The sequence below is a fragment of the Micropterus dolomieu genome, linkage group LG05, assembly GCF_021292245.1.
Source record: "Micropterus dolomieu isolate WLL.071019.BEF.003 ecotype Adirondacks linkage group LG05, ASM2129224v1, whole genome shotgun sequence".
Taxonomy (NCBI): Eukaryota; Metazoa; Chordata; class Actinopteri; order Centrarchiformes; family Centrarchidae; genus Micropterus; species Micropterus dolomieu.
In genome coordinates, this window is record NC_060154.1 from 4,370,588 (window position 1) to 4,442,676 (window position 72,089).

The 72,089-nt window shown below is 40.1% G+C and overlaps 1 protein-coding gene across 3 annotated transcripts; it reads right to left on the reverse strand.

The window, feature by feature from the left end:
• Nucleotides 1-16,876: 16,876 nt before the first annotated feature.
• On the reverse strand, nt 16,877-29,060 carry b3galt2 (UDP-Gal:betaGlcNAc beta 1,3-galactosyltransferase, polypeptide 2). 3 transcript variants are annotated; one of them, XM_046048677.1, is made up of 2 exons: nt 28,874-29,060; nt 16,877-19,227 (listed from the first exon to the last, which is right to left on the reverse strand). In XM_046048677.1, exon 2 carries the CDS (start codon nt 18,869-18,871, stop codon nt 17,546-17,548), a length of 1,326 nt encoding a protein of 441 aa, XP_045904633.1. In that variant the 5' UTR covers nt 18,872-19,227; nt 28,874-29,060; the 3' UTR covers nt 16,877-17,545. The 3 variants fall into 3 exon arrangements, with proteins under 3 accessions (XP_045904633.1, XP_045904634.1, XP_045904632.1); XM_046048678.1 differs by lacking the exon at nt 28,874-29,060 and adding an exon at nt 28,411-28,494; XM_046048676.1 differs by lacking the exon at nt 28,874-29,060 and adding an exon at nt 28,185-28,365.
• Between the last annotated feature and the right edge of the window lie 43,029 nt (nt 29,061-72,089).

Here is a 72,089-nt window from a genome sequence, read left to right on the forward strand (position 1 = left end):
TCTCATTGCTTTGAACAATTGTCTGCTGTTTCCTACACTATCAATTGCTTATGTCACGCTGATCACAATGTATTATACCATTCTCTGTTGAATAGTCTTACCCCCCAAAATATCTAGGTATAAGTTGATTGCAGAAGTCACTACATGCAAAATGGCTGAACATGTTGTCAAAATATAAAAAATGTAAATGTCTCCTAAATTGATGAAAGTATCTGTTGTGATGTGGATAAGAATGTGTGACCTGACAGACAGGAACATCAGCTTAAGGAGGTTTCCCTTGTTTACATTTCTAATTTTGTATTTTTTTCCATTGTACATTCATGTCTTTTTCTTTTCTGCATCACAAATTCATGCTCTGTCAACAAATTATAGTACAAACAGTAAAGGGATAACTGTGGATCCTGTCCAATCACTTGCAATGTGTTAATTTGTACTGTTAAAATTGATAAGCCATATTGAAAAAGTGCAGCCTTGTCCTAGCTGCTCCAAGGACTACAGACCTGTGGCACTGACCTCCCACATAATGAAGACCCAGGAGAGACTAACTCTGGATCAGCTGCTGCCCATCTATCTATCTATCTATCTATCTATCTATCTATCTATCTATCTATCTATCTATCTATCTATCTATCTATCTATCTATCTATCTATCTATCTATCTATCTATCTATCTATCTATCCATCCATCCATCCATCCATCAATCCATCAATCCATCCATCTAAAAAAATTAAATATAAAAATCTATATATACACTTGTATCCATATATTGTATATATGACATCTACTGGTGTATATTATGTTAGTAAGCCCCCGTAAAACAAAACAATGTTTGCTTGCCATGTACACGGGGTACATGACAAGCAAACATTGTTTTGTATTAAACATTCCAATGCATATCTATGAGTGGTGAGCAATGAAAGCATGTTTTGATGTTCCCTTCTCAGACGTTTTTATTTGAATAGTCAATAAAGATTAATGGAGTAAAGAAAAGCTTAGAAAAATGTGGCAGAATGTTGTTGTTTAGATTTATTCAATTGCTCTTGCATTCCCTTGGGGGATCTTAAACCACAGGTTGGGAGCCAATAGTATACATGTTGTGGTTGTAGATTAGAGGTGTAACAGACATGAATGATATGAGAAAGTAGAGTTGTTTCATTTGTCAGCACAAACAATCTACGGTACTTCATCTCGATGGCCATGGTGAAGTGATGGGATATTCAACCTGGTCTCACATTCAAAACCATGCAGACATCATAACTGTGACCTTTACTCTGACACTGGTGATATCAAACAAATTAAAAACCGAAAGTGAGCCTTGAATATATTGTTTGTCTCAAATTGTCTGTTTTTGGAATTAAGTGAGAAATGGGACTGATATCTATTCAATTTCAAGGCTGCCACTTTTATTTAGGCCCCCTTCGCCATTATCTTGATTCTTGCATTTTGTTTTGTTTTGTTTTTTAATGAAACTCTGGATGTTACAAGTTAGTGCACAGCATCAATCACCTCAATTAGGCAAGAGGGAACTTGTATTCATCCTTTATCCCTCTGTGTTTAATGCGTGTGTGTGTGTGTGTGTGTGTGATGGCTGTAAAGACATTCCTTTAAAATAAAGTGAACTTAAAAATGCTCTACATCTTAGTGTCCTATATTCAGTTCTTTTGCATATATATTTGCTGCGTTATAGTTAATATAGCGTGTTATATAGTGTTATAGCTGCTAAATTTGTATGTCTGGATGTTGTCATTGTAATTTCGTTCATCATTTTTCTCTCAGCTCACACATTCTTCTCTTTCTCTTTTGCTACTGTTCACCAAGGTCATTCAGCAGATAGAAGGGACGAGCACAATGTGAGATTGTCAGACCTGTCTGCCATCTCCAAAGAGCCTTGTCACAATCTCTTCTCTCAGCCATATATCTGGCCCTCCTGCAAATAGCTGCACCCTCTATGTTACATATAGCTGCCTGCATCCACCATCAGGTTCTCCTGAACGAGACAGCAGTAGTTCTACAGTAGAGTTTGTGGATGAAAAGTGTGAAAGAGAATGGAGGATTTAGGTGTGTGTGTGTGTGTGTGTGTGAGTGTGTGTGTGTTTGTGTGTGTGTATGTGTGTGTGTGTGTGTGTACTGAAAGAGATGAAGGAATCCCTGCCAAATTGATGTCAGCATTAGGACTTAATCTAGCCGCCATTGGCATTGTTGACTGCCAACACTTAATCTCTGGATCATTTGACATAAATAAGGTATATCACATTATAAATGTTCCAGGTTAGACTTTTTTGATAAACTCTTTTAAGGTCTGCTTATATGCACATGTTGAAACACCATTTAAAGCAACAGTATTTGCTTCCTTTCTGACAGTTAGATAAGAAGATGGATACCTCTCTTTTATCTGTCTCTTAGATTTTAATAAAATTTAAATTTTAAAGAAATGGTTTGCTTATCTTAGCTCAGCATAAAGACTGGAAGCAGAGGGCCTGGCTCTGCCCAGAGGTAACACAGTTTGCCTACCAGTACTGTTGAACACAAAAGGAACTTCCAGGCGTGCATAAGTTTAAAATTATTTTACTCCGTTTCCTCTGTAAATACAGAAACACAAGCACATCAGCAGAATGTTGTGGCTACGCACAGCAGGCAGTTTACATCTTCCGACTGACCTTATAAATATTCAGGTTCCCTCTCACGTGAACATAAAATGTCACTTAACTTGCAAAACTCTGATATCAGTCTCATACCAATATTACTGTTTCACCCCATTTATACATCTTTTCATCACTTTTACTCACCTTTAAAAACATAAACACAACAGCAGAACGTTGTGGTTATGACTGTCGTGTGTGCCCTTTTGCCAAACCCAAAGGACCCCACACACTGCCCAAAGTGCCTGTGTGAGCTTTACTCACATTATAACAATTCACTAGCAAGGACCACACAATCAACAGGTACGATGAATGATTTATTGATGATCGAAACAGAAGATGAACAAGGCTTGCAGTTGCTGAATAGACATTCAAAGTGTTGTGGGGAAGCTACAATCCTTCGTAGCAACCGGTCATGACGGATCCCCTATAACAGAAGGAGATCAGGAGGACAGAGAAAGGGGTAGGGGGAGGGATGCAGAATGCAAGAGCAAAGAAGAGGAGCGGAAGAAATGGGTATTTATGGAAATGCTGGCGATGACGTGTCTAAAGCTCACAAAATACCATGTTTCTTGGCCTGGAGTAGTGACTTCCTGAAATCTTGTTGTCACTACAAAGTTGCCATGCAACCCGCGGAGGTTTGCTTTATTTATTTGATGGATAGGTGTTAATGGGAATACTCCTATTTTCCAAAATTTTGAAGTATTCTTTTAAATCCACATCAGTGTTTTTAAGGTACTTAAAAGTTCTTTTACTCAGGCATAGTACTTTAGTACAGGACAAATTCCTTTCAGTATTTTTACTTTGGGAAACTGTTTCCCAACATTTTAAAGGGACATTTGATTTTTTACACTTGTTGATGCTCATTTCTCTAGCACATATATTTAACCCCTTCTCACTCCCAAGTCGTCATATATGGACGCATGGTCAAGACTCCTTGTGCGTCGGTTTGTAACGTGCTGGGAAGCCCTTCAGCATTGTTTTTAAAAGTAGGTGTAGTATATAAATAACAGAAAAGTCTGCATAAGGAGGTGGTTGGGGTGGTTTGTTTCCCATGTGAAACACAAAGTCAAAGTTTCACAACGTTTACCACATCAACCACGTGCCATTTCAAAACGTTAACCGCTATTTTCGAAAGTCTAACTAGATGTTGCACATTTATTATTGCTAACTTGAGCGTGGACATGTGACAAGCTGGGAGTGAGATTATGAAGTCATATTAGTACAATAGAATGGACGGTTATCTGACATTATTTTCAGAACAGCTTTGCCTGAGATTTTGAGAATATCCTCAACCTGGAGAGAACTAATTATTTCATCAAACTCTGCCCAAATTGGAGAAATTGCATTTTAATTTTTTGTTTTTCCATTGACTATGTTCACAATTTCTTTAAATTATGTGCAACAGAGACGGAGCTGCACTTTCTAACCTCAGGTCCTAAATATAAAGCCTTAAGAAAAAAACGCTTCCCAAACATTTCACAAATATACTCCAAATTCTAGTTTAAATCAGACACAGAAACTCCCATATTTACTGTGAGAAATGCCATAATGCCAAATCATTGCAGCAAAATATATCTGCCTGTGCCACGAACTGAGGACAACCAGTGGAAACTCAGACTACTACTAGACTACTACCTAATGACCTATTTTGTTGAAACCTTAATTGGTGTCACCAAAATTGTCCTTAGGTGTGGATGTGAGTGTGAGTGGTTGTTTGTCTATGTGTGGCCCTGCGATGGACTGGCGACCTGTCCAGGGTTAACCTCGCCTTTTGCCTGATGTCAGCTGGGATTGGCTCCAGCCCCCCATGAACCTGTAGGCAGGATAAGCGGTTGACGATGGATGGATGGACATCAGAATGGGGGTGCCCACTGTTTAGTGTTCATCAATGTGAGATCAAACAACAGTCCATTAACAAGGCCAACATTACTCTATGTCTAAAGCTCACAAAATACCATGTTTCTTGGCCTGGAGTAGTGACTTCCTGAAATCTTGTTGTCACTACAAAGTTGTCATGCAACCCACGGAGACTTAAGGTTTGCTTTATATTTGATGGATAGATGTTAATGCGAATACTCCTATTTTCCAAAATTTTGAAGTATTCTTTTAAATCCACATCAGTGTTTTTAAGGTACTTAAAAGTTCTTTTACTCAGGTATAGTACTTTAGTACAGGACAAATTCCTTTCAGTATTTTTACTTTGGGAGACTGTTTCCCAACATTTTAAAGGGACATTTGTTTTTTTACACTTGTTGATGCTCATTTCTCTAGCACATATATTTAACCCCTTCTCACTCCCAAGTTGTCATATATGGACGCATGGTCAAGACTCCTTGTGCGTCGGTTTGTAACGCGCTGGGAAGCCCTTCAGCATTTTTTTTAAAAGTAGGTGTAGTATATAAATAACAGAAAAGTCTGCATAAGGAGGTGGTTGGGGTGGAACCAGCGTTTGTTTCCCATGTGAAACACAAAGTTTTACAACGTTTACCACATCAACCACGTGCCATTTCAAAACTTTAACCGCTATTTTCGAAAGTCTAACTAGATGTTGCATGATGTTTATTATTGCTAACTTGAGCGTAGACATGTGACAAGCTGGGAGTGAGATTATGTTGTCATATTAGTATAATAGAATGGACGGTTATCTGACATTATTTTCAGAACAGCTTTGCCTGAGATTTTGAGAATTTCCTCAACCTGGAGAGAACTAATTATTTCATCAAAATTTGCCCAAATTGGAGAAATTGCATTTTCATTTTTTGTTTTTCCATTGACTATGTTCACAATTTCTTTAAATTATGTGCAAAAGAGACATAGCTGCACTTTCTAACCTCAGGTCCTAAATATAAAGCCTTAAGAAAAAAACGCTCAAAACTCACATATTTTCTGTGAGAAATGCCATAATGCCAAATCATTGCAGCAAAATATATCTGCCCGACAACCAGTGGAAACTCAGACTACTACTAGACTACTACCTAATGACCTATGGTGCGCGCACCGGCACACACACACACACACACACACACACACACCCAGTTACTGTTATTTTATTTATTTAATGAACTGCATGAAATAAATTCTTCTTTTGTATTGTTTTTGCTTTGGCAATATTATTCTTTGACATTCATGCCAATAAAGCAGAATTGAATTGAATTTAGTAGACTTTTAACAGATAATACTTGTTTATGATGACTAAAAGTTGCTTTAACCAGTATTCTTTGATTTCAACAATTGATCAAGCCTCCAGCTTTACTGTTTTTTGTTCAGTCTCAGCATAGTTGTTTCTCTGATAAATCCACTGTCCACCCACTCAGACAAAGTTAGCGACTACCAGGTGAACATAGCGGATCATTTAGCAGCTAAAGAGCCAGATACTTCCCTCAGGAGTTTGTGGAGAGTAAAATAGAGCTAAAAAGATGGGGATTATTGGAGCCAGGTGGCCATTCGGAGTCATTCCAAACATGGCTCCGAATGAAGGCTAATGTTTTCCACATTGCAACTTAAATAGACTGTACATTTTTTAGGACATCCCTGGCTTGCTGCACAGATTTGATCCTTTGTGAGAGGCTTAGTTGTGTAAGCTGATGAAAGTAGTATACACTAGAAAAAACGAATTACATCAATATTTTGTTAATCTGAGTGATAGGTCACTGCAAATAATGGATTGACCCACCATAGCACTAATACTTTTTGACATTGGATTCCATGATGACACTACAACTGTGTTTCAGTTTCATGAAGTATGCACTATACATTAATCTGCATATGTTTTGGCAATTAAGGCCTCTACAAGAAATCAGTGCACTCTTACAGAAATTAAACTGGATGTACACCATCAAACTATTACTTTAGAATGCTGCTGGCAGTATAAAATTTTTATTTAAAAAGTTAAATAATAAGTACCCCACTGCCCCCCAAAACATTTTATTTAGTTATTTTGTTTGTTTCTTGAGATGTACCTGGATATCCAGCTCCATACAATTACATTTGTATTCATTTTTTATTTTACAGAATAGGCTCTTCATTTCTGTGTGCATTGCTTTGTGGTGTCAATCAGAGCATACTGAAATCTTTGAGTGTGTAGTATGGAACTGGGACACAGCTCAGATTTGTCTAACCCAGGTCCCACACCAAAAGGGTTTAGGGAGCCACAATGTTAGAGAATCACTTAAATAAAATGGGTACCATGCCGTTCCCAAACATGTGTCACCAGATATAGATACCAGATATTTGCCTGAAGCACTAAGAAGAATTGTTACATAGCAGGAGCTTCCACCTTGCCAGATGACACCTCTGAGCTTCTCCAGGAAAAAGCATTTTGTCAAGCTTAAAGTTTACCAACACATAACCCAGTAACCCTACTAATGCACTCTTGGCTTGTTATTTGTACTCAATTGTCATCGCAGAAAGTGCAAGGTAAACATGAGTCTGGCAGAGGTGGCAGAGCGGCATCGGCTGCTGCCCTCCACAACCTTCCATCAGTGAGAGGGCGGACAGGCCTAAGGAGAGATAATTAGTGCCTACCTCATTGATTTGTGTAGATTAATGTACTTTTTAAAAAAAGCCTTTATTCTATTTTTTCTTACTGGTAAGAACGGTTTCAAGAGTGGTATCAAATATTAAAAGATGTACTTTACAATGGCCAGTAACAGGATTTGGTGCATTAATATAATAAAGAACATTGCCACTTCATTTTTCAGATGCGTTTGTAAGCTCAGATGAATCTGTATGGTCTTACTGTGGTAATACTGTACTTGAGCTTTTTTTTGTTGTCACCATCTGTGGTGCGAATCACTCATTGCTGTGGTCTGTCTGCCATTTCTGGCAGTCAGAGATCACTTGTCAATCAATGTGGGTGCTACTGTGAAATCTCATTTCTTGGATTTTCTCTGTTGATGAAGTTTATCTCCTTGCAGTTGGCACTCTTTTTTATGCTACAGTTTATTGTACTGTGTTATTCTGAACAAATGGGAAACTCATCACTGCATGTGCACCAGAGAATTATTCACAAGTCGCAGAGACTTACAAGACTTTCTACAGGGCACAACAGGGTAGATCATGAATGTATTATACAATGTGTTGTGTAAATATTAGAAGAGTAATACATTTTTTATTTTGGTGGCTACACTCCAGTATATTATAATTAAACAATGACAATGTGGTTTAAGTGCTGACTTTCTGCTTTAATTTGAGTGTATTTACATCCAAGTTAGAAAAACAATGTAAGAACTGTTGCTAGTTTAAACATAGGAAAACCCCTTTAAAGTAACTGCACACAATTAACAAACGTAAAGGGCTTTATGTGCATCATTTAAAAATGTGCTACAAAAAATATAAATAGAACATAAATGAGGGCTGCCCCTGACTAAATGTTTTCCTAGTTGAATAGTAGTCATTAGTTCCAGCCATTAGTCGTACAGTCATTGCATGTAAATGATATTAATTTAATTATTTAACTATTTATTTTGGGGGCATTAGAAAATGGGTTCCAGGTCTGAGAAAGAATGTTATAAGTAACATTGTTAAAGGGTAACCTTTTAATTGGTATTTTTCAACCTGGACCTGGGAGTTGCTGGTCTACCACTGCCACGTTTGGTTAATTTGTTTGTGTTATTGTGTGACTTTGTTGTTTTTGTTTGTTTGTGTTATTGTGTTAAAAACAGCAAAGTCACACAATAACTCAAACTAATCGATCAAGGCAGCAGTCAGACTAGAGAGGTAAAAGGACAATTTTTGTCAAGGCAGTTCCCAGTCTGGGCAGAGTCACCTAATAGGACCGCTAACTGAGCTAACTAGCTACAGGCAGTGCCTACAGTTAGCTGCAGTGCAATATATAATGATGCCATAAACACATGTATTTGAATAATACATCCATGAGCAGTGCGTGCTGGTAAGTGACTTCTGTGTAACAAAAGAAAAGGAACGTAGGCCTATTGAAAAATGCCCTGATACTTTTGTCCCAGCCCTAACAACCCAGCTCCCTAATGGAGTTTGAGGTTGTTGGGGGTTTTTGTGCGACTATCTGACCAATGAAAATTTAGTTGACTATTATCAGGCAATCCTAATATGACTAAACTTTTCTGCACCATAGTGGCTTTAAATATAGTGGTCTCTGAAGTCTGAGGTCTACAAGCCACAAACATCAAGAGAAAGTATCTTCCCAGATGATTCTTTGCTAGCCCTGCTGCTAGTTTCCTGCTAGTTTCTGGGCTTTTTCCGGCTTCAGTTGTTCTTCACAAGGGCGTAATCAATTGGATTGGGATCAGACCTGAGCGTTTTTTTTGCTGCATTGTACTAAAATGGGGCCCACATCCTTAAAGCTGAGCATCAGCACTTTAACAACATAGTTGTGTGCTTGAGTCAAAACCAGTGGTGTGATGTAATGTGTCAACAAGTTCTCCAACCTAAACGACAAGATAGGTCATTTTAACAAACCTCCATACAACTCATATGATCAAACATGAGTCATGACTTTTTTGTGGCTGAAACAACCTATATGGTTGTTTTTCTGTTGAGGACAGACTATAATGTGTCACAGCCCTAACACCTATCTACTGCACTGTCAGTCAGTGATAGTTGCTAACCTGACATTCACTACGGTGTTGCAATTTATAGCTTTAATAATGAACACTTCAAATAAATAAAATCGATGTCTGTATGCTTTTGTCCACTCAACACTGGAGAAATTATACCTGACCATATTGTATGGCATTAACTATTCTGCTCCTAGTGACCCTTGCTGCCTGCGTGCAGATTATCCATTATATAACAATGGCCAGCTTCCCTTATAACTGCACTGTAGCTAATGGCCAGAGTTCCATACAAACAGCACCACATGTCTTCAGAAGGCCCTTCAAAGTGCTAACAGGGTTGGATTTGTTTATCTGGCCCTGGCAGGTTGGATGTCCAGCAGTTCTCCTGCAATGTGGAGTGTCACTGTGAAATTAAATTTATAAATAGATTTTGGCTCAATGCTGGCACCACCCCATTGAGTCCTACGGTCCTGGCTGGAATCTGCCATATGTCTGAAAGCGTATGGGAGTTCTGCCTCAGCTGAAGAGACGCAGAGGATGTTGCCTGCGTCCGTAGAAATGACTGTAAAGGGTATATTGGCCTACAAAAAAAAGAGAGAGAGATGTAGCTTGCACAAATCATGTTAATTCCATAAAGTCTGGCTGAGAAAGCAGTTGTTACTCTGCTAAGCTAGTTACCTTTTAATCGCAATCTGTCTACCATTAGTTATTATTGATCTTGAAATATAATTAATTAAGCTATAATTTAATATATTTAAACATGTTTTAGAGGTAGCTTGTACAAATTCCTCTAGAGGATAACAGTTACTAAGCTAGACTATTTTTTCCTATTAGCAGGATTTATTCTCTGACTGGTTTTAGCTTCTGTCTGGCTGTGTAGTAATTCATTTAATATCCAAGATGATAATAATAATAATGATAATAATAACAAGAAGAAGAAGAAGAATTTTATTTATATAGCACTTATCACACAAAAGTAAAGTGCTTTACAAAACATAAACACAGGATACAAAAGGGCACATAACACCACTATAAAGATAAAATACATGTGGACAATGCAAGATACAAAATACAAATTAAAAAGAAATGGAAATCACAAGTAGGCAAAACAGATTTACTATAAACAAGAGACTAAAATAAATAGCAACATTAAATGACTAAAAATAACCACCGTAAGATAAAACAGGCAACTCAGATAAAATCATATGCCCTCCGAAATAAGAGTGTGTTTTAAAAGGGATTTAAAAGAAGACACTGAGTCTGAGAGCCTTACTTCCTCAGGCAGATTGTTCCAGAACCTTGGGGCCATGACAGAAAAGGCTTTGTCCCCTTTAGTTTTAAGCCTAGTCACAGGAATAGACAGAAGACCCCTGCCAGGAGATGTCAAATTTCGCAGAGGTTCATAAGGAGTTAAAAGGTCCTGTATATAAGCAAGAGCCAGACCATGGAGAGCCTTAAAAGTAATTAATAAAATCTCAAAATCAGTCCTAAAACAAACAGGAAGCCAATTTAAAGAGGCTAAAATGCGAGTAATATGATTGTACCTTTTAGATCTAGTTAACAGCCGAGCAGCTGAATTCTGCACAGTCTGTAGACGTTTCAAGGGTTTATGATTAAGAAAAGAGAAAAGGCTATTACAATAATCAAGATGTGAGGAAATAAAAACATGGACAACAATTTCCGCATCTCTGACACTTAGAATAGACCTGATTTTAGCAATATTTCTAAGCTGATAAAAACAAGACTGGACAAGTTTAGTTACGTGTTGTTAGTTAGTTACTGTCAAATAAAACACCAACATTTCTAGCAACAGGCTTGATGTGTTGCGACAGGTGACCAATAGATGTCAGTATTTGTTTAGCGAGGTGTTGGGGACCAATAGCATGAATTTCAGTTTTGTTGGTACAATTGTGTATCATTGGCGTAACAGTGGAAAGAAATACCATGTCAGTTCATCAACATTTAAATTTTTCAATTACAAGAAACAGTTGTGGGGTGAGCCTCAGTGAATTCTGTTTTCGCCAAGGCTAGTCATGGCTATAGTTCTCTTGCTTTACGATGCCAGAGTGCAGATCTGTGGTTTGGCTTAGTTTTAAGATTTGTCTTGTAGCTAGGCTGCACATTTTAAATACTGCTTTCATGAAAGTTTCTATAAATTTTTTCTATGGTAAATATATTCTGGTCTTAGCTCAGTTTTGACTAAATATGTAGCTGCTGCATTTTGACTTTATAGACAGCATTTATTATTATACAAAGCCATTTTCTGCTTAAAATGTTGATTTCCCTGCTGTGGAAATGAGCTAAGGGGTTTGCAGTTGCAGTAGGTGACATTTATCATTTTCTTTGTCAAATTCAGTTATTCCTCACCTATAACTTCCAGTAGGATTCATCAGTCATGTCCACAGAGAGGTATTAGTCAGGTTCCAGCCCTGGCAGTTATGGAAAGGTCAGGAGATTTGTCTCTTCCTCAAGTGTATTTTCTCTTCTCTGGTTTCTGAGGAACAGTGAGCTGTGATGTTAACGCCGGGCCACAGCCTACACTCCATCATGGCAGACATCTCAATCCGTTTCCACTGTTAGCCTTTTATACCACGTTTACAGCAACACAGGTTTTCAATACTGATCGGTCACTGCTCCTTTCCCCTTCATTCATCACTACCTCCTTCCTGCTGTTTCTGTTTTCCTCCTCATCCTTTCCTCTTTTACAGTCGCCTGCCATCACTCCCTGTTTTTGTACACATCGCCCCACAATGCTTCTTCCTCTCTCCAGTAGCAGACCAGTCCATCTATCTCTGCCTCTGTTTTTCCTCTCACCTGTTTTAGCCTTCCCTCCTCATTTCCTCCCCCACCCTGTCTCGTTTTCATCATTTGTTGAAGGGCTGAGTGCAGCCGGATGCTGGTAATCTGGTGCCCTGATTGCACAGGACATGCATGAATGATACCAAACCTTGTTCTTAATATCCACTCGCTTTGAGTCATGACTTTAATCATTACAAATGGAGGGTGATGAATACTTGGGACTGGTTGAGTATTTCATGGATTGCACTGTGGTAGAATGACAGGGGCTTTCAGAGGGAAATTGGATTTCCTTGTTTTTTTATGTGGTGACTACAAGGTTTGTTTAATGAAAGACGGCTGGTCAGTGCATTGTTTGTGACACGAGTATTTTTGTTATTTAGTACTGATTTTAACCGGCAGAATACCCCCATACATACTGCAAACCTTTCAGATGATACCATAGTCAGTAAAGGAGCAAGAGGCACAGCTATTAGAAATTGCAATTTGGTGAAGCTTTCAAACGCTGCAGTAGCCAAAACACATGCTGATCTCTCAGCTTTTGTGGGAAGCTGTGGTCGGGAGTCAGGGGAGTTACATGGCTGAGCAATCTGCATACCTACAGTGGGATGGGGTGTATTTTATCCACCTTAATGAAAAGAAACTAGTGAATTAGCTTGGACAAAATAAATCTAATATTAAGGTCCATTTACATGCCTTACTTTTCAATTTCAGACATGAACTTTCAAGGTTGGACGTTCAGTTTTATCTTTTTTCTTTTGTTTATTTGGCAAGGGTTCAGATATTATTTTTATGCCTAACATCTATTGTGTTGTTGACAGTCTTGTCGTGTTTTTTATTAGTTCAAAGTTTTCATTGTTTTACTTAGATCTCGAAAAGCCAATAATACAATAATTAACCAGATATAGATCTGAGTTTCTGCCAAAATGAAAGATACCATGAATGAAGGGTAAATATGTTTTATATGGCAGCAAATCCATACATTATACCTGAAATACAACAATTTAAGGAAAATTCGAATATACAGGGAAAAATAGAAATGTTTAAAAATTGGTTTAAATGGAGCATTTGTTAGTATTGCCTGTAGGAAACTTAGCCTGTAGGATTAAAAAGGTATTGACCAAAATTCAACTTGCCAAAGAAACTGATGGGCACACAAGTATGTTAATATTGACTGGGCAAAGCAAAGCAGGGACAGCTCGTGTCCTGTTTGTGTGTCTGGAGGCCAAAACATCAAGATGCCTCCTGTTGCATATTCCAAAGCTTGAACTACCTTTATTGAAAAGGATGCGAAAAAGTGACTGAATTAATTGGTGCAGACAGACCAGGCTACATGTGATAGACTCACTGACCTCAGGGGAGGGAGAGGTTTGTTCATCATGAAAGGTTCAAGAGAAGACGTTGGTTGGTGAGCCATGAACAGATGATAGAACTAAGGTCACTACAATTCCAGTCAATCCATTTATTGTGCTGACTGTTTTTTTCTATTAAATAATAATTAGATAAAGCACAAGACTCTGATATTGCATATTGAAGAGAATAGAGGAGTCTGTCTTTGGTAAGACATCATGTTCAGGATTTTGAATGATGCCCTGCTCCTGAAACAGGTGGTGTGGCATAAAATACTTCCTATATTATGGGTGAGTGTTCTGAATACAGACGCTGCAATCTTTTCCATATGATATGACTTTTAACTTACCAAGTCGATAGGAGCCAGCTGTATGCATTCCGAACCTGTCTATAGGTAACCAAGGCATTTAGAGTAGATCAGTTCATTTATTTATTAGAAAAAAGGCAAGGCTAGTTAGTTGCTACAATGTTAAAAAGTGTGAAACAACATGAAATCACAAAAGTATGCCAAATGTTTGTTCCAGGTTTCTGTAAACGAGAGAGCACCTCTTGTTTTTTTAATTCACTCCTGCTGTTCCCTTTCTTGTTTCTGCTGGTTTCATCTTGTCACTTCCTGTATTGCTGAGCCATAAAGGCAACTTAACAGACTTTGTAAAACTGCAGTCTATATGTTTGCCTAAACTCTTACATGACTGCATGCAAAACAACAAATAAAACTGTTGTTTCCCTGTCTGTGGCTTTCGCATCAAATGTGCTGTGCAGTTTATCAGAGATTAGCATCTTGATATTCTCTCTCTCCGCTGTCTTTACCGTCCAGATTCCTCCTCCCTCACTACGCTTCTGCTTAGTGATTAGAGGCTTAAAATATACTATTGTGTGAACTTTACCCATTTTACAGCTCCCTAAACAGAATCACTCAAACGTATAGGTGATTAAAACGAGACTGACAGATGTGCAATGAAGTCTGTGGAAAATGTGTGAGAGCTCCTGCTTTCCATTAGTTTATTTAGATTACTTTGATCTGATATATGCTATTTTAAGGCATCACTCTATTTAAATATACTCTTTTTGTTGGTGGCCCTGAGCACTGGAGTGTGTATTTATTTATCGCCTCCCTCCACCCAATATGCACACACACCCGCAAACACACACGCACACACACACTCTTGCGCAGGCTGAAAGTTCATTTCCATCTTGTGTAACACTGGAAGCCTTTCAAAATCATATGCATTTATTTTTAATTAACTTAGGTGTTTTGATGCAGAATATTTTATATTCTCCTGGGACAGTGAAGAGTTCAATGTTTAATTAATTTATCATCACTCAGCCTTGAGACTGGTTGTCTTCACATTGTTTCTACCTGACCCAAACTTCTCTGAATGTTTTACTTTTCTATTTGGAAGTCTCGGAATATTACCTTTTACTTCACAATAAGTGGTTGTGTTTGTAGAAAATACACTGAATTGACCTTTGTTTGTTCAGAATTATGTTTTTAAGATGGCATGATTGTTCAGTAACAATTCAACCACCGTCACACAAGCAGGGGGAAAAGGAAAAAAGTCTGGGCACTCAAAATAAGAAGGATGAGTTATGTGAATGTTGAATTTAATTATTTGGCTCACACCCTCCCCAAACAAAAGGATTCTGCACTGAGTTGTGTGTAGTTTTAAACCAGGCATTCATTAAATCATGTTGTTAAGAAATGTCTGTACTATTATGTAAATTGGTTGCTAGGAAACATATTTAGCACCATCGAATCAAAAGTAATCAACTATGTCAACAGAAACTGTAGCAACACAAGCTGCCACATAACAAAATACAAGGTACAAGGTAGATTTATTTAACATTTTACACCAGGGTTGTATAATGGGATTAGATTGGAGTTCCTTTTATGCTACTCACAGGAGAGGCAGAAACAGAGATGCCCTTCCTCCTACAATGTAAACATTCAATGAAATAAGGACGTGGTCATGGTCATCTCACATCTTCACGCTGGTAAAGAAAGCCCAGAAACAGTTGTAATTCTTAAGGAAACTTAAGAAGGCAAAATTCCCGTGCCAAGTTCTTATTAATTTTTACAGAGGAGCAACAGAAATCATCCAGACTGAAAACATTACTAACTGTCATGGGAGGTGCACGGCTTAACAAGTTAAACTCTGTAATTTCAGATTTTAAAGCGCTGAATGACCTTGACAAGTTGTTACTACAACAGCAACCTGTTAATTAGGACAGAGTAGTAGCAATGGTTACCATCACCAGCTACACCTTCTCATCCAAATATGGTCAATTATGGTTCCAAAATACCAAGCCATCAAGGCTTCAAAATGGTAGGCCACAAACCAATGGGTGACGTCACAATGGCTACGTTCACTTGTTTTATACAGTCTATGCATCTATGTACAAACAATTTTGTGCGGTGCAACCCTTTTTGAATTAGGGGTAAGTAAATGTCTGCTTGGTAAAGCTAAGGTTGAGCTCAGCAGCTGCAACTGTCTCCTGTTTTCCAAATTAGTGTTTGATGCTAAGGCTTGGAGGTATGAATATCACAATATGGATACAAATATTTGATGATGATTTGATTTTTGTGATTGATTTTCTATGCAATTTCAATTGTGCTCCATTGGAATACAATAACTTTCAACAATTTGTATTCTTAGTTTAAAATATTGATCAAAATCATTGATTCTTTGACAACAGAATAAAATATAAAATATCAAATCATCACAATATGAGTCCAGTAATAATACTGAATTATGTCCCAGCCCTATATTTGCTGCCCATGGTTTGTATATACAGTATAAATTATACAAAAGGTGCTTTAATTAATAAAAGGGTCCAAGATAAAACACACAAATGCAACATAATGAATTCAATACATTTAATTGTTAATTGCACATTTGCTTAAGTGCATCATACTCAATGTAAAGCTTTAAAAAATACAATCTCAGTCATCTCTGATGTGATTCTGAGTGCTTTTACGTAGATTTTTTTTTTTTAAATAAGACAGTATATGACAGATAAACCTTCTCTTCTTTAGAGTTGTTTGATAAAGCTGTAAAGTAAACACTGAGAAACAGGGCAGCATAACTGGTCAACATCAAAGATACTTTCATTCATATTTAGGTAGCTTAACTTCAGACTTAAAGAGGTCATATTATGCTCATTTTCAGGTTCAAAATCTTATTTAGGGGTTGTACCAGAACAGATTTACACGTTTTCACTTTCAAAAAAATCCATATTTTTGTCACAATGCACATTGTTGCAGCTCCTCTTTTCACCCTGTGTGTTGAACGCTTCATTTTAGCTATGGAGTGAGGCATCTTATCTCTGCATGATCTTTGTTGGGAGACCAGAATCAGAGTAGGGCGGGTTTTGAGAAGCCGGTAAACATGGCTTCAGTTCAGCTGTATATCCCCTTGCCAGCTTACCAACATAGACTGGAGCAAGATGAGTTATGATGAGTTATTAATTTGTAACAAAAGTTTCATCCATAAAGTTATAACTGAGCTCTGTCTCTACATCACAGTAACAACTTTATGTCCATTGGTAGCTAATGTTTGGAAGGGAGAGGAGAGGCAGCAGATGGATGTCTTGTCACTGTGTGCTGCCACACAGTGTTTTTCCACTGGTGTTTTTGAGGACGTGTCGCTAGGCGAGCATTATGATACGGATTTTGCTGTGAAGTCACGGGGATCAAAGGACAAAGGCCTTTTTCACTTTGCAAACCTAGTACATGCACAAAAACGATATATAACTCAATAAAGGAGAGGGAAAAAGCCAAAAAGCATAATATGACCTCTTTAATACTTGTGCATTTCCCTTTGTCTGTGTAAACACAATTTTGTCTTTTTTTGATTTGTAAAGTGACATACTATACTACCCTTTAGAGGAGAGCCCTCACATTAGCGGTAGCATGAATTACCACCTTTCTGTTGGCACCTGAATTATCATAAACACCACTCTTGAGCAGCAGCACTTTTGTGCATGCTTCATATCACAGACTTGCTTCATATCTCTTTTAGAAATAGCTCAACAGTTTTACAATACTTAACGTTTTTTCTCAAATTAAAAAAATAGTTTGGATCATCGACTGTACACAATACCAAAAACAATGTGCTTATCCCCATATAGTGTATAGTGCTGAGTTCAACATGCCTTCCATTGGCTGTAGTTACAGTGCGCCCATCTCCCTTCTTTGAGGCGGGTGGTCTTCACAGGATGCATCAAGGAGGCCTCTCTCCGTGAAACTTTCGGTGTCTGTACCTGCCGTTCTTTTCCTTGGCCATGTTGATGCAGGCGTTGTGCTTGTTGCTCTGCAGGTGGTTCCAGTACTTGATGAGTTCGTTGGGGTGGAACTGATGGGATGTTATCAGGTGGCTGTACTTACAACTAGAGTAAGACACCCGCCAATGGTTGAAGAGGAACTCATTGGGAGGGGGTGCCGGGTCAATGCGCAGCTTCGCCAGGCAGATCCCCACATAAACGTCCTCCAGGTGCAGCCTGCGTATGCTGAGAGAGGCCTGGTAGATGAGCTCGGCCATGTCCCCTGAGAACACGTACCCTGTGCCGGAGCAGAATATCGGGTAGCGCTCGCTCGGGTACAGCTCTGGCGGCATGTACCACTTACTGTCCTTGTTCCGGTTTGGTGCATAACCCCTCATCAGGTAGCCAGTGAAGTACCTCTGCCTGGGAGGCAACTCAGGCTTCAGCAGCTTTTGGATGAGATACTCAGTATTGACAAACATGTCGCTGTCTGTCTTCATAACATAGGAGGCGTGGGGGCAATAGCTGGCCACCCAGTTCATGCCCATCAGGGTTTTGATGGTAAGGTTGTAGTATGTGTCCTGATAGTCCTGTTGGATGATGTCGTGGTAAACACGGCTCTCTTCTTCTATGCTGCTCTGGAGGAAAGTGTCTGAGGTCTTTCCTGTGCCAAGCAGGAAAAGACGGACAAACCCTAGGCCCATTGCTATGCTCTCATTCCCCCATGTCTGGCGGATGGCGATGCGAGCATCGGCCTGGCCAGGTTCCGCAGCGATGAGGAGGACGAGGAAGGGCATGCTGTCCCTGCACTTAAAGGGCTCATTCAGGATGTAGCGGTAGGGCTGAGCGCTGAGCCTCCCTCCCACACCCATCTCCTTCTGTAAACTGTTGTTAGTGCTCATTGAGTCCCCAAGCCCCATTACACCCATCCTGGCTCCTGCCCCTCCCCCTCCTCCCGCAGCCTCCCCCGCTGCTCCATCCGCTTGCTGAGAGCTGAGGTTGAGCAGCGGCTTTGGCGCTACATACCCTGTCTCCTTCCACAGGCTCCTCAGGGAATTGCTCTGGTTGGCTTCTCCCTTGGGGCTGCGGAAGCCCCTGACGGTGTAGGCCAGCGGGTTTTCCCGGGGTCCACTACGTCCCGGCAGCCAGTCCTGGTGACTGAAAAATAAGAAGAGGGTGAAGAGCAGAGCCAGAGAGAGGAGGCCAGCCACATGGGCACGGAAGAGCGAACGCTTGACGGTCCAGGTCATCTTGATGGGACAACAGTGCCGCCGTCTCCACTGCATGGTGCAGATCGGGATCGCAGGAGGCTGCTGCTGCTCGAGAATGGGCGGCGGCGGCGGCGGTCACATAAAATCACCTCAAACATGTGGTTGCCAACAGTCAGTCGGGTTATCTGAGCTGGCAGACGGATTGGAGTGGGCCTCCCAGTGGAGTCAGGGGAACGTTTGAGCCCCCCAGTGCAGCTTGGAGCAGGTCTAAAAGGGCTCCTGACGGAGCTAGGAAGGCGTTGATTCTCTGGCCATGGAGGCTTCTCCCTAGATCATCTTTGGCACTGTAGACAAACACAAGATCATGCAATGTGCCTCGTCTCCTTCAGGATATGATAAGGGTTACCTCCTCTGTGTTTGCTCTCTCTAATCTGAAAAGAGAAAAAAGAAACAGAGAAACAGTCTTAGCAGCGGTCCAAAAAGCACCTCCTATTCATTGGCACTGAACCACATGTCAATTGTTTGAATTGCAGATGTGTTTTTATTCTACTTGTGGGGACAACTGAGCTTATTTCTTAATCATTTTATTAATGGTTTGTTTTGACACACTGTAATTCTGAATAAATTTCTTCCAGATGCAAAAGCCCCAATTACAGCTTTCTGTGGAGGCAGTGCCCACTGTGGTAAATGGCACTTTTGGTGAGCTGACTTTACATTTTGAAAGGGAGAGGCTGAATCAATATGACAGTGGTATAGCGTCTTTGATTGGACAGGGGCGTAGAACACAGCAAGCCCTGGGGATGTGGTTTTCTGAGGAAAGAAAATGGGAGATTTAGAGAATAATGTTGCCAGCAGGTCAGTGGCAGAAGGGATTGCTGCGCGAAAAAAAAATACTGTGCATACAGTGCATCTGTGTGGTTAAAAAAAGCCACTTCTGGATGTGTTCCTTGTTGCTGAGATACAGCAGAACACATCAATCTCATAATAAACACAACTGATTAGATAAGCACATTTTCTTATTACTTTACACAATGACAGAAAATAAGAACATTTCCTAGATCATCACAAACTCATCTTACAGTTTACACCATCTAAAAATTGTGAAGATTAGAAAATACGTTCATCATGGACACTATGAGCTGATTAGCTGGTGTCTGATGCTGGGAATGGTGAGATGGTGTTTGCTCTTGCATGTCATTATTAAGTTATTATTCAGTTATTGCCTCAGGCAGTAGTATAAATTGCAGGTTTGCTCAACGTGGTGCCAGCTAACGCTACTCTCAGCCGCTTGGGCGAGTGAGTGTCATCAGCCCCCCATCGCGCCTCAACAGCTAGGGAGGAGATGCATCTGTCAAAATGAGTTTTCAGGGTCCAGCAGGCAGTGGTGCCGAAGCCCGAGCCAGCCTCTGGCGATAACAGCTTTCACCCGCCATTCACCTTCCACCTTCAGCTTATCAGTGTTGCCTAGTGTCTAGATGAGAACACCCAGGCTGCTCGATCGTCTCCCACAAACAGGCATAAATGCAGGACATAAAAGGAATGCAAATGAATAAACAAGTGCACACAAACAGGCAAAATGTGTCGTGAATGATTGCATCTGTTGCCCTCAGGGAGTTGTGCACCAAGGGAGACCAAGGCGATCACGTATGAACACACTGATTCTCTAACTCACCAAAGCAAACAATTTGTGCACACTAGCATTACTAGCATATGCACACCTAATACTGCACACTTAATCATTTTTTTGTGCTCTCAGACCCACTGACACAAAATGTAACTCAGACCAGACTTAATGATGACAAAACAAACATACTATCACTCTTGTCTATACACTTGCACAAAAGATGCATGTGCACATCCCATATACCCACACTCGACACATACATCTTACAACTTACAACTTACACACACACACACACACACACACACACACACACACACACACACACACACACACACACACACGCACACACCAGAGCAAACAGAATATGTCAGCAGAGACTTGCAGGTTGTACTAGACTCTAGTGAATATTAATGTAGCAGCAGTGCAAGTCTTGAATCCATCCATCCTGACTGTGTTAATTTACTGACTGCCTGCGTCGCCCTATATTTTATTTGTTTGCCTTTTTAATAATTTGCAAATACCAAACAACAGAGCATAATTTTGTGAAAATGCTACATGCCGGTTTAGTGTGAGGCACATTTTCTAAACTTCCTATTTTCATTTCCTGCTATGTTTGCTCATTCATCATGACAACTGCCAAGGAACACGATAACCTTTTCAGGGGAGTGTGCTTACCCAGCGCAAGCAATTACAGGAGAATGAGAGGGACCAGGGCCGGCTTTGTTTTAAAGGTTAACATACTTTACATCAAAGCATATCCAGCGCTTGAGAAATTTCTGCTGTCAAGTAAATGAACATCTAGTTACATGAGCTCTGATGAAGTGTGCACACACAGATGGGCACATAACCCACATAAATACACATCTACACAGAGATACACACATAATGGATGCCCACACACGCCCACATCAACCCACCCACACACTCAACATACAGATGACCCTGCGTGGTTGAGTGTATGACTTGCTTTTTTGTTTTTTACGTAAATGCCAATTTCACTGGGAGATCAAATGTCCATTTTTACTTTTCAGCGGTTGCATTTAATCTGCCAATGCCTCTCCTCATTAATTAATTTTCTTGCCTACCATCAATTTCACTTCTTTGCAAGCCAATTAGTTACACTAGCACAAATTAAAGCCCCAGCGATTCTGCAGTGGTCAATAATCAGAAGGAAGGCTAGGGGAGTGACAGAGTGACATACTAGGCATACATTATAGTATTGTCCCTGTCACCACTTCAGCTTCAAACCTAGAGGTAATAAATAGAATAAAGACAAAATACTTTATGCCATTCTCCACAGTTTTCTTTCTTTATTTCCATGCCTACATAAAAAGCCTTGCTGATGTCGATGAGGATATGACCTTCATTCAGTATAACAGTGCACTTTGTGATAGTGGAAGATTTTCCTCCAGAAAAATACAGTTCCCATTTGTGGGCTTTTTAAAAAGGCTGTCTACTGAAGTTAGAGGTTAAATTTAGTTTTCTTGAAACAGGCCTCACTGATAATGTGGCTGAGTGATGTTTCTCTTCTGTCTAATAACACTGCCTTGAAGCAACAATCCTCATTCAACCACTACATATGATTTATTTTAATGTTGTGGCTCATGGTCATCATCAAGGTGAAGAAAAGTGTGGATACTTCCCTGACAAAGGCCATTTGAAAAAATAGTACTTTAAAAAAAAAAGCATGATTGTTGTGGCTGAACCATGTTGTGGACCATCCAAACCCAAGGTTGCAACTAACGGTAATCTTAATGATCAATTACCCTGCCAAATAGCCTATGTATAAAATCCCCATTATAATTTCCCACAGTCTAAAATCACATATTCAGATTGCTTGTTTTGTCCAAAAGTCTAAAACCATAAGATAGTCAGTTTACTATCATATATGACAAAGAAAATTTTGAAGACAGCAAATCCTTACATTTTAGAGGATGGAAGCAAGAAATTCTTGAAAGATGATCAATTAATCGTTTCAGCTCTAATCAAGAAAGCACTATAAGAATAAACTGAACTGGTTGAATAAAGTACTCCAGAACATTAGGTAACTAACTAAGTGCAGTAACTCAAGTATTACATACATGTATTTTATATACATGTTCTAGATACTTTATTTTAGTATTACCATTTTATGGTACCATACTTCACTACCATTTCAGATTGTACCTTTTACTCCAATACATTTATTACACTGTTTTATTTAGTAGTTCATACTACTTTAGTAGTTCAGTTTAGTAGTTCATATAATGTGTTTTAATGACAAAGATCTCAATAAATGACAAAGAACTTAATATCAACATTAAAATTGCTATAGAATATGCTACCTTACAGTATTTAAAGTAGTGCCATCTTGACTAACTACAAGAGTTAATGACTACTTAATACATTAGTAACAATAATCCAATTTTACAATATATAATAATATAACACTGATTGTATTGCATACTGAGTATATACCCGATATTGAGTATACTTTTGATACTTCATATAGATTTCTCTGATAGGCCTATTTTTTAGTTTTATTTATAGAGTTTTATTTGCAATGGAGTATTTTTACATGTTAGTATTTCAACCTCTAAATAAGAGGATCTGAATACTTCTTTTGCCACAGTTTTTTTCATAATCTAAACCCATATTATAATATATATATTATAATATAATAGCCAAATATTGAAGTAGTGTTTGTATTCTCAGCTTTAGCAGCACATCTGAAGTCATATCTAAAAGATATATAGTTCCTGATTTCACAAAATGATGCAGCCTGCAGCTATGGACTTTTATTTCATCTTCGTTCTCTACTTACCAGTGTTTTCAATTATGATGGAGGAAGGTAGGAATGTCAATGTCATCCAACATCCAAATGTTTTCTAGGAAATGAAAACTAGGCTATTCCTGTTCTATTTTGCCATAATTTTATAGCAAACCCTGGAGTGTTGCACTCCAAGAAGGCTTCACAAACCCCAAATCGGTCATGCCGTTTGTCTACTCTCAGTTTCCATTGTTAGTGTTCCAGTTGGGAGCCAAAAACCAAATCTGTCTTTAATATATAATATTAATATCTTTACAACAACTTTATCATCGCTCTCTCTCTGTGAGACCTCTCTTCCCATTCCTTTCTTACTGTATTGCTTATGTTGGCAAGAAACATCTGAACTAGTTTTACTGTCATGTGTCTTGGTCTACACAGTAATGACTTATAAGAATTTAATATATGATTTTCGGTAGAGGTCATGCTGGGCTCATCTTAGCCCAAGAATCTTCCAGGGAATGCAGTCTCAGGCTGGCTTTGTTCAGAGCAGTCACTTCAAAGTAAGGAGGTTGCTGGTGAGTCCACACCTCTCCCCTCTGTGCTGCTGCGGGCTCATCTTAATCACTCCCCCAATTCTGGTCACTTTCCTGCCCCTGCTTAGCTGCACTCTTCCTCAACAATCTGTATTATTATTATTATTATTATTATATCTTGAGCAAATTCCAAGATTTCATAAAAGTTATATTTATAAGTAAGTGGTTCCCAACTTTTTCTCTCAAACATATCCCCTCAGCCCTATCGGATGAACTACCCTAACTATTCATCTGTTATGTTGAGCTGTCTATAACTTTCTAACTGTTTATGACTTTTAGCATAGACCATTTATCCACTTCTTTAAGGTAACTGCTAACTTCTCTGATTGCTTCCTATTTAGTTTTCAAGCACACTCAAACGCAACACGTGGGGTACTCAGGTTTTACAGATGACTCAAAATGTGGACATACAATAAATCAAATTGTAATTGTTGTTTTATCAAATTAGTGGAGCTACTCCACAGTCTTTTCACATACCTGCTTGGTAACTGCAGAAGTAGGCAGCACTGGTTGGAAAATTCTGTTATAAGAGATATAGGTTGGATAAAATAATGGCTACATTCAGGTACTGATCATTTGCCAAAGTGCACTTGTTCTTCAATAGCTAGAAACTTTATTATTCTTCTGTCACGCTTTTTCAGTACATATCTCCTCCCAGTTTTCGACGTAGGGATTCCATTCAAACACCAAATTGTTCAGCTCAATGAGGAGAGGGTGCTATTACTTTTCTACATTGATACCGTGAATACTTCCCAAAATATTGAAGGTTTTCCAGGAAATCTTTTCCCACGCAACTGAATTGAGAGACGGTTAAAATCCTCCTCAAACCTACTCCACTTTAAAATTTCACTAGTTCAGCATACTTACAGCTATAGATGTAATTTAAGCTTTAAATAAGTCACAAGAAGTTTAACTATTAAATTTGTATTCATCATTTGACTCTTGAATTCTCCATTCGCAGCAATTATAAATAGTCCTGGAATTTCTGAACAACAGCAGAGAGTACCAGTTTTTCAAATCTCTGCTATTCTCAATTATTTTAACTTTATCCACACAATTATATTTTTACATGTTCAGAACCACCTTCTGGTGCTGACGATAAGGTCAATTCTTTCTTCTTTCACAAGAACTTTTAAAGTTTTCTCTCAATTTGCCTTCACAAACGCAGAAAGAATATCTACCAATATGCCGCATTCACTCATTCATACTAAACCAACCCTCAACCATGTGTGCTTTCACATAGCAATCCTTCGTCCCGGAACCAGCTGCGTAGAAAAAGACCGTTATGTGTAATACAACACCGGCATGTGTGGCTTTTCACCTTTTTATATACAGTCTATGCTTTTCACACAGACATCGTTCCAGCTCTGTTACTACCAACGTTCCCGGGCTCAGAGGCGGATCAAATCTGACCACCCTTTCCGGCACCATACCTTTCATACAGCGCAGCGCGACAGCATACAGGTGCAATAATCCCGGAAAACAAGACAGTGTGAAAGCGCCTTTTCTCAACAGCAAGGCAGTTTACAGGATCAAGATACACACAGGAGATGTTGATTGGCTGATTAAATATCAAAACACTTTGACTGGGTTCTGACTGGTGACTCAGCAGTGGCTGTGCAGAAATCAAAAAAGCTAAGTGTTATTGGCTTAATTAAAGGCCTAAGTTTCAGTCCAATATGCAGGGCTGGCTTCTTTTCCCCCCTCAACTTTATTGATGAGTCATTATTGGCAATATTGATCAGGTATTATTCAAGCCAGCAATCCACTTTAGTGCCTTCAACAGCCAGCATTCACACCACAATTTCTTAAGTAACTGCATTCTCATAAAATGCACTTAATGGAAAAATAAACAGCTGACTCCTAATAAGCTTTTTAAACATGAATGCATGCATGCATGAATGCAACCATAATTTACTAAATGAAAATTGTGCTGTACTGAAGAAGACTTGAAATAACAAATGAGATTATAAACTAATAAGGAAAGTGTTTATAGTGCTATTAATTCATCTGAGAAGTAGGGTCATTTTGCCATTAAGTCTAATGCAATCAACTAGAGGAGTCGCCCCCTGCTGGCCATTAGAAAGAATGCAGGTTTAAGGAACCTTCACATTGGCTTCACTTTTCAGATCCGGAGGTCTATATCCATCCATCCATCCATCGTCAACTGCTTATTCTGCGTACAGGGTCGCGGGGGGCTGGAGCCGATGCCAGCTGTAACCCCCCTACTTAAGTTAACTAAAATAAAGTAATAGTTTTTCACTCATTCCTTGTGTTAAGTCATGCAGACAGATCTTTAAAAGTCTCAGCAGATAAATCTGAAATAGACTCTGAGATTTAGGCCACAACCCAAATACAATGGAAGGGAATGGATCAAAGCATTATTAAATAAAATTCAGCAGCAGCATATCTTTAAAAAAAAACAGTGCCCCTGTTATTTGGATAATCCACAGACCTTTCTTTTAAAAGTTTTAAACAAAAACAAATGTTCTATCCCAGAAATAGTTCAAATAAAAAACTGTAAGAAAGAAGATAAATATGGGTACAGTAAAACTGACCCTTTGAAAATGTTTGGTGTATATCTGACTCAACTAGGATAGGACCGCTGGGAGAGAGAGGGTTGCGTTCTTGCTAAGTGTTGCAGAGCAGATGAGTGACACTGGATGGCCAGCTGTTTTTTTATTTTATTTTTTTTTACCATTTATCACTAGAGGCTGGTCAGATCTGGGCCAGGCCACTGGAGCCCCCTCCATCACACAACATGACCATTTCTGATCCTTGAAGAGTCAGTTCACCCAAATTACAACTCCCCTCATGCCATGCAGATAGTTTTATTTGCTACTGTTTTAACCATCTTGACTCTTGACTTTTTTGCAGGTTTTTTTTTTGATAAAAACTAGTTCCATTGAAAACGGTTCCCAGTGTAGGTCTGTGTATTAACCAAGACTAACAGGCTTTATTTCTTCAAAGTCTTGCTGTTGATTTTTTAGAGCTAAAATAAAAAGTACATTAATGAGTCAGTTGATCGACAGATAATTAGGTAATTTTCAAGCAAAAATGCCAAACCCCAGTTTCAGCTTCTAGATTTACAGGGTTTTTGTATTTTGGACTGTTTGCTGGACAAAAAAGCTATTTGAATATTCTGTGTTTTCGCTTTGTGACCAAACAATAAATTGGTTAATCAAAAAATCATCAAAATAATCAACAATTATTTAACTCCTATTTATCTTTTACATTTAACATTTCCATGATATTAGCACAAATGTAATCCCATTCACCTTCATTGTGACAGAGCGGAGGAAGAAACCTCACACAGACATATTTTATCAGATGAGGCGAAAACTAGTGAGAATACGTTTTTCCTACATTGTGTGAACTGGCCCTGCACAAGTTAAAGCCATATAATGTTGACATACAGTGCAACATTTAGATTCATATGTCCTTTAAAAAATGCAGTAACAAAGGATCGAGCAGCCTCTTAAAACTGGACTCAAAAATACAAGAGACCTCTGGGAAATAAACCTTTGGCAGCTCGGAGCTGCTGTAGCTGTTGTAAATATTATGACAGTGATTTTCTTCCACTCAATGTGAATGATATCCAACCCATCTCATTGTGCTGCTGCCAACTTTTACCACTGAATTTAAATCTAGCAGTATTTCCGTTTTACTTTGTTAATAAAGCCCAGCCGTATTCTCCTCGCTCCAACTCATTTTGGGGACGCCACAGCAATAAATCATTGGGCGGTTTGAAAATTAGACCCCATTAAAGTTTAATAGTAGTGGGCAAAGTGAACACCCAGATGGTGAGCTTAGCTCCTGTTTTTTAACATCCATCTCAGCAGATATCCATGAGCATGCACAGGCTTCGGTGCCAAATAGTTTAGGCAGCTGTATGTGATGAAGTGGATAAAAAGCCCTGTTAATTGAACTGGATCAATGGGAACTCCTTGGTCTCTTGGCAGATCCAAGAAGGGGTTTCCTAAACTTGAATCTTTGTAAACAAATTCAGTATACTGACTCCTATTTGCTTACAGTGATTGTACTTTCAGGAATCTCGGATTGGGTGGGCTACACTACTCTGGGCAAGGCGGAATGAAAGCTATCATCAACATTCAGTAACATAACCACAAAATCAAACTATTCTTATTTTTCCAGTGGTACGCCTGCTTTGGACACCTGCCTGAGGGGCCCTTGAGTGTCCCTGCAACATTTTAGGAAGCCACTGGGGGTCCAAAAAGTGCCTGATGAGATGTCGGATGTTGGGACATAGAGGAAGAGCACACATAAATGGATTGATAGGCTACTAGTCAAGGTGGCTGGGAAGGGTGGGTGGCTGGAGGTACTGGAGGGGAGAGGAGGGCGGGGAAGGCTAAATGAATAATGAGGATGTGGGGGACTGATGAGACGTGCAGTGCTGCGTACCTCCTTCTCCACATGCTGCTGCCGCTGAGGCTGCCGACTGGGCTGCGGTCGGCTGACGGAGTGCGTGAACCCCGGTGCCTTTACCCGCCGTCACCGCCGCCTTGGATTAGAAACAATTATCTGTACTTTAGTGCTTCTCCTCTTCCAGCGCCTTCTCCTCTAATCACACTGACACCTTGCATGTGTTACGTCCCTCCTCGCCCTCATCCCCACAGGCTCAACAAACCTGCAGGTTTTTGGTTCTCCGCCTGCAGCGACTCCTCCTCTCCTCGCTCTCCTGCTCCTTGTGTCCGTTATACACTGCAGCTTCCCTCTACCTCACTACTTATTAAATACGTTTGCTTTCACTCGCCGCTTCACCGCTGTTTTACAAGATCTTATCCTACTTCATCTCCCTCTTCAGAGCTTTTATTTCATGTAAAAAAAAAATACAAGTGAAAACACCACAGCATCCACACACGTTTATCCAGAGCTCTATCCGCTAAAAGGAAGGAAGAGTAGCGGCTGCAGAGCAGCAGGCGTGCGGCTGGTCCTTCACGAAGCTCGGCAGGCTGATGTACAGGATCAGCGCAGTGAAAGCGATGGAGAAAAACAGAATTTAAAAAATCCTCTCACACCTCTGAGTCCATTCACTGCCAAAACATGTTCCCCGAGTGCAGAAGGAATAACAAAAAAAACTAGTAGTCTACCTTCAGCTCCCCGCTTCGGTTTGGCAGGCAGCTCCTTCTTGTTTTCCTTCTCCTGGATTCTTCCTCCGCTCCGTCTTGGACCGAGCCTTGTCGGATTACCCAGCCGGACAAGGCAGCTGCTGGCCCGGGCAGGCTGGCTGTCAGACACCGCTACATTGACGGAACTCTACCACGTCACTGCATTATTAGCGGAGCATCTCACGTGACCCAGTTAGACGTTCATGTTGCGTTCATGGGATGTGGGTGAAACTACCCCTTCCCCAACACACACACAAACAAACACACACACACACACACACACACACACACACAAATTCACACAAACACGCCCAAGTTCAGAATGTTATCCAACACATACCGTTATAATTAAAACTTTATAAAGGTACAGTCCTTGCTATTACTGGTATTTTATTCCTTTGCCAAGCTATTATTATTCGAACATTTGATTAAAGTTTGAGATCTACACTATTATACCCTATTAAGTGGCAGTTGTGTTCGACACACCCATCAGCATTGATTTGGATGCAGCAATGAAAAAGTTACTTTAAACTTTAGTTTACTTTAGATAGTACAAATACATGGTCATATACACTTTGAAGATAGGCATAAAACATAACATTATTTTAGTTTTACATATTTTTACATTCCATTGGGAATGTCTCAAATATTAAACTTACATTCATAAAACCATTAGCTTGCTTGAAAACATTATGTTCATGCTTATTTAAATTGTGTACTTATAACAGTTTGGGTAAGGCTTGTTTGTGTTTCAACATGATGACAATGCGCCTGTGCACAAAGCCAGATTAATAAAGAAATGGTTTCCCAGTTTAGTGTGGAACTTGCATCCAACAACTCTGGGATATACTGGAACCTTATTGCCCGACCTTACTGCCCGACCTCACTAATGCTCTTGTGGCTTAAGGAAGCAAATCTCTGTAGCCAGTTTCCAAAATTCAGATTCGAAGCCTTCCTTGAAGAGTATAAACTGTTATTGCAGCAGATTAAAGCCCATGGTTTTGGAAGATATAGATGTGATGTTTGAGTGTCTACCTACATTTGGCCACTTGCTAAAATGCCTGAACTGATTACAAATTGATAAATGATTGTTAACTGTCACATTAAGTAACATTTAGATACAAGGAAGGAAGAGGAAGTGTATATAAAGCAACCTGCCAAAGATGTGATGACAATTTGTTTACAGTTACAGTAGATCATATGATCCCAAACAATGTCAGATGATGATTCAGTAGGATAGTGCAGCTATGAGTGACCATTCTTGAAAAAAAGGAGAAAATACACATTTGCAAACAGTGCTTTCCACCTGAAAGCTACAATGGGTGGTAGTTTCAAGTAGAAAAATCTTTCCTCCCACTTTTCCCACATTCACCTGAATGCAGCATCACTCCCTCCTTTCCCTCCTCTTCCCCTCCTCCAAAATCAACCACCCTGCTCCCTCCCTGTGGTTGGAAAAAAAGGGGATTTAACTCTGTAAGAGCATGGTGGCCAGTGGTCTGGTAACAGCTGGATTTGCCACCATTGTGCTCTTTGTTTAACGGTGCCTCTAACATTTCTCATTAGACAATACCCTTTTAAAACACATCTTTTGCCCTTTGTGTTACATTAGTGATGCATCGTTATGCACGCACGATTACCAACTATATTTAGCATGCTTTTACGTCCAGACTGACAAGAAAAAGAGAACACATGCTTGAGGTTGTTGACAGCACTGACTCTCTCCCTCCACCACAGCATGATGATGAAACCCTACCTGCCTTATTAATGACTTGAACACAATGCAAACGCTTCAGCCTTCAGTCATGTTTACACTCATGCACCTCCAGAGGCCAGCGTGTTTCTTGATCGCCGATGAAAGCAGCTTGTCTCTTTCCCTCTCTCAGTAGAAGCAGAGCAAATGGAATTATGGCTCATGCAAAAGCAGCCCACCACTTCAGGGACAGTAAGCCACTGGGAGAGCGGCTTCTTGCAGAACAGTAAATATTGTAAAGTAGCACCACAGCATAGGAGCACAGGTGACTGAATAATTAATAGGAGCTATGTCTTTGACAGATATACTTCGGAGGCCATTAGCTCAGCTACCTGGCAGATGAGAGCATATTTGTCAAAAGAAAGTAATGCCGGGGTGGTGATTGATTTTCCGTGGCTGCCAGGTTAGAGGGAGCGCGCCTCTGTACATTAATATCATGTGGCATCTATTAGATAGGTGACTTCCTCAACTCGTCTAACCCGGCTGCCTCGGCAAAGACCGGCATATCAAAATTTTAATTGTCATCATTAATTGCTGGTGCTTGGGGAGTATCTTGGAACACCACGTCGCCCTCTCCTGCTGTAAGTCAGAAACCCAGTCTGCACACAGACACATATACACAGATGTCCCCATGTACAGTACTCAAATGCACATGCACATAATCCCATTCTTTATTACTTTAACCTTAATTCTTGTGATGACTCTGTAGTCATTTTTTTATAAACTGGATTGCAGCTCCTGTAAAGTGATCTCCTTTTATCTCAGAAAGTTTACACACCCATGCCTTGAAGTGCAAAGGCAATAAAAGAATGTGTGCTCTTTGGCATGAATTGAGGTGCTATACACAAAACATGACTGCAGTGGAAACGCAAATAAAGACAGAGACACATTCCTGTTTTTTGGTTTTGTTTCAAACACACTTCCAAAAAGTATAAAAGTACAGCCCAGTTTCTTTTATATGCAAAGCAATACGTTCAAACATAAATGGTCCAACATTTGCATAGCAACCTGGAAACCTTTTCACATTTGAATAATTTCTAATTTCTATGCTTTCAGTCATGGTCAATTCACCAAAATGGAAAGTTCTGAAAAGAAATGCTAACTGAAGAGGCTAATAATGCAGTTATATCTTCCAATTCACATTGTGAGTTTACCCATTTGATAAGTCAATTGTTTTTTTGTTACAATTCTTTCGAAAGCACATTTACCTCAGGTTGTTCTGTACTTTACGTTCTCTTTTTGCTGGAGGAAGGAAATTTTGTTTATCTCAACGATACGCCTTTTAAGAAATGCAGTCCCAGATGAAATGCGAGCTGTTATTGCTTCTCTTAAAGAGTGCAGCTGCAATATCCTGTGGCAGAGCATCAAGTGCACGCAGGGATGTCTCTGTGAATATCTTTTCCTTCAGTCAGACTCAGGCCCTTGTTCAATGAACAAAAATCTGAGGTCAGTTCTGTCACAGGATGGGAATCTTACAGACCATTAAGCATTATTCATTTAATTTCATATTATCTTGGAAACTAATCATAGAGGAAAATTACACAGGTAACCTTTATCATTCAAATAACAGCAAAAAATGGATTTTGCGTTGTGTGTGCATGTTCTGATAAGTTAAAAAATAATGTGCGTAAGTCACAGACACGTTGTGTGACAGATGCAGGAGAAATGATATAAATGCCTAAAATGTCATGAGAGATGCATTCAATCACATTAATGATAAAGTGAAATTGTAATGTATGTCAGATCCAAATACATTATCCTGAGCATATCCAATCAGTAAATGCATGCGATTCACACAGTTGGCAGCCAGTTTGAATAGTAACATGCCTGTCAAAATAGATTGTCTGGAGTCTCGCAGATGGGAAACAAGCGCGTGGTGTTTATTGTCAATATATAGAGACAGAAAAATGAGAGCTTTCATACATGCATGTGTTTGTTCACAGGAAAGAGAATATACAGGCAATACATTTTAATTCCATGTGTAAATCGATTTCAACCATATCTAGACTTGTCTGGGCACAACATAGGTTTAATTCTGGCTAAAATAAGCCAGAGCTGTAGGTTCATCCTTTTAAGAAGGGATCTCATCATTAACAGTCTTTACAATCAAATATCAAGAACCATACCATGACATGAACAATAGCCCTAGTAGGCAATTTACCCAGAAAGTAGTTCAAATTAAATAAAAGAAAAAAACAGGACTACGTCTTGTGAACTGGTCTGAAAAAGCATTTAAATGTGGTCTGCTATAATTTGAACTCAACATAGGTGCTCACACTAGGCAAATGCAAATTATATGCACTAGCGAGAAGGACAGTAGGTAGAGATAGATTTTTTTGTCATTCTCAGCAATATAATCTCAAAAATCTAATCTTAAGGATCCAAATCAGAAGATAGGTCAAAACAAAAACATAAATGAATTAAGGAATAAAGTGTGGATTTGGGACATACAGTATATAGGAACCAGGGCTGCTGTTGAATAAAATAAGAAAACAAAACTTTTTTATGGGTATAGTCTCAAGGCCACTAAGTCTTTTTTTTGACTTATTCCAGTTTTTTGTCAATCAACCCAATGAATCTTTTCTCCTAACAAACAGTTACATCTCAGACCATTGACCTGGGGTGCCTCATGTTCAAAACCCACACCACATAACCACAATGCCTCAGTGTCTCTCCCAACATTTCTTGTCTATTGTTACACTTAAATAAAGGCTAAAAATTCAAAAAGTCTCCTCATATAGACATATTATACATTTTCTCTACATATTAATGAACATCACATTCCAAAAATATCATGTCATAAACATGAGCACTAAACAGCCTTGCAGCACTATCCCCTGTTGTAAGTAAGCACACAATAAAAGAATAAAACCAAATATAACTTTGATCAGCTATAATTCACTATTCAAGGCTGAATATGACATCAGAACATATCTCATATGTGATAACATAATGCATTTGCCATATAAATACATGCTGATCTGGCTCTTACAAATGGATAACAATCGAATCCATTCAGATGCTTCACATTATACTGTGTGCTATACAATTATCCAATTAGTTAGGTATTAATATGCTTTAAAGAGATGTAGCGTGTAGGAGGAAGGCAGGAAGGCGGAGTAGTTAGAGAGGCTGTCTGTCTACCACACAACTCAGCTTCAAGGCTCTGTGTGGGCCACCAGACACCTGGATGAAATGTCCTCTGCCAAGAGACTGTGTACATACCAGCTGCTGTAAGACGACCTCTGACCTCCCTGTGAAAGAGTAGATAAAACTGTAAAAATATCATTATCATCTGCAACCATGAGAACGCTCTTAATAAACACCATTTATTTCTGTGAATGTGATCACTGTAGATTGTACCATGCTGCACAGTGTGTGGGTGAAAATCATTAACGTTAGTTGCGCATTGATTTTATTGATCACGTGAAAGTTTAGTAGCGGCAGTCACTCATTCAATAGCTGCCTATCTGTGCTGAACAGGGAGAACCACGTCTCCGTTGTGTGCACCGCACAGATGGTCCGAAGCTGCACTTCCACATTTCCGTCGTTCCGTCAACATTACGTTATCAATTAACCTCTAGATAATCGATTATTGACATTATTGATCGATTCATAATTGTCCAAGTCCTCATCGCGATGCATCTAAAAATATAGAATTTTCCATACCCTTATTATTTAAAGTGTTTTAGATTAAAGCTCTTACTGTAGCACATCCCTCCAAAAGATGGTCTGACACTTGAACTGATGATTTTAGATTAATTGGAAATCCCAAAACCAAGTAAGAGCTGGTTTTCCCAGCCAACACCTTGGTGGCACATTTCCTGTAAGATCTTCTTCCCAGTGAGAACATATGTTGCAAGGAAGCCAAGGGGATCAAATATGGAGGCCACAGTAGACAATATGCCTCTACGTGTCGCTGGTTGTTCTTTCAAAGTGTTGTTAAATCTGAAGCTATCTGCCTCAATGCTCCAGTAAATCCCTATCGCTCGCTCTAGTGGTATGTCAGTGAAGGTCAAATCCTTTGTCTTGGCATCTATTGCATACTCTGATGAGGGTAGGCTCTGTAGGAAAGCATGGTTGTTTGACAGAATTTTGTGAAGACGGAGACGCATATCTCTCTTGCCTCGTGTGCCACCTGAATAGCCTCTTCCACTGTTTTTGTACTTGTGACTCAACGTAAAAGTCTCTTGCCATAAACTGAGATCCTACTGGATGCGAGTGACTGTTTTCCTTGACTAGGTATTTCAGCCCATAGTTCGCACAGCCAGGGGGTGACACTGCACCGAAGAGATGTACCTTCATTCGTAACTCTTGAGGTGGTGTGTCTGTGTCTCCTTGTTTCCACCACAGGAAGCACAGTTAGTTGCTATCATACTACTGGACATGGAACTGGTGAAATATTTTCTCTATGTCGCACATGAGAGCTATGGGATGCTGTCTGAACCGTATGAGGATGCCCATTAGGTTGTTCATCATGTCTGGCCCTGGAAGAAGTCTTGTGCCAACCGTACTTTGCTGAATAGTCGAACACGACGAGTTTACCAGGCTTTTTAGGGTGGTATATGCCATGATGGGGAATGTACCACCGTTCATCATTAGTTCCGTTTTCGTCTACCTCTTCAACATCACCTCTTTCAATGACATCATTCATGTATGCTGTGTAGTCCTTAAATTTCTCATCCCTGTCAAATTTCCGTTTTAAGTGACAGAGCCTGATTTCAGCAAGTTTCTTATTATTGGGTAAGTATGGCCGTTGCTCATCCAGGTGCGGTGTTGAGCAGCCCGCAATGCTCCATCCCAAGTCTGTAAGGATGGCATAGGGTTCGTCGTCTTTTCCTGCTAGCACCTGCCTAGGTGTTAGTGCTCTGGGACAGTTGTAGCCAATTAAGAGTCCTACTTCACAGCAAAGGAGAGGTAGAATCTTATCGGTCATTGTTGTCAAGTGAGGCCATTGTTTTGCTGTTTCATGAGTGGGTATATGATCACGATTCACTGGAATGCAGTCTTTTGTGTATGAAGGAGGTAGGTCGATGTGAAAGCATGAATTGTAGCCTCTCACACAGTCCAGAACCCCTTTCACTCTTCATGATCATGCTCTCTCCAAGCATGGTGGTAAGTTTCAGTTTCACAGGATAGGTATCTGCTTGTCAGTCCTTGCTTACCTCATTTTCGATGAATGTGCTGTCGCTTTGAGTGTGTAATAATGCATAGACAAGCTGCTCCTGGGATGGATTTGTAACAGAGAACAACACAGGGACGACCATGGAAGTGCATGACCCCCTCTAGTGACGTTGAGTGCCATGGCTACTGTGGTTTCATCTGCTACGTTTAAAGCTGTGTTCACAATGGATAAAGGCCTTTCTCTAACTTCTAAGTTCAGGTGCCTTCCCTTGCACACATAACAAGTGTGGCGGTGACGACATTCCTTGACGCTATGACCTGGTTTCAGACGTCCGTAACACAGCTTGTTGGGACCTATCCATGAAGAAACTCACAAACTTTGTGAAATCCTCAAAAGTGGGAAACTCTTTATTTTCCATGAGGGCTGTCGTAACTTGGCGATTCCAACGGGATGCTACCCAATTAGGAACTTCCTGTGTTAGCTTTTGGTTTTCTTCACAGTAACTTAATATTTCTAGATCCTTCACATGAGGCATGGCTTGCAAGCAGGCATTTAGTAAATCTGAGAATGCTCTTAACCCTTCTGCATCTTCGGACTGTATTTTTGGCCATTTTGATAGTTTGTCCCTAAAGGCTCTTTGGATGAGAAATGGCTGTTGACTGACCTTATTCCATGCATCTCTGTATGCCTCTTCATCGTTTCGATAAAAGGTGCCTTCAAGGCATTTGTAAGCAGGGCCACTGACATATTTCTTTAGTATAAGTATCTTAAGTTTATCAGCTGAAGAAATACCCTTTCGGCTCACAAGTGACAAGAATGAAACCTTCCATTCAATGTAGAAAATATGGTCCCCACTAAATACCATGGGCATTGGCATTGGGAGTCTGTTTATGGCTATGCTGTCATGGATTGCTTGGGCCAGATAGGACATATCAGTAGGGGGCGCTAGTGTGGCATGGTGAGGGTTTTGGCTGTATACTGGAGTGTTAGGAGTGATCTGTCTGATGTTCAGCTATATGGGCTGACTATCAGTATCCTGTCCAATTTCTCTGTCATATATCTCAAGTCCCCGCGACCCTGTACGTAGGATAAGCGGTTGACGATGGATGGATGGATGGATGGATGGATATCTGAAGTCTGGCTCGAGCAGCCTCAACGTCCCTTTATGCCTGTAGACGCTCTAATTCAGACTCCTGCACTTCTAATTCTTTTTTATGTTGCTCTTCCATTTCTCTTATTTTCTCCCTTTGATTTCTTTCTTCCTGCATTAGTTCCTCCTTAGCAGCGAGCTCTAAGGCTGCATCAGCCCTTTTTGCAGATATGAGCATTGATTCTGAATGGCGACTGGCACCTGACTGAGAGGCTGTACCATATATGGAGTAAGCATAGTCGTGAGCTAGTAGCTGACGGAGCCGGTGCCTTTCACAGCCTGCATCAAAGTCGCCATCTACTGCTGATAGGCGTTCATAGATTAGCTTTATAATGTCTTTAGTTACAGCCTCACATGCATCAATTTTGTATCTTAGCTCAGGGGATGGTGTGGCCTGTCTTCTTATAAAGTCTCGTGAGATCATCCCTTCCCTTTTCAATGAAGTCTGCCATTGTAGCCAGTTCCGTTTCTGTTATGTTTGTCTTTAAATTTTCTTTGGATGTTCTGATTTGAATCTTCCATTGTCCATACAGGCTAAGTAGTCTTTTTTCCTTTTTACTTAGTTCCTCCTTTTAGTATGTGAGTATTTTCTCTGAGGGCACACTAGTACGTTCTGAACGACGTGGTAATGTTAACCCATCAGTGTCAACAATTTTGTGTTCAGCTAGATGTTTTTTTCTTACATTACACTCCTTACACTCCTTTAGTTCCTGCCTTGACATGCCTTCATATTCCTCTTGACCAAGTAAGCCTCTACCCTCTTCAATTCCCATTTGTAGCTTATGTATCTGTTCCTTTATGCCTTCCATTTTGAGCACAGTTGTATTACTCACCATTGACCATCACACTAGATGTTGCAACTCACGGCTCTGTATGACATGTCTTGCCGTCTTCTCATGAGTTCCATAGGCAACGTGATGCAGCAGGTGCAGGTCAAGCTCTTACTGTAGCACATCCCTCCAAAAGATGGTCTGACAATTGAACTGCTGATTTTAGATTTATTGGAAATGCCAAAACCAACGTAAGAGCTGGTTACAAAAAATAAACAACACAAACAACAACTGCATTAGCTACTTTACCATTTAGTTTCAGAGCATTAGCATAGTTTAGCACTAGCTCACAAGCCTAGTATTAGCCTATTAGACAAACAGCTATAAACAGCTACAAATGTTCAAACTACTTCAAAACACCACCAACATGTTAATATTACAATATTATGATAAATACTAACCTTGTGCAAAAACATTAAATCTCTTACTGTTTCTCCTCTTTTCTGTCACATGTAGCAAGAAAAACTATTTAAGGTGCCAGCGGGTGGCTTTCAAAATAAAAGCACCTCTAGTCAGAACAGAAAGTAAGACACTAGGGCTTAAACCAGGTAAAATACATAATAAAGCTGACTGAAAATACTGTTTAACAAGAATATTTCTTCTGTAGAGCTAAACATATACTGGGTTATTTATGCTTGCACATTCCCTCTCTCTCTCTCACTAGTTTGGTACTTAGCTTTTAAGGGTATGGGAGATGATACTCTGATTGGTTTAATTAATGTTACGACAAAAACACATCTGTGATTAATTATGAGACTCAATACAACCCCTTTGTGCCATGCACCTATCTTTGCACCCAGATAATGCAGCATTTAACTAGCTGAAGTGGAGCTGAACACACCCTTAATATCCTTGCGCCATACTCTTTAGACCATACACATCGCTTCAGTTGGGCCCTGTGGTATCTCATACTGATGAAAATAATAATCATGCTTAAAGTCACTTTGCCCAAGTCACATTTTATTTATTTTTTACTCCAAGTGGTATCTCCATGCAGATGTTTTTGGTTTTATGGGCTAACCAGTACGTCTTTCCAGAAACAATCACTCCATTGCTCTGGACAATCCTTTCTTTTTTGGTAATTTGGCTAAACTCACTCTTTAAAAGTCAGTGATTACTGTAGATGATAAAAAAAGTTTGTAACTAACCAGTTAACTAGTTAAATAACTAATAAATAAGTGGTATGTATTGGCATTGTGTCCTTCCAGTTTGTCATGGCCTATGGGGTGGTTTATGACTTGACAATTACATAAAATGGAAGTCCCTGAAAAGTGTACTTCAGTACAGCACTTGAGTAAATGCACAACCTCCTAGAATAAAAACTTTTTAATAAAATTGATTAGCAGTAAGTTTACAGTACCAGATATTGCCAAAAATGATTGTGTTTTTGACAACAAATGTCTGCATTTGTGCCAGTCCTGCAGGGTTTCAGGAGAGCTTTTTAAGATTTGTTAGTCTTTTTCATCCCCACAGTTAGGGAAGATTTCTCTTACTTCGTCTTATAAATCTACACCATGATCCATCATTACTTGACAATGCAAGGCCTGATAAATAACACACTGGATTGGTGTGTGCCGGCTGGATTTGCCACATTGGGTTTTTGGTATCAAGAGCTAAAATGAAAGCAGGGTAGACTTAATGTTGCAAATGGCAAAGGAACAGGCAAAGCATCTCACCTGACAATATCAAGACTCCATCTGCGTTGTATAGTCAACTGTAAGTGAACTTTATGTACAAGATCAAACAGGGGTCTTGTTTCAATTTAAGTATGTCTCTCTCTAGGAAAATGTCCAGTCTGATTGTTTAAAAGACTACTGTGTTTGTTTTCTTGTTCCAGATGGTTTTAAGGTGGTTAGCACAGTTTGAAATACATATAGGCTGCTCTTGTCTCATCCAGGATGCATGATTACTCATATTCTTAGCATGTGGCCACCAAAGCTTTTCTTATTAATTCATGTCATAACTTCATAGCCCGAGTACTTTGTGGTATTTTGCCTGGCACTTTATCTTTGTTTCCCTTCTGTAGTGGAAAGATGATCCAGCCTTGATTGAGTTATTATTTCATTATTACTGTCAAAGCAGCATGAGGAAACTCTACACTTTGGTGAGCACAGTTTGAAGCAAGAGTTTAAATTTGAATTATCTGAGAGTCAAATAACAACCAAAGATTTGATTGTCAGTAAACTTCACATTCCTCTGACTTAAACATGGAGATGGTGCAAAATATCCTTTTGATTGTGACTTTTCTGTGTACAACGAAAAAATCTCTGTTATCTGTGTCACGTTGGATTTTGTTTGAGCTTCCTTTGGTAACTTCCTGCTAAAATGTCCACATTTTTCCAGACACCTGATATTTAAATGCAGCCAAAATATGAGATTTGAGATCTAAGCCAGCTTTACTCATTGTAATTTAGGCTTATTCATGAGGTTCTATTGTGGAAAATTTTATGTATGGGCTGTTGTGTTCTTTGTTTGTGCTCAGATGTGTGTGCTAGCCCATGTCCAGTTTGTGTGTGTGTGTGTGTGTGTGTGTGTGTGTGTGTGTGCGTGTGTGCTAATGTTCAGGTGCATCATTTTTTTTAGTTTTCACATGCATGTGTGGGTGTGACAGTTAGCTTACCAGTGTGCCCTTCCTGTGTGTAAGTGAGCATGTGTGAAAAATGGTGACTGCTGTGGGGGTGTTGACAGTGGGATGGGTAAAACGCAGAGGTCAGCTATCACTTTGAAACATGCTGGTCCTTATCTCTGTCACGAGGCCTAATAGAGTAATGAATCAACATAAAGCCGGGACTCTCCTGAATGGACCGCTGCCTCCTCCACCAACACTTGCGCTTTAGTTCAACTATACTTACTGCCTCTGTAAGCATCTTTTGCCTTCCACCGTTGTTTATGGGTGGTTTTCAAAAGTGCCTGAATTGTGACTACAGTCAGAGGTGTAGTCACACATGAGCAGCCCCACTACCTCATCTTACACTCAGCCACTATGAAATAACCCCAGCCACGGACAAATAGGATGGAGGGTCTTTTTGAAGGGAAGGTAATAAAGCACAAAAGGGAAAGCAGCATATCTATGATCACCTTATGATCTCATCTCATGACTAGTGACAAATCACTGACTACATTCATCATGAGCTTTGTGAGTTATCATAGAAAAAGTGGGGGAAAGGCATTATTCACAACATGAGGAGATTAGCAGAAGAAAAGGTTTTCAAATGAGCTGCTGGGCGTCTGCAAAGAATAGATGAAGTTTGGTCGATGTTTTCAGTTGGCAGAAAGAAAAAGACCTGTATGAAACTTATTAGGTGTTCAAAGCTTCAAATAGCTGCTATTTTGCCTGTAGTGCAAAGAAAGTTGCATTTTCTTTCAGTGACAGTTCCAGTGAATGTGTCTCACAGTATCATTCATTAGCCCATTTATTATAATTCTTGACTCAATGTAGACGACACCATTTCAATAAATTTTCCTCCATTACTGAGAGCTGCAGTAAGTTCAGCCATGAATATTCACAAAGCATGTAAACCTTCATACAAAGAACTGTACAAGCCAATTGTATAACCCAGAGTTGTTCATTTTCAAGCAGCTTGTTCCACCAATATTACATAAGACATCACTCTAACACCACTACTGGGGATGAATTTTCAAACTAGTTTCACTTTATAGCTGTGCAGTGATGGCACATTACAGTTTGGGCTAAATATCAGTCAGACTCCACATACAGGTGTGTGGCTAATGTTCTAAGACACGTACACCAGGGAGATCATATCCCGCCGCTCATTTTGACATGTTTTAGTAAGTAAAACAAGTTCCTCACTTGCAATCCATGCTTAAGCATAAAAAAGCCTGATATAACTAGCACATTCATTTGCAATGGCTTGTTTTTCTAAATCCCTCCCCAAACACTGATTTTTTTTTAAGTGAAAGAGGAAAAAGCTGCAATAATTATAATAATAATTAGCATGTCTGTCTAGATAGCTTACTACTACAAGTATTAACCAAGCATTACAGGCATACAGCAACAGCAACAGTAACTAAGGGGGTGGGTGGTGATGGCGCATGGATAAGACTATGCCTTTGGTGTGAGACCAGGGTTCAATCCCCCATTGTGACCCTGAGCAAGACACTTAACCCCTAATTGCTCCAGTGGCGTGCAACCTCTGACATATATAGCAATTGTAAGTCACCTTGGATAAAAGCGTCCGCTAAACATAATGTAAAAATGCTTATGAAATGTAACATTGCCCCCAATTGCCATCGAATTCTTAACAATATTTATAATGGCACCATACAACCCAGTTACACATCAGTTTATAAGATATATAAACAAAGTGATATCATGGAATGGCGTATGCCGCCATGTCAACGCATTTTAAGGTTTTTACGTGTCTGTTTAGACTGCATTGACTTCTATTGTGCTGAAAGGGCGTGTCATTTCACGCTTTTCAAGCAACAGAAAGGAGGGTAACGACCAATCTGCGCAGCTGTAGGGTTAACATGCATATTTAATTAATGATGTTTAAGGTTAGCAGTAAAGTAAATCTGGGGGGGTGGATATCAATGCTAGCATCAAGCTAGCTAGCTACTTAAACTTTAACGTGGCTAACTACTACTATGTAGCTAACATTAGCAACAATGTAGCATGGTAACTTACGTAACATAACGTAACGGCTAACGCTATGTAGTTGCAACCAACTTCTATCCACCCGACCACCCCTCCACCACCTTAGTTTCGGACTTTCATGGCTATTTATATCCCACACATGCTAATTTTACCTGTGACACTAGGCATAAAGTGATACGCGAAATGCAAAAAATGCATTGGAATACCACGCCAAATGACTTAAGAAATCATTATTCTGTTATTCATACACCTTTTGATGATACCAGGATGATATAAAAAATGATACAAAATATAGAAAAGATTTTTGCATTACATTGATGAAATGGAAATGTAGCTGCTCAATTAGTTGTTTCAATTGGTTCCAAGTCAACTTTATTCATTGTGTTTATGCAACAATATCAAGAAAGAAACCTAGAAAAGCTAAAACCAAGTTAAACATGATTGAATCTTGAACTCCCAACCTCATGTATATATTTCCATGCGACCACGTTAAACCAGAAAGGCAGACATCTACCAAGGTTAATGGACACAATGGAGTTAATGGAGCACAACCACTATATATGTCTGGATATCCACCCTATGGCTCGGATCCACTCCAAAATTTAATGGGTTTGGCCAGAGCTACACTCTTCCACCAAGTTTCATAAAGATCAGACCAGTAGTTTTCCATAATCCCGCTTACCGACAAACAGCACCAAAAACCTGGCCTCCTTGGCAGAGGTAGTAAATTATGGAAATGCAAGTGATCATTCCTCACACAGTCTAAAATAATGAACACTATGGTGCACATACACCATTATTGTCATCAGCCAAAATAAACCACAGTTTGTTTAAACTGCATGAGGCAGGTCAGAAGCGAACCTAGGTCACATATGATATGTGATTTTGAGTGTGGTTGTATGTTAGGCCTACTTATCCATAGTCAGTGTTACCTACAGCAGATGGTGATGAAGCAGACTGGAGTCCCGGCAGGGAAGCACAGCGATGCACTACTGTGGATGGTCAAACGGGGTGGCGATGGTCCAATGGATAAGACCATGCCTTTGGTGTGAGAGACCCAGGTTCAGACCCATCCACCATTGTGTCTATGAGCAAGACACTTAACCCCTAGTTGGTCCAGAGGCGTGCGACCTCTGACATGTATAGCAATTGTAAGTTGCTTTGGATAAAAGCGTCAGCTAAATGAATAAATGTAAATGTGGATGGGGGCAGCAAAAAAAAACCCCAACATATTTTAGCAACATAAAAAAGGCCCATCTAACCAAAATTCATATCACTACAAGTATACATTACATTAATATTTTCATTACTTTACTTTGCCATCAGACAGCCTTTTTCTTTGGCACTAACTGTAGAGCTTCCATATTCCTACGCATAAGCCCACCTGTGCCATGCACTGTATTATTCTGCAGATCATCTGTTTGGATCAGAGTAACAGCAGCACAGCTCAGAAAAAAATAAGCACAGACCATCTTTGAAATCTTAAGAAATGTGAAATTTGATTTCAGTCTTGTCTCACAACTTTCTGACCACGGAGGTGCGCTGACCACTGCCTACTATAGGTAATACACTGACTATGGATAAGTACCTCATAAAACCTCACTTCAAAATACTTAAACTTTATGTATTGCCACTCCATTTTTATCAGACATTTGATTATTCTTATCTATATTAGTCCAGAGGGGTTCACTAAATCTAATTCATACCAGAAAAATACACTATCTGCTTTTCATATATTGTGCTTGACCTGCATTACTGAGTTTTTTTATGAGGATATTTTTAGCTCATATAAGGCACATGATGCATATATGCTTCCTTCTTGCCCCCTAGTCATATTTGATATCATTGCATGTGCTGAGCAAGTCCTGGCTCACTCAGTCTGCATGATGATGCTTTTATGAGACAGGCTTGTATCTAAAAGTAAACCTCTGCACAAATTGGCCAGGTTACCAGTCTTCAAAGAGAATACATTAATCAATTTTCATTGGCTCTGAAAGGCAGGGTCTCTGTTTGAATTCTACAAGTGTTCATAGACTGAATGTTTTAATAGTGTATGTTCTCGAATTTTATTGAGGGGCCAGGCTAGGGCCAGTTGTTTTGTCAGAGGGGCCCATTCAATCCGGGACAAGAGACAAAGGCAATGTTCAAGCTTTCAAAATGTCTTCTTTAGTATATAATGTAATGTTTTAGTATGTTTCAGTAACTTAGTTATAGTTTTATTAAATTACATTATACAAAACTTCTTTGTAAGGTTTAACCTCTTAACATTCCAACGGCCCACACACGGCCATCAGGTCCTGGCGGTAGCTTTCGGTATGTGCACACAGCTTCTACGTTAACTTCATACTCATATGGTACACCGTTTGAAAGCTAAAATCCCTGTGATTCGGCCAATCCAAACCATTTCAAGATACAATCACCATAGCGGGTACAATCAGCGCCTCTGTCAGACCAGCCAATACAATCAAAATTGCCGCGACTCACCTATGAAGCCTCATAGTAATAGTAATCGATTATACCAACAAAAACGGTCTTGTTACATTGTCAAAGGTCCAGACGATCCAGTCCAGTAAAAATAATTAGTCCAAAACATATTATTCCATCAACAAATCCCCATCTCAGGGCGTCATATACCAACGATTTGAGAAAGAGTGACAAAGCGTAGTTATTTAACCGGGTGCGTCTCTATGAGATGCTTTCGGAAGCGTCTCTATGAGACGCCCTGGGGCGTCCCGTACAGACCGGAAGTGCTAGCTAGCTACGTTCGTGATAAAGGTGTTGACAGCCCCCCGAAGCCCCTTCCCTTACCACAACCATCAGAAATGTTAGTACCTAAAGTCACTGAATTTATGCATGTCAACACCTTTATCACGAACGTAGTTAGCCTCCCTTGTGTAAACGGAGGCGTTTCATGAAGGGTACCTTCAGTGTAAAATCCTTACGCTTTGTCGCGCTGACTGAAAGCTTCAGTTATGACGCATTGAGATGAGAATGTGTTGGGGACTGCTGCCGCATCGTTTCATATTTGCTGGCAGACGTGGCTTGTATGTCATTATAACCGTAATAACCGATTTGAATGTAAACAACTACAATAGCTTGTATTCAAATTAGCTGCTGAACTCTAACCTTTCGAGTGACACCAAATCCGACCCAATAGGAGCTCACATGTCCCTTTCACAGCCTACAATAGCCAACGACAGCCCGCACGGTAAGGAAGGGCCAGACCCTATTATTTCATGGGTAGGCCGAGCCAATTGCAAGAGTGTGTCGATGACTAGCACTTCCTGTTGCCAATAAAATTCTGAAAATAACGATATCCAGCTTTAAGTAGGAAGTTCATGATCTACCAGGAAAAAAACACATCTGTGTCAAGCTACCGGGTAATACGGAGCAATGTAGCAGCAGCCGCCTGCCGCCAAGGGGCGGGGCTGTTTTATAGAAAAATACGCTAAGACATACACTTAGAAAAACCTGTGTAAAACAGTCTTTTTTCATGGTAATGGTATGAAATTTAAACTTGGATTAGGTAAGGCTTTATCCTGTGGCCCTACAGTGTTTCCCAGCTGTGGTTGTCTACATGCACTTGTTAGCAAGCATTTCAGAATCAGAATCAGCTTTGCCAGGTATGTGTACACATACGAGAAATTTGACTCTGGATTGTACATTGCTCACGATGTGCTTGCTCATACAAAAATACAAAATCATAATAACAAAAATAAAATAAATCAGACACAGACTTAAGTGTAGACAACAAAAATATGTGTAGCGCCTACCAACGATGCAGGATCGTTGGCTGCAAAGCTGTTATTTAGCTTTTTAGCGTAGCATCTCTTTGCTGCTTTGACCTCTTTAGTTAGTGTATTCCTGGCCTCACCTACAGGACTCTGTTCCCACTTCTGAAGGCCTCCTCCTTGGTCTGACGAAGCAGCCTGAGTTTCGCTGTGAACCAGGGTTTTTGGTTGCTGTATGTGCGGAAGGTTTTTGTCGGCACACACGTGTCCTCACAAAAACTGATGTAAGATACACAGTGTCAGTTTGTCCAGGTCAGTGGCTGCAGCCTCAAAAACACACCAGTCAGTGCATTCAAAGCAGGCCTGTAACTCCAGCTTTGACTCATCGGTCCATCTTTTCACAGTCTTTACAACAGGTTTAGCAGATTTCAGTTTTTGCCTGTATGTTGGGATAAGATGAACCAGACGGTGATCAGAGAGTCCCAAGGCTGCACGGGGAATGGAGCGATAGGCGTTCTTTAATGTAGTGTAGCAGTGGTCCAGTGTGTTAGTGTCCCTGGTGGGACACAATATGCTGTCTGTACTTTGGAAAATCGTGGCTGAGTCCCCAAGAACAATGAGCAGGGAGTCAGGATGTTTTTCCTCCACGTTAGTTATCTAATCAACTAGGTGTAGTAACGCCTCACTGGCCTGAGGTGGAATGTAAACAGCGACCAGGACAAACGAGGAAAACTCTCACGATGAATAAAAAGGTTTATAGTTTACAAATAATGTCTCTAAGTGAGGGCTGCATGATTTTTCCAACACTGTGACATCTGTGCACCAACTTTTGTTTATGTAGAAACAGAGTCCGCCTCCCCTTGTTTTCCCCGTGAGCTCCCTTTCCCGGTAGGTGTAGTGCGCTGTCCGGGATGTGCTCGGTGAGCCAGGATTCGGTGAAACAGATGGCGGCAGATCTGCAGATTTCCGAGTTAGTACTGTTGAGGTGAACTGAAGGGAGCGCAGTGCGAAAACCCCGCTGTCTCAGTTTAACCAGCGCGCCTGCTCGTTTTCCCCTGTGCCGTTTCCGAAGGATCCCAAACAGAGCTGCTGCTCCTCCAACTAATAACTCCGGGAAAGTTCCGGGTTCGTTAAGGAGCGGAGGAAAAGTATGAGCAGTTGAAAGTCCAATACTGAAGAGCTCTTTTCCGGTAAATGTTACCAGAGAGGGATGGCAGAAAACAGTGTTAATAAACAAAAGCACAAAAAGCACTATGGAGCGTAAACCAGAGGCTGCTGTCTGTGGCGTCATCTTGAATCTCCATTTTCAAGCGGAAACGAAAACTATATTAGTTTTAGTGTGTTTAAACTTATATTAATCAATTCCAGTAGCACTTAAACAATCATTCTGACTTTTGGGTTAGACACTCCAGAGTATAAGCCATGCACATACTCCAAATGGTTCAAGAACTACATTCAGTTTACTTTGGATATGTCTTGAATAGGCGTTTTGCATGAATTTTACAGGAATGTTGTGAGATTTTTAATGAACAGTATAAGCTCTAGTGTACTAGACATTCTCTGGATCCCAGTTTGTATTTTGTATCCCACTAAAACTTTTGCTAGGAAACAACAAACTTCTCCATATTCTCCCCTGTTATTAGTCCCGATGTGAAGTATACACAGAATTAAATACTACTCATCTGTGCATTATGGAGGGGGATAGATATTTTGGCAGACTGCATGTGCATATCCCACACAAAAATCATAGTAGTCTTATAAGGATTAGGACAATTGCACCAACTCCAGCACCCAAAACAAATACATAAAAAATGGCACTCTTAAATGTGAGATCACTTTCAAGTAAGAATTTTATCTTAAATGATTTTATTTTGTCTGCAAACATAGATTTTATGTTTTTAACTGAATCCTGGTTGCAAACTAATGACTATAGCCAGCTAGCTGAACTGTGTCCACCTCAATTTGATTGTTTTAGTCAGCATGGTGGTGACAAAATTTTAAATGTCATCGAATACGCAGTGATGAATTTAACTCTTTTGAAGCTCTCACTCTTAAACTTGGAGGGCTGCAACCAATCCTATTTGTAATAATTTATCGCCCCCCAAAACCGCCTGGAGGATTTTTATTGGAACATCCTGAAATTTTATCTACTCTGGTTTTAAATTATGACAGAATTGTTGTTTTAATATTCATGTTGATGACCCCACCAATGTTTATGCAACAGACTTTTTAAATATCGCCACTTCTTTTAACTTCAAACAAAATGTCAAAGGGCAAACACATAACCGTGGTCATCCACTGGACTTTACCCTGGGTGTCAGCATTTCCTCTGTGGAATTAGTGGACATGACTATATCCGACCTCAGATGTGTAGTTTTTAGCTGTGATTCGCCCGTTACTCATGCCGCCTCACCAAGCTCCGTGTATCTTTAATGAACAAAGTGTTTAAAAGTTTTGCACATTCTTTCAGAGTCAAAGCCAACACCTGTCTGATTCCAACACCAACAATCTGGTTGATCACTTCAATCATATTTGCTTGTCATCACTAAATCTTACTGCTCCTCTAAAGGTTAGGCCTACGTCTAAAGCTAGTAAGCAACCCTGGATAATTGACAGCATTCACATCCTAAAAGGGGAATGCAGAAAAGCAGAGCGCAGATGGAATAAATCCAGTCCTCAAGTCCATTACCTCAGTCTGAAGGATTTATTAATTAACTACAATAAACATGGTTAAAGATGTGAGGACTCATTACTACACATAAACACAATCCCAGGTTTCTATTTAAGACTGTGGATCAGTTGGTAAACTTAGCCCCCCCTTGTGCCTCAGCTGGAAGTAATGATGACTGTGAATTGTTTTTATCTTATTTTACCAATAAGGTGGTGTCAATCAGAGCCTCTGTTACCCCCGCGGCCTCTTACTCAGAGGTTCCTCACCAGCAACAAGAGAGTTTTAACCAGTTTTAACCCATTGACTTGTCTGAGCTTTTAAAAACAGTATCACAAATGAGAGTGTCCTCCAGCCCACTTGATGTAATACTTACAAAGTTTTTATTGAAAGTAATGGATTCTGTTGGGCCCCATTTGATCTCTGTTTTTAACAGCTCCCTATCTACTGGTTGTGTCCCTGATTATTTTAAAACGGCTTTTGTAAACCCACTTTTAAAGAAACCTGGTTTAGATCCCTCCCTCCCACATAATTTCAGACCAATTTCAAAACTGCCTTTTATTGCAAAGAATTTAGAAAGAATTGTGTGGGAAAACGACTTCTCATTTTACTAGAATATAATAAAATATTTGAAAAGTTTCAATCTCAAACTCAGACAGCTAAAGTTGGAAAAGGAGGAGGCATTTAGGAGTGGTGACAGGGCCGGGTGCAGGGCGTTAAAGCACAGGTTTAGCAGGGAGGTGCGAAGGAAGCTAAACGACTGTACTCAGAGAGACTAAAGAACCAGTTCTCTGCAAACGACGGCACTTCTGTCTGTCCTTTGAACGCCTTAGGATCCTGTTTGTGGATTTCAGCTCTGCTTTTAACACCATCATCCCTGCTGCAGGACAAGCTCTCTCAGCTGAACGTGCTTGACTCCACCTGCAGGTGGATCACGGACAGGAAGCAGCACGTGAAGCTGGGAAAACATGTCTCTGACTCCAGGACCGTCAGCACCGGATACCCTCAAGGCTGCGTTCTTTCCCCTCTGCTCTTCTCCCTGTACACCAACAGCTGCACCTCCAGTCACCGGTCTGTCAAGCTCCTGAAGTTTGCGGATGACACAACCCTCATTGGGGTCATCTCAGGTGGGGATGAGTCCGCCTACAGGTGGGAAATTGACCATCTGGTGACCTGGTGTAACCAGAACAGTCTGGAGCTCAATGCTCTGAAGATCGTGGAGATGGTCGTGGATTTTAGAAAGAGCCCAGCCCCACCCTCCACCAGCATCCTATGTGACTCCCCAGTCACCACTGTGGACTCATTCCGCTTCCTGGGCACCATCATCTCCCAGGACCTCAAGTGGGAGCTGAACATCACCTCCTTCACCAAGAAGGCCCAGCAGACGATGTACTTCCTGCGGCAGCTGAAGAAGTTCAGCCTGCCAAAGACAATGATGGTGCACTTCTACACCGCCATCACTGAGTCCATCTTCACCTCCTCCATCACCATCTGGTACGCTGCTGCCACTGCCAGGGACAAAGGCAGGTTGCAGCATGTCATTCGCTCTACAGAGAAGGTGATTGGCTGCAATCTTCCTTCTCTTCTTGACCTGTACGCCTCGAGGACTCTGAGGCGAGCAGGAAAGATTGCAGCTGACTCCTCCCACCCCGGACACAAACTGATTCAGACTCTCCCCTCTGGCAGGAGGCTGCGGTCCATCAGGACCAAAACCTCGCGCCACAAAAACATTTTCTTCCCGTCTGCAGCTTGCCTCATTAACAAGGCCAGGGTCCCCCACTAACACTCCCCCCTTGCAAATGATACAAATGTCTCTGCACATGTAAATACTGTTTCATCTCATGTCGGGCACAGACCTGGCACGTCGCACATATTTGTTGTTGATTGTTGTCTTGTTGTTGTATATTTTTATGTTGTCAGTTTATATATTTATATGTACACAATATTCTCTTCCATTGCGTTACTTCTGCACGGTACAGACCCAGAATAGTGCGCATGTATATATCTGTAATGTTGTTCTTCCATTCCATATTTATATATTTCTACATTTATTTATGTTGACTGTATGTTTGTCTACGTGTAGCACCTTATCACCACAGCAAATTCCTCGTATGTATAAAACACTACTTGGCAATAAAGCTCCTTCTGATCCTTCTCATTCTGATTCTGAGCTGGTTTCAGGAAGTACCACAGCACTGAGACTGCCCTGCTTAAAGTCACCAATGACCTTTTAATGTCTGCTGATGATAGCATGTGCTCAGTCCTGGTACCCCTGGACCTTAGCGCTGCATTTGACACCACTGACCACAACATCATGTTAGACAGACTGAGGCACTGGGTGGGGATCTCTGGTACTGCCCTAGAATGGTTTTCATCCTACCTGTCAAATAGGAGTGCTGTGTGTCTGTAAACAACTATGTCTCTTCGTTCTGTCCAGTTAAATATGGTGTGCCTCAGGGGTCGGTCTTAGGACCCATTTTGTTTTCCTTGTATCTTCTTCCCCTTGGAAAAATTATCCATAAACATGGTATTTCTTTTCGTATTTATGCTGATGACAAACAAATGTACTTGCCCGTAAGATCCACAGACCCTGGAATGCTGAGTTCACTTAACAACTGCCTTTGTGAAGTTAAAAAATGGATAAATGGATGTAAAATAATTTACTCCAGCTGAACTCAGACAAAACAGAAATTCTGGTCTTCGGGTCCCAGCAGATGCCAAAACAAATACTGCCATCTGCTGGTTCCCTAGTAAATCACATTAAGCCTGTTGCAAAGAATCTTGGTGTTTGGTTTGATAGTAATTTAAATTTCAAGCAGCACACCACAAAGCTTATGCAATCATGTTTTTATCAGCTTAGAAATATAGCAAAAATTCGATCTATGTTAACTTTTAAGGACACCGAGACCATCTTACACACCTTTATTTCATCACGCCTGGATTACTGAAACAGCCTTTTCACTTGTTTAACCCAAAAATCTATTGATCGCCTCCAGACTGTCCAGAACTAAACTGCCAGGCTTTTAACCAGAACAAAGAAATATGACCACATTACTCCTATTTTAGCTTCATTACACTGGCTCCCAGTATGTTTTAGAATTGACTTTAAAATTCTATTGATTACTTTTAAAGCTCTTCATGGCCTCTCGCCTTGTTATATTTCTGACCTTTTAGTCCCATACACACCAGCACGTACCTTGAGATCCTCGGGCAGAGGTCTGTTGTCTGTTCCAGAGTCTCGACTGAAAACTAAAGGGGACAAAGCGTTTGCTGTCAGGGCCCCGAGGCTCTGGAACAGCCTGCCCAAGGAAATCAGGTCGGCAGAGTCAGTGAACTCTTTTAAGTCTCTTTTAAAACATACTTTTATAGGAGAGCCTTTCCTGATTTTATTTGACTTTATTGTATACCTTTTTATTTTATTCTATTTTATATATTTTATATTAATCTTAAACGTGTAGTTTAGTCTCTTCAATGTTTTCTTGCTTTTATCATGTATTGTTTTTGTGTTTAATTGTCGTTACACTTGTTAAAGCACTTTGTTACTTGTTTTTGGAAAGTGCTTTACAATATTATTATTATTATTATTATTATATCACACTGGAAACCAATCTAAAATGTCAGTGAAATAAATCATAGTCTTGACAACATACTGAGTGAAGTTTACAACTCAGTCCCTCCTTCAGCTGCTGCTGGTAGAGAGGAGGGCTGGTTTGTCTCAACCACCAGCTGAGTATAATGTGTCCTATTTTAATGTCCGTGGCAAACTAAGCTAAACAGTTACTAAAGACAGACAGCTTTCACTTTAGCTTGTTTTTAAAAATAAGCTATTAGCCGAAAAAGCGCTGTGCTTGTGTAAAACCAAAACACAGCTGCAGTGGATGAGAGACTGAGCACATTAAAACATCGCATTTAGCGTGTTTATGGTTAAACTGGTGTGTTAGTAAAGTATTGGCTTTTTACTTATTAAGTTTTTATTGCACCACGTAGCCTACTTACACTAACGACCGTAGTTGTCGTGAACGTCGGTGATGTCCACTGATCAGCTGGCTGACTTCGCTCCGTGTGCACGCGCGCGCGTGTGTGGACGCGCTCTGTAGAGACACGGAGGAACGGAGAGGCTGAGGGTCGGACGTGTTGAGCCTCGATCGGTACAGCGCATGTGAAACTCAAGAAAGATAAGAAGTAAACGATATAGCTCACTCTTTAGCTACTTCCATACACTATATATGTAGTTTACTTTTGTTGTCATATATATTAGATTATGTGCTGGGCCACATGGACGTTACTTCGGGCAGACATGGCCCAATTCAGTAGGGCTGTTGTAGACTTTTCGGTCAGAGGGAGGGCCAGTGCCCCTGTAACACAGACCTTGGACCTCCCATCCAAGGTCTGTGTTACTGGCCCCTGTTGGTTCCCCCCCAAACCTGCCACAATTCTCAGTTTTGTACTATAAATAACATTATTGCATTGAGGTAATCACACAAATGTAGTCACATTTGGAGATGGGAGATAACAATTATTCAAAATGGCCACATTATTTATGGGACTGATTGTGATGAAGTTAATACATACTGATTAATTTTAAAAATATAGTCTTTCCTTAACTGAGAGTTTCCAGTCTTTAAAGCTGCAGGGTGTTACTTGTAGTGACATACCCACAAGGATTGATCACCTGATTGCAGTTTTTCTCAAGTATACAAAGCATTTTAACGTCTTTTAAGTCATTGTTTTGTTTTTATGGCCTGCAGCTTTACAGTTGTGGTTCACTCTAGCTAGCTGATTTTCTTAGTATCGTTTTGAGCTACAACAGAAGAAGCTCTGAAATCCCTCTGTACACAACCTGCACAGCACCAAATGACAGACTCAGTGGCTGGCTAATGAACACAGTGGAGCATCATGGAGATCAAAACTGAACTTAAAAGAGAAGAGAAGAATATTAGGCTTACGTTTATTAGGTGGAGATACAAAAACAACTCCAAATGAATGCTAATGTAGCTCTGTGTCTGCAGAGCTGCTCACAAGTCTCTGAGCTAGAATCCAAGTCAGGTCTCCAGTCTGTTGTGGTTATAATGAGTGTTGTATCACTGGCTGCGTTCCATCCAGGCTGCTTATAACACTGCATAGCTATAAGGAATTATGTAACTTTAACCTGTTTTTTACTTACATAGCCCGACCATGTGCACTGCGAAAACTAATCACAGCAACAAATGACATTTTGATGTTTTAGGAAATACTCTTAGGCCAATTGCTTTCTTACTTATTTCCTGGCAATGACGTCTCAAAGATGAATCACAGAGATTCCTTAACGAGAGGTTGATTCTTACAGCAGCATCACTTAGCCCTTGTCAAACCCAGCAATACCACTGAGAGGAGAAAATATTGCTTCTCGTGATTGTTTTGTTTTGACTCTGTCTAACTCATAAGAGGCATGCAGTTTGGCATGCACATCCGTTGGCTTCTCTCTGTGGAGCAGACACGTATAAATCCTTTTACATGCAATCCTGCCAAACTAGCCTGTAGGCAGGCTTTGCATTTGAAATGTACAATTAGTTATCCCTGTTTGGTTTGAATGCAACATTTCTGAGACATTACGCCTTGGGGCAACACATGGAGAATGGCAGCAGTGACCCCATACATTGTACCTCCTTGTTGTTTGTTCTCTGTCTTGGCCCCTCTCTCTGTCTCGATCTTCCCTTTTTATTCTTATTTTCTCTCCCTTTTTTATAATATCCTGAGATGAACTGGAAAGTGTGAGTCGTCACCTGAAGGGGGGATGAGGTGCATCTGCAGCTGTGTCTTTATGGATGCTTCATTCACACCAGTATGTGTTTTGGCAGGAGCATAAACATGCTCCCTGAGCTTCCTGGTCAGGGTTGAGGGAGTAGATGAGATAAACTGAGGTACTTCATCTAATCAGCAGGGCCAGCAGCGCGCTGTACAGCCAGCTGTTGGCCAGTAGCGGGTGGGGCAAAAATCTGCTTGTACAACCTGCTTCTATCACTGACCCCTAGCGTGCCCCCTCGCTGTGCCTAATCTGGAAACACATTAATACAGGCAGGGCTGACTCACAACGAGGCTGTTAGTGGAGGTCTTTTAATCTTGCTAAGTGTTCTGCTGGCAAATCGAGAGCTTTTTTGTGAACTCCCTATGAAGGATTAAAATGTAGTTCAACATGCCTAATGCTTGTGTTAAAAAGATGCATTTTTAGCCCTGCGTTTGTGATCATTTTTTTTTTGTGAGTTTCCATTTTCTACATCCTCCTACAAGGCCTGAAGATTTTGGTAAAGCTGCATGGAAATTCCCCAGAGAATCATGTTTGATAACATTTTTACTGCCAATAGCCAGTCTTTTCTACCAAGGCCAGAAGAGCCTTGGTAAGGTCAGTAGGAGCCACCTACACATCTCTGACAAGCACACAAATGTTTTGTGTGATGTCTGTTACTATCTTATTAATTAAGGGAAATTCTGAGAATGGACCTGAACTTTCTGTGGGGTCATCTTTTGTCACTCAGCTTAGAAAATAACACCCCACTTCTGACTACATGCTAAACACAAGAAGCGTAGAAGCGTGTGGTTTCTACCAAAACGCTGCTGTAGTAGGGAAGCAACATAAAACTATGATCTGTATCTGTTTATTTCGCAAAAATGTCTGCGTGTGCAAGGCTTATACCAGAAATAGTTAGATTGCTCAATTTTTTGTGTTCAGTTATTTTGGAAAATAGAATGGAATGTTTTAAGATAGATCAGAAATGCACTGAGCCTTATGAATAATATTTCTTTAAAAAATGGAGTTAGTGAATGAAATGTGATGAAAAACTAGAGTACTATTGGCAATAATTTGAAGGGCTTTCATGGTCTTTTTTCATGCTCTTTTGAGATGGCCCCTAACTAACGGCCGAATATTACTGCAAAGATTTGGGGGCTGATCATATCTGTTCATATCTGAATAATGTATTTATAGTTTTACACCCATATGGTGTAGAGCAACTGCCTTCTGCAAGTCTAAATGGTACAGACTAAACATTATTATGCAATTTTGTCATGATTTTACATTCTAGAAATGTCTGACAGTAAGTGTTCCCCTCATCCTAAGTGCTTGTGATGACTGACCTCAAGCAGGTATAAAGTATTATTTTCTTTTTTGTTTTCAGTTCCGTGATGAAAACTACAGGGCCATTGTTTCGTGCCTCATTTTCGACACCCCTCATACTCACCAAAGTATGAAAGTAACCTTTAGTGCTTAACTGGATCGCCTCCATGCTTTCTGCTCACATTTCCTCAAGGATACTTAGCGCATTCATGGCCTCTTATCTCCATGGAAAAAACACATCAGGGAGGAAATGAAGCCCACTGACAGTAAAAAAAACGAGAAGCATGTCCTATATTTCTTATCAACAGGCGACAATGGGCAGAGTCAATGAACAAATCCTAAACTGCTTCAATATGAGCAGCAGTGAAGCTCTTCAGCTCAGATTCTAGTGTGTCTGACTGACTGAGCAGCAGATATTAAACATTATTGAATCTTTGCAAAGACCTGGACTGCGGGGTTTTGAAATTTGATATAGCTGATGAAAGCTGCGCAGAAAATTGGGGGGGAAGTGCTTCAAATGTTTCAAATCTCTGGGTTGAAATGAATCTGGTTTTATCAGGTCACCGAAGCCTTTCCATGGCAATCAGAGAAAAAGGCCTTGAACTGAAATCAAAGCATCAAAGAGGATCACAGAGCCTCAACAAGAGCAGAACTTTAAAATACATTTCATTAAGCTGATTCATATCTAAAATAATCTTGACAAAATGGAACTTAAACTTAGCATATAGCATGATTCTAAGGGGAAAATACCATCGCTTTTATATACTGTTGTAAGAAATTGGGGGAAAGGGAAGTGAGTGAGAGAAATACTCTATAATTGGTCTGAAGTTGAAAGGAAGCCAGTCCAGAAGCAAGCACATACGTTGTTTTAATGAATCAGATGTGATGAAAGGCAAGCACATTTTCAAAGACATACATATTTTAATTGGTGTTTTCAGAAGGAGCTTTCATCTCCTCCTTTCCGTATTCATGTTCTTTCAGTAGGGTGGCATAAAGATATTTCACAAGGTGTGTAGTGTTGACAATAACCCTATGATAAACCCCTATGATATCCCTTATGATAATTTTTTTTTGACATCTGCTTAAGTAGATGATGGTTTTTGACTTTATTTTCGTTGTGTATCCAGCAGAAGTGAAAGAAATAAAGTCAAAAGTGTCCTTTAAACATCAATGCTGATGTCAATGTGCATGTAAGAAAAAAAAGGAATACCATTAAGCTTCCATGCAATTTCTGTCAAAAATTGTTCCCTGAACACATGTAATTTGGCCTCAATTATTGTCTTTTTACTCGGCCTTTCAATATAGTAACTGCCATTTCTCTATTCACTCAAATGCCAAAGCTGATAAAGGTGCCATTGGAGCAGCAGTAATGGAAGAAAAAGATTCATTTTCATCACTTTCTAAAAAAGCTTGAGGAAAACATTCAGCAGTTGCTTGTGAAGTGTGAATACTATAATGTCAAAGTTCAAAATAAATGTAACTGGTCATACTAATATCTTCTTTAAAAACTAAGATGTGTGTTGTATATTGCGGTCTAATTAGGCATTAGTTTGCAATTACTGCACCTTGTTCGAGGGGGGGAGGTTTTGAGTGAGCAGCAAAACATAATGATTTTCACAATTTTTTAAGCCAATGAAAAACATTGTTTCCTTTTCAATTCCTTTGTTGGTAAACATTTAATTTAGCTGAAAGAGGATGATTCTTCCTTATTTCCAAAAGGTGGGAGCTGTGCAAAGATTTTCTGGGGCTGCATATGTATGTGACACATTGACATGCACACACACAAATGCAAACATATGTTGTACTCCTGTTACACTCTTGGGCTCTTTACTACAAATGGAATTTCACACAGCTTCTACCCCCAAATCAATATGCCTCCTTCGAATATCTTGCTGTCTTGGTGTCTCTGTGATTGTCATATGCCGTCCACAAGGACATGTGGGTAACTTTTTGGATGAGCTAGACACACTGTTGTCTTTAATCCCAGAGCATGACTGTCCGTTTCTTGTCCTCGGTGACGTGAACATTCACTTAGACCTTTGATCTAACACGGGTTCTCAGCCCCCCAACCCACAAAGCTGGCAAGATGCTTGACCTTGTTCTTGTCTGAAACTGTGCCACAGAGTGCCTAACACAGTCACACCTCCGACGTCGGAAACTATCTACTACTAAATCCCCCTCCACCTTCACCACCCATAAACTTGTCTGCTGATACCTTTGCTGCCTTCTTCACAGGCAAAGTGGTGGCTATATCAAGCCAATTCTCTAAATCACTCAAAATCAACCATTCTATTCCCGCCCTGGTAAGCTCCCACTGTGTGAACACGTCACAGGAATACCATGTAGCAGTGCTTATCCATGTCTCCCTCCAACTACCTCGGTAAATGGCGCAAAAGGCTCAACACCAAGGCTAACATCTTTTCCTCTGTCCTTCCGGGCCAATGGCACTTCATTCTCCTCGTTTACTCCACTCACGGAGAGCGAAGTATCAGAACTCCTGACCCATAGCGTCCCACTACATGCCCAGTGGACCCGATTCCTACTAATCTCCTCAAAGCCATATCTCCTACCGTGGTCCCAGCAATCTTTCACGTGATAAATACTTCTCTGGCTTCAGGAACCTTGCCAACCACTTTCAAAAGGGCTGAGGTTACACCCTTGCTCAAAAAGTCCTCACTCGACCCAACTCAAGTTGAGAACCATCGGCCAGTTTCTCTCTCTCTACCTTTTTTTATCTAAAACTATCGAATGGGCAGTCTTCAAATAGATCTCAGAATTCCTCTCACGGAATGGCCTCCTAGATGCACATCAGTCTGGTTTTAAGAGTGGCCACTCTATTGAAATGGCTCTTTTGTCTCTAACAGAAGCCCTAAGGTCAGCTAAAGCTGCAGTCCAATCCTCGGTTCTTATCCTGCTTGACCGATCAGCTGTCTTTGACACAGTCAATCACAGGATCCTGCTATCCGCACTCTCAGCAATGGGAATCTCGTGTAAAGCACTCCTGTGGTTTGAATCATACCTCTTGGGGCATTCCTACAATGTTTGTGGCAAGGACAATTATCCTCCTCCCACTGCCTCTCCACAGGGGTATCCCAAGGCTCAGTACTAGGGCCTCTTGTCTTCTCAATTTACACCACCTCACTGGGGTCGATCATTCACTCACACGGCTTCTCTTACCACTGCTATGCATACGATACGCTCTACCTATCCTTCCCTCCTGTCTCTCGTACATATCTGCATGAATGACGGCTTGCCACCTTCAACTAAACCTCTCTAAGACTAAGAATTCTTGGTCATTCCAGCCAAGCAATCTATCCACCATAACATCAAACTAATTGACTCCTCAACCATCACTCCAACCAGGGTGGTGAGAAACTTGGGTGTCATGATGACCAGCTGTCCTCTTCACACCATGTTGCTGCTGTCTCTCGGTCATGCTGCTTTGCTTTATACAACATCAGAAAAATCAGGCCCTACCTCACTCAGTATGTCACCCAGCTTCTGGTACAGGCCATGGTTATCTCTCGCCTCGACTATTGCAATGCCCTCCTAGCACATCTCCTGAATCAGATTCAAGTCAGTAATGCTTGCATACAGAGTGACTACTGGGTCTGCACCCATCTACCTAAACTCCATAATACAAGTTTACGTTCCTTCTCAGCCACTACGCTCCTCCAACGAACGCCGCCTGGCTCTGCCATCCCTTCACACAAAGCAATCCCAGTCCCGGCTGTTCGTATCTGTGACACCACGATGGTGGAACAAGCTACCACATGCCATCAGAGCAGGGGTGTCCCTCTCTAACTTCAAGAAGCTCTTGAAAATCTCGTGCTGTATTTGATCAACTCTGTTGATCCTTGTATGTTGTTCCTCAAATGTAAGTCGCTTTGGATAAAAGTGTCTGCCAAATGAGTAACTGTAATGTTGTATGTAGTTATGGTATACAGTAGATACACATGTCATAGCATTGCATAAAATACCTGATCACTTCTTTATTAAAGAAGGGGTGGTGATGGAGCAGTGGATATGACGCATGCCTTTGGTGTGAGACCCAGGTTCAAATCCACTGATCTTAAGACCACTTTTTGATGGTCTTGGTTTCATCTCGGACTCGAACGCATTTGCACTGGGTCTTGTCTCGGTCTCGGACATTGAGGAATCAGAATTTTTTTTCAAGACCAGTCAAGACCACAACTTTGGGAATATCAATAAATTGCTTTTGCATTGTCTGATTTGTTAACATCCTAACTTTCATTGGATGGAAGATGTATTGCTTCACATGCAACCAGTAACCCTAATTAAAAATGTGGTGTTACCGTTAACGACTGTCCCCACAATGGTAAGCATGGAAAAGGAGTGTTGAAAAAACTTGTGTATGTGGATTTCAGCTCTTAGTGTTTGTATGTTGGTGTTTTTATGAGAATGTGGATCTTTCAGATCACTTTGAGAAGTACCTATGATCTCGTTCCACATTTTATTGTGTGTCATGTAATGTGGGGAACTGGTCTTGGTCTTGACTCGGTCTTGCCCTCCCTCGGTCTTGGTCTCGACTTGGTCTCGCCCTCCCTTGGTCTTGGTCTCAGCCCCTAAAAGTCTTGGTCTTGTCTTGGTCTCGGTTTGGGTGGTATTGACTACAACACTATCCACTGAGAAACCACTGTGTCCCTGAGCAATACACTTGACCCCTAGTTGCTCCAGAGGCATGTGACCTCTGACATGTATAGCAATTGTAAGTTGCTTTGGATAAAAGCGTCAGCAAAATGAATAAAATGTAATTAAAGTTTACTCCTAAGAGTTGTAGTTATGATTGTTGAATGTGTGTTTAAATGTGCTTTACTAGCACATGCATTGGTGGAAGCACCACAGATTTCAACTGACTGTAGATAGCAGTAATACATATTAATTTATAGTATTATGTCATAAAATGCAACAATAAATGAGGGTGGGATACACAGAAATACACCAGAAAACCTACATATTTGGGTTGCAACATCCAGTAGAAGAGATGTACACACATGTAGATATGCTTTATATGTGGATGAAGAATTAAGAAAATTACTTCATCTTAAGGTTAACAACTCCAGGCTGCATGTCGAAGTGTCCTGGGGCAAGACACTGAACCCCGAATTTGCCCCTGGTGGCTGTTCCGCCAGTGTATGAATCTGTATGAATGTTAAAAAAAAAAAAAAAGGTTAACAACGCCGATTGGTTGCATCAACATAGATTTCAAGTTTCAAGTATTAATACCTTTATTAACAGTATTTTAATATATGACTTATAATTACAGCTATTTCCAGTGCCTTCAAACAAGAAAACATCTGCACCAGCATCTGAACGGAAATATCTAGACAGATAAATAAATGTGTTTGTGTGAATTTCACTGCTTGGTTGATCTACTCAGTGGGTGCAGGCTAAGGTCGCCTTTGCTAACGTTGCACATTCTCCCCACCTCACCCCATTTGTTTCTGACAGATTGACACAAGGGTATGTATGTGTGTCAAGCTGTGCCAGGGGGCTGAGGCGGAGGTGTTGATCAGTGAACTGAAGCTCTGTGACTCATCTCTTGATTATGACTAGCTTCGCTGAACAGCTTACAGTGACTGTGCCCTAACATCCAGAGATAGATATCATCAGAGGTGAGTCCCCATCTAATCCCAGACACTGCTAGGTTAGTAGCGGTAATGATTATTTACATATACTTGACATTGAGAGTTTATTACTAAAAAAAGTATTTTCTGATAAAATGAAGTTAAAAGAAAAGAAGGTTAATACTTACATAAATTTATATATCATGGACAAACATGCATAATTTAGCAGAATTTGCTTTGCTGATCAGTTGTGGCTTATATATGAATTTGTTTTCCACAGATGCATTGTGCATCTAAAATTGCACACCATCTTGTCAGAGTCATAACGCAATCAACCCAGTACACAGTTGTTATATACAGTAGATACTGCTGAAGTCTTTTAAATTAAATGACAAAATATACCATTTGTTACCGACTTCCTTTACTTTTACACAATTAAATGTTTTCTGACATGACATGTTGGGTTAAAGGTGTGTTTAGGTACAAACAACTTTGTTAGGGTTAGGAAACAACTGCAGCCATGGTGAAGAAAGCTGTGATCTCCCGGAGGAGGTCACACCCTCCTTCTGCACACTTTGTGGCTCTATAACGTCAGGCTACCTCCTCCTTGCTCTTGACAGTGAAGACTCAAAAACAGCCCTGTGTTAAACAACACAAAAGGCTGTGTTGTTGGAGTTTCAGGAAGTCCAGTTTGAGTAACGGACAAGTCACCAATAATAAAAATATCGTTTGGTACGGGTGTCATGAGATCTCGTTCCACGAGAACCTAAACCTGACAATATTTCTTGACCACGTGAAAAGCTGTCTCATGATATTGGCTTGACATGGTGTGAGAATTAAATTTTTTTATTGTTTTTGTGGCAGCATTTTGGGTACCCGGTGGAAACAATAAACAGCGACAGAGTGACAGACAAGACCAGAACAATATGTAAACCAGTGTGTCCCACAGAGACTTTACTTGGGTGGGCATTGCCGGCTGCCCAGGTATATTTGCCAACCCATTTTAGCATTTTGCAGAGAAACTGAGAGAGAGAAGTTACCTGGTATTACATAATAGGACACAGACACGGTGTATATATACAAGCATGGACCAGGTAAAGCAACACTGAACAGTTAACACACCAGTGCAGATGTAATTCGGTACCACATTCGTTTTGATAGGCTACTTCATTAACAATTTGAGATGACTAGTCGGGTAGGGTCAAATCGTATGCGGAACATAAGCATGCACGACTTTCTTTGTTGTCAATGTAGGTTAGCAAGGTGTCCATTACTCGCTTCTCTCTCTCATTGACAACGGACCCATCTGTGAACAGCCTCTCCTCTTCATTCACATAGAGGTCGCACACCTCTGGAGCAACTAGGGGTAAACTGGCTTGCTCAGGGACACATTGGTGGATGTTTCACAGTGGGTAGTTGAACCCGAGTCTCCATAACCCTTATCCACTGCACCATCACCACCCTTATCATGCACATCACAGCTGGGTTACGCTATAAATAAAATAAAGGAAGTGTCTCTCTTGCAATTATCTTTATGAAATTATTTTTGCTTGCTCTGTGCCAACCAACCCAGTCCTTTTACAAACAGTTGAAATATGGAGTTTTGTAGTAGCCTGTTGTGCATGCCAAAAAGACAGATTATAGCTCAATTAGTCCTCATTACCAGTTGAAATACATTTAAATAGCCAATACAGCCCATATAGCCTATAGAGTTGCCAAAAAACTGATTCCACCTCACTACCTGAATTGATTTAAGTTATGAGTGTTATATTTGAGTTATGGCTGATTATAGCTCACCCAGTCCTATCAACCTGTTGAAATACCTTTAAAGGGCTAATACAACCAGTAACAAGTAGTTTTCCAAAAGTCTGTCTGGTCAGTTCCTGTCTGGTCAGTTCACACTGAACAGTTCCTGTCAGTTGGTTTTCTGAACATTCAAAAGACTAAAACCAAAGCTGTGTCTCAATTCAGGGACCGCATCCTTCGAAGGGCATGGCCTTCACGGCCTACGAAGGCATACGGCCGCAAAAGGCCGAACCAACCGTTGTTAAATGAGACGGCCTGGTCTGCGGAGGACTGTCTATTGCGTCATTAACTGACCCCGCCCTTACTCATGCGTGCGGAAGCCGTCTTTTTTACTTTTTAAAGCAGTGTGGAAAGTCCGTTTTTATCTCTGGTCTCATTCCCACAGTTGGTCCCGGTGCTGTCCGCTTCAGTAGACTCCTTGGCCTGCAGGGCTCGTGGTGTGTGTTATGTCGATAACTTTAATATTTTCTGGCAAAGAATGTCTCTTTTTAAGACAGACGGACTTCACCCAAACAAACGGGGCTCAGAAATGTTAGCTTCTCACACACAGCATGTGGTGCGGTCCTCCCCTCAGGACTTACGTGAATGACTAATCATTCATGCAGCACACCTGGAAACACCACCGTTCACTGAACAGAACTCTGCCTCACTGCCCCTAACAACTGTCTCCACCTGCTGGCATGTAAAGCCGTCTGCTCCCAGTGCTGTTCCAAAGACTTCTATTCCTGTCATCATCACGCATAGACCAGTAAACCGAAATGTGCACATCCCACACAGCAATCATAGTAATCTTATAAGGATTAGGACAACTGCACCAGCTCCAGCACCCAAAACAATCTCATTTAAAATGGCTCTCTTCAATGTGAGATCACTTTCAAGTAAGACTTTTATCTTAAATGATTTTATCTGGTCTGCATATCTAGATTTTATGTTTTTAACTGAATCATGGTTGCAAATGAATGACTATAGCCAGCTAGCTGAACTGGGTCCGCGTCAATATGATTGTTTTAGTCAACCGAGGGTTAGTGGTCGTGGTGGTGGGCTAGTGAGCGTGTATAGGAAAAATGTCATCAAGTACGTGATGAATTTAACTCCTTTGAAGTTCTCACTCTTAAAGTTGGAGGGCTGCAACCTATCATATTTGTTATAATTTATTGCCCCCCAAAACCGCCTGGAGGATTTTTATCAGAACTTCCTGAATTTTTATCTACTCTGGTTTTAAATTATGACAGAATTGTTCTTTGTGGCGATTTTAATATTCATGTTGATGACCCCAACAATGTTAATGCAACTGACTTTTTAAATATGGCCACTTCTTTTAACTTCAAACAACATGTCAAAGGGCAAACAAATAACCGTGGTCATACACTGGACATGATTTTTACCCTGGGTGTCAGCATTTCCTCTGTGGAATTAGTGGACATGACCATATCTGACCACAGATGTATTGTTTTTAGCTGCGACTCATTCCGCCTCACCAAGCTCCGTGTGTTCTCGCATCTTTAATGAACAAAGTGTTTCAAAGTTTTGCACATTATTTCAGAGCCAAAGCAAACACCTGTCTGAGCGCAGATGGAAAAAATCCAGTCTCCAAGTCCATTACCTCAGTCTGAAGGATTTATTAATTAACTACAATAACATGGTTAAGGATGCGAGAACACACTATTTTTCTGAACTCATTACTAAACATAAACACAATCCCAAGTTTCTGTTTAAGACTGTGGATCAGCTGGTAAACCCAGCCCCTCCTTGTGCCTCAGCTGGAAGTAATGATGACTGTGAATTGTTTTTATCTTATTTTACCAATAAGGTGGTGTCAATCAGAGCCTCTATTACCCCCACGGACTCTTACTCAGAGGTCCCTCACCAGCAACAAGAGTTGCAGTTTTATCCCATCTACTTGTCTGAGCTTTTAAAAACCTGGAGTCCTGGTACTCCTGGACCTTAGTGCTGCTTTTGACACCATTGATCACAACATCATGTTAGACAGACTGAGGCACTGGGTGGGGATCTCTGGTACTGCCCTAGAATGGTTTTAATCCTACCTGTCAAATAGGAAGTTTTGCGTGTCTGTAAACAACTATGTCTCTTCATTCTGTCCAGTTAATTATGGTGTGCCTCAGGGGTCGGTCTTAGGACCCATTTTGTTTTCTTTGTATCTGCTTCCCCTTGGACATATTATCCATAAACATGGTATTTCTTTTCATATTTATGCTGATGACACACAAATGTACTTGCCCATCAGATCTATAGTCCCTGGAATGAGTTCACTTACCGACTGCCTTTGTGAAGTTAAAAAATGGATGTCAAATAATTTCCTCCAGCTGAACTCAGACAAAACAGAAATCCTGGTCATCGGGTCCCAGCAGATGGCAGTATTTGTTTTGCCATCTGCTGGTTTCGTAGTAAATCACATTAAGCCTGTTGCAAAGAAATTTTGAGCAGCACACCACAAAGCTTGTTCAATCATATTTTTATCAGCTTAGAAATATAGCAAAAATTCGATCTATGTTAACTTTTAAAGACACCAAGACCATTTTACACGCCTTCATCTCATCACGCCTGGATTATTGCAACAGCCTTTTCACTTGTTTAACCCAAAAATCTATTGATTGAATCCAGACTGTCCAGTACTCAGCTGCCAGGCTTTTAACCAGAACAAAGAAATATGACCACATCACCCCTATTTTAGCTTCATTACACTGGCTCCCAGTATGTTTTAGAATTGACTTTAAAATCACTTTTAAAGCTCTTCATGGCCTCTCGCCTTGTTATATTTCTGACCTTTTAGTCCCATACACACCAGCATGTACCTTGAGATCCTCGGGCAGAGGTCTGTTGTCTGTTCCAGAGTCTCGACTGAAACTAAAGCGGACAAAGCGTTTGCTGTTAGGGCCCCGAGGCTCTGGAACAGCCTGCCCGAGGAACTCAGGTCGGCTGAGTCAGTGAACTCTTTTAAGTCCCTTCTTAAAACATACTTTTATAGGGGAGCCTTTCCCGATCTTATTTGACTTTATTTTATCCCGTTTATTAAACGTGCTTAAACGTGTATTTTAGTCTTTTCAATGTTTTCATGCTTTTATCTTGTATTGTTTCTGTATTATTGTTTTTTGGGTATTATTGTCTTTACACTTGTTAAAGCACTTTGTAACTTGTTTTTGAAAAGTGCTCTACAAATAAAGATTATTATTAGTATTATTATTATTATTATTATTATTATTATTATTACGTGGGCTGGCCTAGGTTGGTCCATGACTCCAGAGTGCTCCGCTGCTGTACAGGAGTTCACTCTACCCTCCTCGAGGGCATTTCATCCTTGCAGACGGAGGGTACCCATGCCTACAACACCCACTCCCATCATCACTCCCTACAAGAGGCCAATACAAGGTGTGAAGTAGAATTAAAATGTTGAAATATGCAATAACCTACAAGAAATAGAAATACTCCCTCTTCTCCACACACAGCCTCCAGTTACACTGTCATTCTCTGGGAAACACTGTAAACAACAATGCAACTTTTAAAATGCACCTGCATTGTTTTGCATTTTGTGACTATTCATATATTTCGTCAAGATTTCTTGAAAATAGTGTTCTCATGAACCCAATCTGGTATATCACTTTTATCCAAAGCGACTTACGTAGTAAGTCATTATGAACATAGTATCATTCTAAAAGCATAGTATTCTTCCAAAAATAAAAAACAAACATAAAAAAGAAGTGATCAAATCCAAATCCACGTCTTCTCCTCTATCTTTTCATACAGACATACAGCTGTGGGTTAAAACCTCCTGGACATATTCGATCCATACTATAAAACCAACTCAAATCCCAAATGCATATGGCATTTCTGAGTAGCCTGACTTTATTTGAAATAGGGAAAGGGAGTAAAAACAAAGCCCACCTATGCTTATATATTTTCCCATCTTCACTTAGTTCCTTCCATCTTGATTATGACATAAATCTGACATGGAAATGATACTGTGAGCAACGTGTGTTAATTTAACATGGCAAAAAATCTCTTTGAAGCAGCCTGTTGACCATAGAACAGCTTACCCACCACTATGACCACCTTTCCTTTTATTTAGTAATGCCGCATGTTGGTAATGTTCCATCATTTATCATTAGGAAACATGAATCAGTGTAAAGCTCCACTGTTCCTTTCCCACTGCAAAATAATCACAGAAAACCTGACTGTTATAATGAAGGTATGATTTTTAATAGACAATATGCTATAGCTTCATGCTGTGCTAAGTACAAATTAATTCTTTCCAAGTCTATTAACCAGTGTGAGACTAAGCTTCCTGCCAGGCTAACTCTATAGTTAAATTTAGTTTTGACACTAATTTGACTGACTTTGCTATTGCGGGTCTCCAGAGTGAAAACGTGTAGGTCCTTAGATGGGATTTTAAAGTTATGAAAGTTGTGTTGATGCTTGTGTATGCTCAGTGTTGGGCAGTAACTAGTTACATGTAGTTTAGTTACATAAGTTAATTACAAAATAATTGTAACTGTAATCCATTACAGCTACTAGGAAAAAATGTTACTTATGATAATGTCATGACTACATTGTGAATTACGTCTCAATATTTTCTGTAAGACGCTAGGCTATATGTTGAATAATATTCATTTTGTTCCCCTTCCATTTCAATCCACAGCCAAGAAGACACAACAAGATTGATTCTATTCTGATGGTTTTGATTGGTTCTCATGTTTGAATTTGCAGCGTCACTTGTCAGCGAGTTAACTTTCCTCTCAAGCTGTCTTTTGAAAATGGTTAACAGTTGAAAACATTAATTAGAAATTTAGAAAAGTAATTAAATTTAATAAGTGACATTACTGTGATAAAGTAATTGAAATAGTTACACTGTTACATTTAAAATTTTTTGGTAACCCATTAAATTTCCATGGTAACCTTTCCAACACTGCATGCTTATGTTTGACAGACTTTTTCCAGAGGACAGCTCCTTTGCCAATGATTCTTGTCAATGATCTTTTTTTACTTTATTGGATGGGTTAAATACAGGACTTTTACCCAGGAAACCAAGGTTAGTTTCCTGTGCGAAATGAAAAGTCAACACTGACTTCATTTTAACATAACTTCCATCCATTGTTAACCAACAATGAGAGAACTCACGCAGAACATGCAAACTCCACACAGAAAGGCCAGGGCAACTGGGGTTTGAACCTAACCACTGCACCACGATGCCGCCCTTAACTTATGTTGCATTAATTACATAGCTATGTATTTCAACTCAAATCTTGAGCTAAGTTTTGGTGCCTAAACTGTGACATTCAAAGGTCACCTGACTATGATGAAAGGTTTCTCAGTCAGCTTAATTTTGAAAACCAAAATTGCAAAATTGATGCTAGAGGGGTCCACTGACCATGCTGACAAATATGACAATAGGAAGGAGAATGTGTTGAAATTACATAAAGATTCCAATTAACACAGCTTCTTTTCTGTTAAATCATCTTTGATTGCAGCTAAATCTACCACCATAGCTAGTTTTATTTCTTTTTCTGTAATTCAGTGTTAAAACTTAATTTTCTGCCTTATTATAACAGAAAAACAGTTAACTGTAACTTTTAAGCAATATTATTGAGAAGAATAGAGCAGACGTTTCAGGAATGCGTCCGAAACAGATTAAGCAGTGAGCCATGGTATTGCTTGTTCCTCTGCTGTTACGGTGGCTCTCAGGTGTTGATTCTGTTTCTGCCTTCTTGCTTGAGTGCCTTTTCTTACCTTGTTTACTATCATCATCTGCTGTGCTAGATAATGATCTTCAGTGTCCACACACAGACCCTCTGCCTTATCAACTGGTAAAGGCTCAGCTCTTTGCTCCTTGCCCAGCATGCTCCAGGACCACTGGAAAACAACACAAACTCAGTCACTCTGCTGAATTCACACTGTCAAGCTGACAGGTTTTTAAATTATCATTAATTTTTATTTATTTTACTTGCATTTTTCCTATAAGAAATGTGCAAACATTTCAGACCACCGTTGGTCTGTATCAGTATATTTATCAGTACAAATGCATGACTTCCATTAAAGTAACTAATAAATCCTGTACCCACCGTAGAAGTAGTAGTTTCCAGTGCAAAATGATATTTTGCATAGTAAATATGTGCAGATCTTGATGTGCACTACAGATCAGAACACCTGGGGCCAGATGTATAAACAGTACATAATAGATATTGTACTAAGCAAGAATTAGAAAAATTTTGGCAATGGACATAAATATTGTCATCAAATGTATTTTTCAGAATATCAAGGTTTTTGTCTGAGATTGCACCTCCCACATATAAACTTACAAAGAACGTGGTAAGAATATGACCGCTAAAAACATATTGATTACCTTACTGACGTTTAATGATGATTAGGTATCACTGCCAGTGATAGTTGACTGATGGTTTATAGGTAAATTACAGTATACATTATTGATGATATGGGTGCTATAAATAATCACAGCCATGCGTAGTGATCATGTTTAATGATGGCTGCTAAATAAATTGCCAATTCAACACTGACAGTTGTGGAAATGTTTCCTTTTTCTTGCCATTTACTTTTGTTTAATGGTCTAAATTCTAGTGGACCTGAAATATAAGAAACAGATCTGCAAAGTAAGGTATTTCTATGTCCAATTCTGGCCAACTGAAAGAGTGGAGGTTTGTGCATGTGTGCCCAGATTTAGATTTATGAAACAGAACCATTTGTACATGATGCTTTATAAATATGAAGAAAATACTGCATATTCATATTACTATATTTGTGTGTGTGAGTTTTACTCGTGAACCTACAAAAAGAGGTGTATACATCGTGAAAGGAATATGCGAAGAGTGCAGAGAGGTCTCATTGTGTAGGGTCTGTGAACAATTCAGGTGTCTCTTTAGTATGTGCACAGCATAGAGACCAGCTGTGTAACCAGATAGCGTAACTCCGTGTCACTGACATAAAGTGATAGTTGCAGGGATTTCCTCTCACCTTCCACCCTCGCACTCCTAAGAGGCAGATGGACTGTTTTGACAGGTGGTACTTTTGAGAGAATTTTGCCACACAGAGAGCTGGAGACTGACAATCGTGTGGGGTAGTCTCACTCTGGTCTGTACTGAAGCTGTCAGTCTTCCTCTCAAGAATAAAGACCAAGCATGGCCACTTAAACTGAATGAAATAGACTGCAGAGGCCATTGACAGACAAGATAAAGCAGGAGCCAAGCCTTGTACTCTCTGAGAATCTACATATTTACTTTGTCTTTCATATCCAACCTGCTGCGGTGTTAAAAGCACAATGACACCAATGCAGACTAAGTGTGGCACTCAATTTCCTTCAAAGGAGATCAAGAAAGATTCATTGAGGCACATCCATTGAAGTGACATCCCGCATCGCTAGGACAATAGGACAGTTTAGTACTTTATCTCCTCGTGAGCGCTGCGGACAGTGAACCATGGATAATACCTACCTTGGGGAGCTGCATTTAGTGCCAGAGGTCATAGGTATTTGATATACCGTTTTTTAGACAAGGCTCTCAAACACTGTATTTGAATGGTGTGTGAAAGTTCCCTGGATCATGTTTTGTACATGATTAACTACTGACAGTCACCACAGTGGTGAGCAGGCTGCATACAGAAGATGTTCCACTGAATTTAGCAAGGGCCACTTATTCTTGTGCAAGACAATTATTCAAACAAATCTGTGCATTTATTATTTAATTGCTGTTACCTTGTAACAACAGTTTTAGTGATTTTAGTGATTATTTTTTATATTGTTTTTAGTAGTAGTCCTTAATGACAAAATAGGTTGTCAGTTCCTTCACAAATTACCCATATGAGTGTACCAAAAAGGAACTCAAATGAGCAAGTAATCATCTTCCACCTCAATGCTTAAAGATGCCCAGTATCCCTATGTCCATACTAAAAAATTCTGCACCTCTTGATTTAGGCCCAGTGTTCAGTGCCAATGCTGCAAGAAATGTTTATGACAAAATAGGTTGATTGTCAATGACTCCCAAAACGATACATATGACCGTTAGAAAATACCAGTCCAGCTGATGGATGTGTAAAGAGAACTGGATAGAGCGTTGGATCATCCTTATGAAAGCTGTGGCGCATAAAGCCAAAAAAGTTTGACATCCAGGTATACAATTACCATTCCTTTAACCCTGCCTTATAGAGCAAGCGCACCAGTGACTTCAGCCGGCCCTCTTCTGGTTTAGCCCTCTGCTAACTTGAATGGTTTAATTCTGCGGCTCTTCTAGACTTTCCAAATATTATTAGACCGAATGGATCAAATTCTGAAATGAAATGAGTCATGGGTTGTGTTTTTTTTTATTTTTTTTATACAGTCTATGGTTGTGACACTCAAAAAAATTTATCAGGTTTTACAACCTCTTCTTTCACAATTGAAATCTATGGGAAAATGTATGTTGGGGTCACTGCATGATGGACCCGGAAGCTGTAATTTCATGATTTGGCCACAATATCAAATTGGTTTCAAAGCACAGCACACTTCCTGGGGACTTGGTCCAGCTACAGGCGTACCAAACGTCCACAGTATATTTCGTAAGTCAAATGACTTTTAAACACATGGTAAACATTGTGAAACGTTTAGTTAGGTTTAGGCAACAAAACTACTTGGTTAGATTTAGGAAAAGATTGCTGGTTCATTTGTGATAATCCTAACCTTAATCATACTATACATGTGCAGATCTAGAATTTTATAAACATTGGCATTGGATGTATTCCTGGATCTTGCAGGATTGTCCAGCTTCAACATTTTTGTCTGGCTTCAGTTAAAGGTACATGGTTTCATATATCCTAGGTCTTATTTTTGTAGTTTATGCCATAA

Coding starts and splice junctions, on each gene's coding strand:
- b3galt2 (XM_046048677.1), bottom strand. CDS start 18,871: ATGCAGTGGAGACGGCGGCACTGTTGTCCCATCAAGATGACCTGGACC.